Source organism: Suricata suricatta, chromosome 11 (genome assembly GCF_006229205.1).
Source record: "Suricata suricatta isolate VVHF042 chromosome 11, meerkat_22Aug2017_6uvM2_HiC, whole genome shotgun sequence".
In the NCBI taxonomy this organism is placed as follows: domain Eukaryota; kingdom Metazoa; phylum Chordata; class Mammalia; order Carnivora; family Herpestidae; genus Suricata; species Suricata suricatta.
Genome location: NC_043710.1, coordinates 73,414,525 through 73,476,590, shown reverse-complemented (window position 1 = coordinate 73,476,590; position 62,066 = coordinate 73,414,525). Strand labels below are relative to the sequence as shown.

Sequence of the window (62,066 nt, the reverse complement as noted above, 5' to 3'; positions counted from 1 at the left end):
TCCACCGCAGCAATTTCCTACTCAACACATCCCCAAAAGCAAGGGAAATGAGAGCAAAACTGAACTCTTGGGACTTCATCAAGATAAAAATCTTCTGCACTGCAAAGGAAACATTCAAGAATACTAATAGGCAACCCACGGAATGGGAAAAGACAGTTGCAAATGACATATCAGATAATGGGCTAGTATCTAAAATATACAAGGAACTCACCAAACTTCACACCCGAAAAACAACCCAGTGAAGACATGGGCAGAAGACATGAACAGACGCTTCTCCAAAGAGGACATCCAGATGGTCTACCTACACATGAAACGATGCTCAACATCACTCATTATCAAGGAAATACAAATCAAAACCACACTGAGATACTACCTCATGCCAGTCCGAGTGGCTAAAATGAACAAATCAAGAGACTATAGATGCTGGTAAGGGTGTGGAGAGATGGGCACCCTCCTACACTGTTGGTGAGAATGTAAACTGGTACAGCCACTCTGGAAAACAGTGTAGAAGTTCCTCAAAAAACTATCCATAGAACTCCCCTATGACCCAGCAATAGCACTGCTAGGGATTTACCCAAGGGATACAGAAGTGCTGATGCATAGGGGCACATGTACCTCAATTTCATAGCAGCACTGTCAACAATAGCCAAATTATGGAAAGAGCCTAAATGTTCATCACCTGATGAATGGAGATGTGGTGTATATATATTTACAATGGAGTATTACATGGCAGTGAGAAAGAATGACATATGGCCATTTGTAGCAAGGTGGATGGACCTCGAGGGTGTCATGCTAAGTGAAATAAGTCAGGCGGAGAAGGACAGATACCATATGTTTGCACTCATAGGTCTAACAGGAAAATAGGAGAAACCTAATGGAGGACCATGAGGAGGAGAAGGGGGAAAGAGAGTTGGGAAGGGAGAGGGACGCAAAACCTGAGAGACTATTGAATACTGAAAATGATCCGAGGGTTGAAGTGGGGAGGGAGGGGGAAAAGAGGCAGTGGAAATGGAGGAGGGCACTTGTAGGGAAGAGCACTGGGTATTATATGGAAACCAATTTAACAATAAACTAAAAATAAATAAATAAATAAAAATAAATAGAACTTTACGATTTGAATGTCTCCTTGGTTCACCTCACCATTCTATTCCCTTCCTTCATCGGAGATAACCAATTTCATAAATTTGGTGTATGCCCTTTATGTATGTGTTCTGTTTATTTTACTTCTATTACTTATATAAAAATAAACACTGGATAGCATTATTTTGGCATCTTAAAATTTGTATAAATATGTTCATGCTATACATATAATTAGCTTTTTTAAAATGTGTATTTAGTTTTGAGAAAGTGATCATGAGTGGGGTAGGGGCAGAGAGAGAAGGAGACAGAGGATTCTGAAGCAGGCTCCACGGTGACAGCAGAGAGCCTGATGCTGGGCTTGAACCCAGGAACCATGAGATCATGACCTGAGCCAGACTCAGACACTTAAACAACTGAACCACCCAGGGGGGCCCATATAGTTCACTTTTTTCATTCAATAGAGTGTTTTAAAGATATTTGCATGTTAGTACATATCAGTAGGTTTCATCCATCCTAATTGCTGAATAGTGTTCCATTCTATCTGTTCTCCTGCTGCTGAATATTTACATTGTTTTCAATATTCCCTTTTTAATCAGTGCTTTAATGAACAATTTTGTTCCCTGGCTCTTAGGGTTTAAACATTCTCAACTTCCCAAGAAATTGCCAAATTACTCTCCAGAGTGGCTGTACTAATTTATATTTTTACCAACAACACGTAAGAGTTACTGTTTCTTAGCCTCACCAATTCTGTGTTTCAGATTTTAATTTTTGCCAACAGAATGTGTGTGAAATTTTATCGTACTATTGCTTTAGTTGGCATTTTTAAATCACTAATGAAGCCAAGCACTTTTTCAAATATTTATTGGCCATTAGGTTTCCCCTTCTGTGAATTGGCTATCTGTATCCTTTGCCTACATTTCATTGAATTGTTTCTCTTTTCCTTTATGATTTGTACGTCTGCATGTTTATTCCAGATATTAGGCTTTTGCATAAAATGTGACTTGTAACCTAATTCTCACTAGCTTGGGATGAGGTTTTATAAATATCTGAATCAGCCTAATCATCCTCAAAGAAAAGGAGAAGACCAAAGGCAAAGCTGTATTTGCTCACTTAGGTATCTTCCCTCCCCCCACCCCACCCAGTACTGGAGATTAACAGAAACGTGTATAAAATTCAAAGGGGCTACATTAAGTTAAGGCTCGTCTTCTCCTCGGAGTTGCTGTCCCCTTGTCCCCTGGCTCCAGATGGATTGCATCATGAGACGGAATTGCTGTTTTCAGCGTTGACTGTTCTGACTTGACAGTGCACTGCATGATGAATTGACACTGTCAGGGAGGCGGATATGTGCAGCATTTTAAGCCACTAAACTATGTGAACTAAACCCCAGATCTCTCGGGAACTGCCTGAGGACAGGGTTCTTTCTGAAAACAGAAGCTCTGATGACAATTTTTACTTAACAGAATGCTGCACCTTGCTTTAGAAAATGCTTTTACAGGCAGCACAATGATTTGCGTGAACACTTCTGTCTGGGGAAAGGTATGGGAGACCGTACCCACCTACCATTTGTTCACCTGTGCAAATTTTCTTGTGTTTATCCTCTGTGGCCCAGTCATTCAACAAGACCATGGCTGCACAGCAGTGGATTAGACACAGGGCCTGCTCTTGAAGAATGCACAGTGTGACAGGGAGAAGTATATGTAAGCTGATGGTTAAAATACAGCACAGTAATACAGTGCTGTTCAGCGGAACATGCAAAGTGTTATCAGATCATAGAAGAAGGACCAACTAACTATCTAGCTTCTTCCAGATCAGCTCTGGAATCATCCTGATCCCAATTCCAGAAACTTCCCCTCTCTCTTCCCTTTTCTCATTACTTGGCATTGTCTGCCGGGGGTCTCTCCCCACAAGGCTTTAAGCCAGGGTTTCTCAACATCAGCACTACCCACCTTTTATGCCAGATACATTTTTGATGGGAGAGGGGCCTGTCCTGTGTGTTGCAAAACGTTTAACAACATCCCTAGGTTCTATGCACTACCTGTCAGTATCATGCACACACACACATGCAACATGAACCACTATGACAACCAGAAATATCTAGACATTGCCAGATGTCCCTTGGGCAGCAAAAGTGCCCCAGCTGAGAAGCCCTGCTTTAAGATCTTGCAAAAACAGCACCCACATTTTCTTCATCTCGAATCCCCACTGCCAATGACATGCCTGGACTATGAACCAAACAAAACTTTGCTTGGAGGGATGAGGAAAGGCCTCTAATTTGGATTTTGAAGGATAAAAAGGAATATTCTGTCAACCCTCTCCTATAGAACTTTCCATGATTGTGCAAATGTCTTATACCTATCCTTTCTAACACTACCACCTGTGACCTTTGAGCACTTGAAAATATGTGACCATGGAAATGAATTTTTACATTTCATTTAGTGTTAATCACTTTGCATTTACATTTCAGAGGCCACATGTGCCCAGAGGCTACCATATTGAATAGTGCGCTCTAACCACTGATTAGCCTTCCCCCATATAAACAGGACTCACCAAATGGGAGCTCAGTTGGGATAATTTCCCACATGTGCAGAAACATGTTTACACCTCCAGTGTCTCCGACCATTATCCAAGTCTAAAGCAATATAGAATGGAAAAGAATAAAATAAATATTACCATGCTCAACTCAGCATCCATCACAAAGCAACTAGGGATGCCAGGGCCTGCTGGTGAAGTTCTCAGACTTGCCCAATTTAAAAGCAGCCCATTCATCTATCTATCCTTGCACAGATTCATCCAACACATATCGAGAGCCTACCATAAGCTCTCGCTGAGATCAGAAAAGAGCCAGAGACACAAAGATGTAAATAACTAAGTACAGTTCATTGCAGGGAAGGCAAGGATGGACCTCTGTGTGGGGTACAGTGAGGCCCCGCAGAGGGGAGATCGTAAATGCTTCCCATGGTAGAGAAAGCTTGTCAGTGGGGCCCAGCCGAGCTAAGCTGAGTCTTACAGTTTGAGAATTAGCTGAGTCTGTTTCCTAAACTTATCTGAACAGCCACCACAAAAAAATCACCTGGAAGCTTGTTAAAAACGAAATTCTCAAGCTTCTTTCCCGGAAATTCGGAAATTCGTAGCAGAGAGCTTAGAGTTTGTACTTTTAGCCAGCACCTCAGGCAAAGCTAGGAAACAGGTGTTCAGAGGATGGGCTCGATAATTCCCAAGTGCAGACGGGAATGATGTCAGGTCCCGATGATGTCCCTGATGTCTGACATGTATCAATACATCGTGACTGCAGTGGAATAGATGGCAGGATATTTTTTGATAACAAAACTAATTAGAAAAGTGGGAAAATCAGGGAAAAAACACAACAATCATGGAGAAAGTGAAAGCCACCCAGTCTCACCATCCAGACCTAATCACTATCTGAGAGTTCCCCTAAATATTTGGCTCATCTTTCTGTTTTTACACACACACACACACACACACACACACACACACACACACAATTGGAAGGATTCTGTACCTATTCTGTTTATTAAATAAGCTTTTTCATTTTAGAGTAATTTTAGATTTAAATAGCAGTTTGCACAAAGAGTTCCCATAGAGCCTGCACCCAGCTTTCATTTGTCACAAAGTACCGGTATTGGTCCGTTATTATTAACAAAGTCCACATTTTATCCAGATTTCCTTAGTTACGTCCCAGAGTCTTTCTGCTCTAGTATCGGATCCAGGACACCACATTGCATTTACTGATCAGGTCTCCTTGGGCCCCTCTTGGCTACAACAGTTTCTCAGACTTTCCCGGATTTTTACGACCCTGACAATGTTGAAGAATACTGGCCAGACATTTCATAGAATGTCCTTTCACTGGGATTTGTTTGAGGTTATTAGACTGGAGTTTCAACATGCACATATCCTCAACTAAGGGAAATGGCATCATATACACCTTATTCATTTTTCACTCAATATCGTTTTTGAGAACAATTCATGCAAATCTTCCCAACCCCTTTCTCTTAACTTAGTTTTCTATAGTATGAATATCATATATCTTATCCACTCTCCTCCTGTACGTACACACAAGGGACTCTCTACAATACCCACCGGGAGGCAGAACTTCTAGTTTGTAGGGTATGAACCTGCCATTATGATTGAACCTGTTCACACTCCAGCATCAATGTTTATTTCCCCACATTCTCAGCCAAAGAAGACTTTAAATTTTTTTTCCAAACTTATAAAAATGAAATTAAACCACACTGATTTTTTTTTAATTTCCTCAATGTATTGGTGAATTTGAACATCATCTCAAATATTTATTAACATTTATTTCCCTTTACTGTGATTGCTTATTCACTTTTTGCCTATTTTACTTTCTGTCTCTTTTTCTTTTTTCTCTTTTTTTTAATCAACTTAATAACATTTTAAAAGACATATTTTGGGTAATAATTCTTTCCTGTTGTATATGTTACAAATGCATTGTTCTAGTCTGCTGTTTGTCTTTTAGCATTATGATGATCTTATTTGTCATTCAGAATCTGACATTTTGACATAATCAAAATTATCATTCTGCCCCTCTATAATCTATGCTTTTTGTATACTGCTTAAGAAGTTTTTTCTACCCTAATATTCTAAAAATACTCTCTATTTTCTTCTAGTTGCTATAATTTTTCTGTTTTTTTATTAATTTTTGAAAATTTACATCCAAGTTAGCTAGCATAGAGTGCAACAATGATTTCAAGAGTAGATTCCTTCATGGCCCTTACCCATTTAGCCCATCCCCCCTCCCACAACCCCTCTAGTAACCCTCTGTTTGTTCTCCACATTTAAGGGTCTCTTATGTTTTTGTCCCTCTCTCTGTTTTTAGGTTTGTTTTGCTTCCCTTCCCTTACGTTCATCTGTTTGGTAACTTAAAGTCCTCATATGAGTGAAGTCTTTCTCTGACTGACTAATTTGGTTTAGCGTGATACCCTCTAGTTCCATCCTCGTAGTTGCAAACGGTAAGATTTCTATGTTTTTAATGTGTAGGTCTTTAATCTATGTGAAATCCTTTTCTTTTTTTCTGGATACGATGGAGATCTAATTTTCTGTCTGCAGGAAGCCCTGCTGCGCAGGACCTTCTATCAAGTAGCTCGTCCTTCCCCCTCTGAACGGTAACGCCAGCTCCATTCAGTGTCGGTGTCCATATATGCAGTGACCTATGTGGAACTTCCAATCGGCACAACTGATCTCTTATCTGCGGATCGGCCAAAGCCACTGTGGTACTTATTTAGTACTTACTCATAACAAACTCCGAAGCCCGGTAAAATAAGCATTCCCTTCTTGTTATTCTTTTCCAGAATTCTTTGGATTTGTTTGCACTTTTTTCTACCACATGAATTTTAAAACAACTTCGTAAAGTCATGTAGAAAACCACGGTGGGGTTTTTATTGGAATTGCACTAGTGTTAGGTTTGCTTGGGGGAAGGTCACTGTCCTTACCAGACTGAATCTTCCGATTCAAGACAGTCTCTTTTTTAAGATACACTTTCAATACAGGTTTTGACATTTTCTCAGCAAAAGAATCTTACTTTCTTTGTTTTATTTATTCTTAGACATCAAATTACTTTTATTGCTAGATTAGATTTTTAAGATTTCTTTGTGTAAATATTAGCTTGCAAGTACTCCATTTGTTTTGGAAGGCAGCTTTATATGGTCTAGCTGTTGAATAATTTTATTAGTTCTGTAGGATTTCTTAGATTTTCTAAGTCAACAATCACGCCACAAACAAATAATGATAATTTGTCTCTTCCTTTTATTTTATTTAAAAATTTTTTTAATGTTCATTTATTATTGAGAGAGAGAGAGCATGAGTGGGGAGGATGAGCAGAGAGAAAGAGGGAGACACAGAACCCAAAGCAGGCTCCAGACTCCAAGCTGTCAGCACAGAGCCTGACACATTGCTTGAACTCACAAACCATGAGATCATGACCTGAGCCAAAGCTGGATGCTTAACTGACTGAGCCACCCAGGCGTCCCTGTCTCTTCCTTTTAGATCCATGTTTCCCCATTGCCATATTGGCTAGAAGTTCTGCCACAGTACTCAAAATAACTGCATCATCAGTGGGCAGTGGGCATCTTTGTCTTGTCCTTGACTTTCACAGAAAAGCCTCTAAACATGTATTTTAGGATCTTTGACAAAATGTATTTTGATATGATAGAGATTTTTGTTAGATGCCTTTTTTTTTTAGAGTCCAGTATGTTCAAGTTCCCTTGTATTTATACTTTCTTAAGAACTGTCTTTCTAACTGACAGATGGGTTAGAATTTTCCTGAATGCTTGGATTGCACCTGCTGCAAGGGAGCACGTGGGTTGCCTCATTTAATCCGCTACTTGGTGAATGACACTGATAGCTTGTCTAGAGTTAAAGCTCCTGTGCATTCCTGGAATAAACCAGGCTTGGTCTTATTTTGAAAACATATTCTTCTATGGTCCTAAACTGGGTTCGTTAGTCTTTACTTGGAGTTTTTACATCTATGTGTATAAGTGAGGTTGGCATGTAGTTTTCTGGTTTATGCTGTCTTTAATGTGTTTTGGAATCAAATTAGATTGTCTCGTAAAATAAATTGAATGCCCTTTTTTTCTTGTCTATTCTCTGGAACAGTGTGTATAAGATAGAAATTATCTGTTCCTTAGTGACCATAATAATACTCAGCTGTAAATCTTTCTGGCTCTGTTTTCCTTTTAGGAAGATATTTTTTTACTGTAAATGGAATCTCATTATTTTGCTATTCCCATATTAGCAGCAGGCAACACACAGTGCCAGGCCCTGTTCTCATCCCTGCCTTTCGACAACTAATTCTTATTTAATCAATAGATAGTCTTATGACCTAGGTGCAATTATTAGTCTCATTTTACTTATGAGAGTACTTTTTACTTTGTTTTTTAAAACAGCCAAAACTAAGTTAGATTTCCAACATATTTTGCTGATTTCTTTGCTCCTTTTCACTTTGTTCAATGGGTTTGTTTTCCGTCTTCCTGAGGCACATTCGTCAACAGTTCTTCCAACAAGGGGCTGTGGGCAGTAAACACTCTTACTGTATGTGAATTTTTTCATTTATCACTCATTCTCCAAAGACCATTTATTTGTGCACGGAATTCTAGCTTCGTTGTTCTTTTCTCTCACAACTTGAAAGATCTTCCATTTTTTTCTCGCCTGTTCTTACAATATGAAGCCCACAGAGTGTACTTGCTTCTTTGCAGGTTGTCTGCAAGTCTGCATTTTCTTCTTCTTTTTTTTTAATGTTTTATTTATTATTGAGACAGAAACAGAGCATGAGTGGGGAAGGGGCAGAGAGAGAGAGGGAGACACAGAATCCAAAGCAGGCTCCAGTCTCTGAGCTGTCAGCACAGAGCCCGATATGGGGCTCAAACCTATGAATCGTGAGATTATGACCTGAGCTGAAGTTGGACACTTAACTGACTGAGCCACCCAGGTGCTCCTGCATTTCCTTCTTGAGTCTTCTAGTATTTTTCCTTCATTGCTGATGTTCTATGATTTCATTATAATGTGTTAGGTATGAAATCTCTTATTTATCCTACCTGTGGTTTTTCATTCCACTATAAGAATGTATGTTTCAATTCAAAACACCCTTAGGCATTCTCTCTTTCAAAGTTTACTCCGCCTTCTACCTAATTCCCCATGTTGCCTGTGTCCAGAACTTCTACCAAATGTGTGGTGGGATGTCTGTTAACACTCCGTGTCTGTCTCTTCATATTGTATTCTAAGTGATTTCCCAAAGGCTGCTTTCCAATTTATTAATTCTGTGTTCATCTGTCTTTAGTCTTAACAAATCTATTGAAATTTTAATTTCAATATTTCAAATTTAAAAAAAATTTTTAATGTTTATTTTTTAGAAAAAGAGAGACAGAGCATGAGCGGGGAGGGACAGAGAGAGGGAGACACATAATCCACAGCAGGCTTCAAGCTCTGAGCTGTCAGCAAAGAGCCTAACATGGGGCTTGAACCCAGGAACTCTGAGATCATGATCTGAGCCTAGGTCAGAGACTTAACTGACTGAGCCACCCAGGCACCCCTATTTCAGCGACTCTATTTTTCATTATAGGACTCTTAGATCATTCTTTCTTAAATCTATCCGTATTTTCCAGAATTATTTGGAAGAAATGTTTAGTTCTTACTTTACATTAAAATAAAATCCAGATGTATTTATAGAGTTAAATGAATGGAAATTAAAGCAAAAAATATTTCTCAAATTTCTAGGTGGGGATAGATTTTCTAGGTTTAAAATCCCAGATTTCTTTGTAATCTTAAAAAAAATAGTGATAATTTGAATATATGAACTTTAAGTGTCTGTAGCTAAAGATGCAGCATAAACAAAATTTAAAATCAGATAGTAAATTGAAGACACAGAAACAAAAGTATAGCAAAGTATTACTACCTTTAACATATGAAAGACTCTTAGAAATTGATAAGAAAAACATAAAAATATAAATGACTAATATACATTCAGATTGTCTTCTTTTATTAATAATGAAATAAATAGTAATAAAACAAACTCCTTGATATCTACCATATTAAAATATTTTGCTTTTAATAAGAATATACAAAGCTTGCTAGGGTACCACTATGAGAACATAAAATACAATAGTTTTAGAAAACATTTTGCAATGCATACTGAGCAACTTACAAGTATTCTCTATCTTTGCTTAAGGATTCTAACTTTTTGACCTACTAAATTCACTTTTAGGAATCTAACCCAAGGCACCAATCCCAAATACTGGGGAGAAAAATCTTTATGCCATCTCCTAAGGGAAACAGAAATTGGAAACTACTAAAGGTACAATAAAGAGGGGAACAAGTAATTGTTACTTCTGTGCAAGAAAATACTGCTCAGTCTTTGAGATTTATGCTTACACTGTAGTAATCAAAACAGTATTGCACCTGCACAAAACACAGGCACATAGATCAATGGAACAAAATAGAAAGCCCAGAAACAAACCCACAATTATGTGATCAATTAATCTTTGATAAAAGAGGCGAGATTATGCAATGGGGTAAAAAAGCTTCTTCAACAAATGGTGTTGGCAAAACTGGACATGCAATAAACTCAAAATGAATTAAGGGCCTAAAAGTGAGACCTGAGACCATAAAAATCCTAGAAGAGAACATAGGCAGTAATTTCTCTGACATAGGCCACAGCAACATTTCTAGACATCTTTATTGAAACAAAAGCAAAAATAAACTATTGGGCCTACATTAAAACAGAAAGCTCCTGCATAGCAAAGAAAACAACAACAGATCTAAAAGGCAACCTACTAAATGGGAGGAGATATTTACAAATTCCATGCCTGATAAAGGTTTAGTATCTAAAATATATAAAGAACTTTTACAATGCAACACCAAAAAACCAAATAACCGAATTAAAAAAAGGGCAGAAGACATGGACAGACATCTCTGCAAAGAAGACATACAGATGGCCAACAGACACATGAGAAGATGTTCAGCATCACTCATCATCAGAGAAATGCAAATCAAAACCATATGAGATACTACCCACATCTGTCAAAATGGCTAAAATCAAAAACCCAAGAAACATCAAGAGTTGGCAAGGATGTGGAGAAAAGGGAACACTTGCGCAGTGTTGGTGGGAATGCAAAGTGGTGCAGCCACTGTGGAAGACAGTATGAAGGTTCCTCAAAAACTTAAATATAGAACTACCATATGGTCCAGTACTCACACTACTGGGTATTTATCCAAAGAATATGAAAACAGTAATTCAAAGGGACACATGAACCCCCATGTTCCCTGCAGCACTATTTATGACAGCCAACCTGTGGAAGCAGCCTAAGTTTCCATCAGTAGATGAATGGGTAAAGAACATGTGAAGATGTGATATATCAATATATCAATGTTACATATGAATATAATAGAATATTATTCGGCCATAAAAAAAAGAATGAACTCTTGCCATCTACAACAACATGGATGGAGATGGTATAATGCCAAGCAAAATAAGCCGGTCAGGGAAAAACAAATACCATGTGATTCCACTCACATGTGGAATTTAAGAAACAAAATAGTGAACAAAGGAAAAAAAGAGACAAACGAAAAACAGACGCTTATCTATAGAGAACAAATAAATGGTTCCCAGAGGAGAGGTTTGTGGGGGGATGGGTGAAACAGATGAAGGGAATTAAGGGTACACTTATGCCTGTATATCTGAAACTAATATAACACTGTATGGTAACTACACTGGAATTAAATTTTTAAAAAAGACTTAGCCATGCCATAAATTATGTGAAAAATGAAGCACAGAAAACTACACATATGGTATAGATAGAAGATTAAATGAAAAGTATATATAAAGCGTTGCCAGTACCTATACCTGCGCAGTAGTTGTCCTGATGGGGTGTTTTTTTTCTACCTTATTATACTTTTTTTGTACCTTCTAAATATTCCATAATGTACCTCTATTATTTTTGTAATTTTAAAATCAAAGATTAGGAAAACTTTCTCAATAAATTGGAAGGAACTTGATTCGAGTCATAAATTCTTCAGTTGTGCTTGGCTTCTGCCCCTTTGACACGAGCCCCCACCTCATCTGTCCAGTAGGCGCTGATAGATGATTGCTGTCATAATATCACTGACTGAATTACTCATTCCATAACTGGAGGCCTGAATCTCTCTCTTCCCATCACCCATTTTGGCCACATACTGCCCTCCAGAAATCATGTTTGTTCTCTGTATTTGTAGTTCTGATTCTGCTTATTGTTTACTCATTTTAAAATTACATTTATGAGTACAGTCATATAGTATTTGTCTTTCTCAATCTGACTTATTTCACTTAGTGTAATACAAATCCTTGTTGCCTCAAATGGCATGATCTCATCCTTTTTTATGACTGTATAATATTCCGTTATGTATATATACATTTTCCTTATGCATTCATCTACTGATGGACCCTTAGGTTGTTCTCATGTCATGGTTGTTGTAAATAATGCTGCAATAAACATAGGAGTGCATATATTTTGAGTTGTTTTTGTTTCCAGTAGTGGAATGACTGGATCATATGACATTTCTATGATTCTTTTCCTCTCATGAAGCATAATAATATGCCATTTTTTCATTAAAGCCAGATACTTTAGATTTGATATTTCTAATTCTTTTAACAACCCTACAATGTGGACATTGTTAGGTGTCTTTACAAATAGATACACTGAGCCTCAGAGAGGTTAAAGAACTTGATCAGGGTCATACAACTAATAAGCAGTAGTTCTGGGATCCCAACCCAATACTGCTCCAGACTGGTAACCTTCAACTCTGCTTAACCATCAGAGTCACCTCCAGAAATTTAAAATATTCAGACAGATTGGATCACTGTTTCTGGAGGTGGGCTCAGACATTTGCACTTTAAAAAAAAAACTTTTAAATGTAGAAAGTTCTGTTTCCAAGGTTGAGCACCATGGATCTATAACAACCCTTTCTCTTTTAACGGATTAGGTAACTGAGTCTCAGAAAGGGGAGATTATTGCATCCCACACTTAAAGGGCTGGAACCAGAGTGCAGATGAAGATTTGCCTAATCCCTTGCTGCCCTGTGGGAGCTTACTGGACTCTTGTTCCACCCTCTCTTGCACCCCATGGGTAAGAGTTGGCCCATATGACAGTTCTTGTGTGCCCCCTGGTGGGCTAAAGTGGTAAGGAGCCACTGCCTTAATAGGTACTTAATAGGAAAGAGTGAAGAACTCTGCAGGCCTCCAGATTGCCTGAGCCCAGTGCTGCCTGCTGATCTATACAAGCCAGCTGCCCGCTTGCTAGCACTTTACAGCATCTGCACTTGGAAGGAAGAAAACAACATCAACACAGGAACCACTCTGGATTGGGATAGTGCCTTGCCTCCAAAGACTTGCTATACAAAGCCAACTCTAAACCGTATGAGAGACTTCCTCATCTAAACACTCAAGGGAGAAATTTTTATATTTTTATTTTTTAGTTTTAGTTGTGCAGTTTTTTTTACTTTTGTCAACTATATGCTCATTTATTTCACTCTTCAATTAAGATATATAACACTTCTATCACCCCATTAAGTTCCCTGTTCACCTTTGCAATCAATCCCTTGTCTCCCAGAGGAAAAAATATATATTTTGATTTTTATCACCAATGGTTCGTTTTGCCTATTCTAGAACTCTTTTGTGTTTTGCTAAGGGAGAAATTTTTAAAATCTTATAGTAGCTGTTATTAAGGTTGTCCTGTGGTTCATCTCACAGATTTTGGAGTCTATCATTCCTGAGGACAAATTCTAGCTCTACAATTTATCAATCTTACACACTTTGGTGAACGATATGGCATTTTCCACCCATGGTTTTATCACCTGAAAAGTGGTCATTATAGTGCCCAGTTCATACAAGTGGTGTGGAGACTAAATGTGTATGGAAAGTGCACTGTGCCTGGACTGTACAGCCCTCCTCACCCTCAAGCCCCACAAATGAGGACTGTTACTATTACTGAAATGGACCCATGTTGGGTGCCTTTTTACCAGGCCTGGAAAAAACTCTCAAACCGGAAAAAATGTTTTCAGTGCCATCTTATAGGATCTCACAACTCAGACAGAACCTTCAGGTAATCTTTCACCTTAAACATAGTTTCTGCATGCAGCCCTGCTCTCCTTCCTGGGGCATTCTCACCTAAAAGGGATGAGAAGATGAGCAGTGGCCAGCAAAGGAGACAGAGAATGAGGCAGAAAAGACACCAGGAGAGCGTGTTACCATCGAGGCTGCTCTGGTGTCTCAGGAGGAGGAAATGACCAGGCGGGTCCAACGCTGTGATAGGTTAGTACCGCAGGCACCACAAACTGACCATCCAATTCAGTAAAGGAAGGTCACTGGTGACCTTGACCAAAGCAATTTTGATGTGAAATTCTGATTGGAGAAAGGAATTTGATACAAGCATGTACTATTCTTTGGTGAGGTTTTTCTACGAAGTGGAGCCAAGAGACGGGGTGGTCGCTGGACGAGGAAATCATTTTGTTTGTGAGATGGGAGAATTAACAGCATATTAGTGGGGATGCTGGGAGTGATCCGGTGGGAGGGCAGAACTGGTGCTTCAGAGGGCAGAGGGAAGAACTGGTAGAGCAGCTCCCTTCCTGGGTCAGCGGGACGGGATTTGGTGCACACGGGAGCACAGACGTGGTTCGTTTCCCGTAACAAGGGCAGGGGCAGCGTCTACGCACACAGGTGTCTACGCACAGTGCCCTCAGGCAGGCAGATGGAATGGGAGCCTGTGCAAGTTCTCTTGTGGACTCTGCTTTCTCAGTGAGGTACGAAGCAAGGTCATCAAAGTGAGAGCTGCTTTTCAGTGAAACAAAGTACCCTCAAGAGAGCAAGGGGCATGTTCAGAGTTAGAAATAATCATTCAAAGAGTGGCGGCGAGGGCGTTTAGTGGGTAAGAGTCTTTGGTGGAAACAAATCATGAGGTCTGCATGTAACTTCAACTGAAATTCAAATAACAATAAACACATATACAGTGCTCTGAATTTTCTTTATTTTCAAACAATGATTTAAACCACGCTACAAAATGTTCTATAACATAATTTAAGGAAACTTGTGCAAAACTTAAGAGTGGAAATCAGAACCTATTTCCCTATCATCAAAACATCATGCAAATACTTCTTTTCTTAGAGGATGTATGTTCAGTGTTATGGAATCACTTACAGATGATGGTATATTTTAATTCCATATACCATAATTTCCCCCAGGCATAAACTTTTTAAAACAATATAAACCCCTTTAGAACCACTTCAGATGAAGCTGTGTTGCGTGCTTTTTCAGGAAGTTAAAACTAAGCTCAATCTCCTTCCCTAGCCACAGCCTCACACTAGACAGATTTGCACAAAATACACCAACTACTCCTCAGAGAGCTCATCTAGGGGTGTCCATGGTTCACGTCGTCACAGGTAGAAGAGAGAGTGGGCTAGTTCCAAACTGGGTTCTTTATGAATGCTCTGCGCCACCAGAAAGGTCAGCTTGTGCGCATACTGACAGGGCGCCGGGACTCTGATTAAGCCCTGAGGAGAAAACATATTGACAGCAGTTAAGAGGATAACTTGTTCTCCAAACTGACAGATTTTCCTGAGTTTTGTCCCCCACTAGCTGCATTTAGTAGAATGCATGGGGGAGGACACAGTAACTAAACTCAACCAAGGGCAACCTCATCCACAGGGAACACGGGCTCACTGGGCAAGAAGTGGGGGAGGCCCAGTCTGGTTTCACGAAGTTGAGCACGGGGCGCCATCACATCTAGTCCTAATCTAACTTTCCCGCAACTTGATACTCCAAGGGGCTCAGAGCAGCTCTTGGCCTTGGCCTTGGAGAGCAGCTTCATGCACAGGAACACAGGACCCTCCATGAGACACAGCATCTGAGTTGGCTTGAACTTCCTCAACTGTAACTTGGAAAGAACAATACCCTGATTTCCTTTCAGGCTTGCATAAGATAATGCATAGAATAAAGTCATCTGGAAATTATAAATACTGTTATAAATAATGATGATGATGATGATGATATTAACAGTTATTGCTATTTGATTTCTATGACAGGCTGTGTTTCTCCCACTGTGGACTTAAGGACTCATTCATTCATTCATTCATTTATTCCTCCTTTGTGAAGTCAGGAGGTAGGGATACAAACATGAATTGGGTGACAGTTCCTGAGTGGGAACCCTGAGAGTCAGCACCCACATAAGGATACAGCTGTCACTCACCGGCCAGTTGTAGTACAGGTGACACAGTTTGAAGGTAAGTCTCTGCATGTGGTCGGGCTTCAAGCCATTGTCATCATAGATGACGTTATAGTGGGTGGGATTAACAGTTCCCTGACAGGCAGCCTGACTGACCAAGTAAAAGTCATACCTGAGGAGGAAAACGGAATTACGTGAGAAAGAGGACAAGCAGACTAAGGCCTCCCTTGAAGAACACACAGTGAATGTTCCATTAAAAACTGATATTCTAACAGGGATTAGATTCACGACAGGGATGTCCACTCTCACCACTGTTGTTCACATAGCGCTGGAAGTCCTAGCATCAGCAATCAGACAACAACAAAAATAAAAGGCATCAGAATTGGCAAAGATGAAGTTAAACATTCACTTTTCGCAGATGACATGATACTCTACATGGAAAACCTGATAGACTCCAGAAGTCTGCTAGAACTGATCCACGAATTCAGCAAAGTCACAGTACAAAATCAACATACAGAAATCGGTTGCATTTTTATATACCAATAATGAAGCAACAGAAAGAGCAATCAAGAAACTGATCCCATTCATAATTGCATCAAAAACCATAAAATACCTAGGAATAAACCTAACCAAAGATGTAAAAGATCTGTATGATCTTTCTGAACTACAGAAAACTTATGAAGGAAATTGAAGAAGACACAAATGGAAAAACACTCCATGCTCATGGATTGGAAGAATAAATATTGTGAAAATGTCATTACTACCCAAAGCAATCTACACATTCAATGTAATCCCCATCAAAATTGCACCAACATTCTTCTCAAAGCTAGAACAAGCTATCCTCAAATTTGTAGGGAACCACAAAAGACCTTGAATAGCCAAAGTAATATTGAAGAAGAAAACCAAAACGGGAGGCATCACAATCTCAGACTTTAGTTTCTACTACAAAGCTGTCATCATCAAGACAGTATGGTATTAGCACAAAAACAGACACATAGACCAATGGAATAGAACAGAGAACCCAGAATTGGACCCACAAATGTATGGCCAATTAATCTTTGATAAAGCAGGAAAGAGTATCCAGTGGAAAAAAGACAGCCTCTTCAACAGGTGGTGCTGGGAGAACTGGACAGCAACATGCAGAAAAATGAAACTAGACAACACTCTTATACCATTCACAAAAATAAACTCAAAATGGATGAAGGGCCTGAATATGAGACAGGAAACCATCAAAACCCTAGTGGAGAAAGCAGGAAACAACTTCCTTGACCTCAGCTGCAGCAATTTCCTACTCGACACATCTCCAAAGGCAAGGGAATCAAGAGCAAAAATGAACTACTGGGACCTCATCAAGATACAAGCTTCTGCACTGCAAAGGAAACAATTAAAAAAAAACTAATAGGCAACGGAAGGAATGGGAAAAGACAGTTGCAAATGACATATTGGATAAAGGGCTAGTATCCAAAATCTACAAGGAACTCACCAAACTCCACACCCAGAAAACAAATAACCCAGTGTAGAAATGGGCAGAAGACATGAACAGACACTTCTCCAAAGAGGACATCCAGATGGCCAAAAGACATATGAAACAATGCTCAATGTCACTCATCATCAGGGAAATACAAATCAAAACCACACTGAGATACCACCTCACATCAGTTGGAGTGGCTAAAATGAACAAATCAGAAGACTATATTTGCTGGCAAGGATGTGGAGAAATGGGCACCCTCCTACACTGTTGGTGGGAATGTAAACTGGTACAGCTGCTCTGGAAAACAGTGTGGAATTGCCTCAAAAAATTAACAGTAGAACTCCCCTATGACCCAATAGCCCTGCTAGGGATTTACCCAGGGGAAGTGCTGATGCATAAGGTTACATGTACCCCAATGTTCACAGCAGCACTTTCAACAATAGGCAAATCATGGAAAGAGCCTAAATGTTCATCACCTGATGAATGGATCAAGAAGATGCAGTGTATATATACACAATGGAGTATTACATGGCAATGAGAAAGAGTGAAATCTGGCCATTCGTAGCAATGTGGATGGAACTTGAAGGTGTCATGCTAAGTGAAATAAGTCAGGCAGAGAAGGACACATACCATATGTTTTCACTCATAAGTGTAACAGGAGAAACTTAGCAGAGGACCATGGGGGAGGGAAAGGGGGAAAAACTAGTTGGGGAGAGGGAGGGAGGCAAACCATGAGAGACTCCTGAATACTGAGAACAAACTGAGAGCTGATGGGGGAGGGAGAGAGGGGAAAGGGGATGATGGGCCTGGAGGAGGGCACTTCTCAGGATAAGCACTTGGTGTTACATGGAAACCAACTTGACAATAAACTATAAAAGAAAAAAAAGAAGATGTGGTTTATCTATACAATGGAATATTACATGCCACGAGAAAGAATGAAATATGGTCATTTATAACAATGTGGATGGAACTTGAGGGTACTATGCTAAGTGAAATAAGTCAGGCAGAGAAGGACAGATACCATATGTTTTCACTCATATGTGGAACAGGAGAAACTTAACAGAAGACCATGGGGGAGGGGAAGAGGAAAAAAACAGTTAAGGAGAGGGAGGGAGGCAAACCATCAGAGACTCTTAAATATTGAGAACAAACCAAGGGTTGATGGGGAATGGGCATGAAGGAGGACACTTGGGATGAGCGCTGGGTGTTGTATGGAAACCAACTGACAATAAACTATAATAATAATAATTAAAAAACGGATTTTGTAACAGCACTTGCCACTCAGGACGCGTCGCTTCTGAGTCCACCACAGTGCCAAGCGGCGGGTTCTGCACGGATCGGCTCGCTTCTGTGCAGAACCGGAGCATGCACTTCTTCCTGACCACAATCACGGACAGTTTGGAGCTTGGAACCAGAAAGGCAAAAGGTAAGACGCAGAGAACTAACCAAGCTTACAGCTTTCTACTGACTTTTTCTGGTAATTTCTAAATGGAATAAATAAATTCATTCATTAGAAGAACACTGCAAAAACGAATAAAACTTATCCACAATCTCTCCTCCCTCAGAGATGCATACAGTTTTTAATTTTTAAGAAGTGTATGTATTTACTTTGAGGGGAGGTTGGAGAAGGGGAGAGAGGGAGAGAGAGGGAACCCACAAACTGTGAGATTGTGACCTGAGCTGAAATCAAGAGTCTGACTCTTAACTGACTAAGCCGCCCAGGTGCCCCCCATATAGTTTTTAAAATTAGAGAAAGTCCTTCTTTGTTGAAAAAGTGTGGTGTGTCCAGTCACTTGGCTGGTTCACATCATTTGAAGGGGACAGGGAGGAACAGTTAATAGGGCAATGAACTTCGGCTAGCATTTCCAAAGGATGATTTTTCCATAATTTTCCATAGAGACAAGATTTCTTTTTCCATTAGCAACAGTGCCCCTATTTCACCTTCACTCTTCCTCTCAATTTCTGAATAGCAAAGAGACCCACAAGTCCGCTTATTCCTCAAATCATCACTTCTGAATCCTGCAAGACCACACCTGTGGGGATGGATGGACAGACCAAAAGTACATTTGGGCCAAATGTTGAGTGACCAAATATGAAAGTCAGGATTTAGTACAGCCAAAGCCAAATCCCTTTACTGGCCATAATTCCCAAAGGAACTTCTGGGAGGCAAAGATTGTGGTGAAATTTCACTTTCAAACATTTTAATGATCTTAAATATATATTCTGGTTTTCAATATCACCACTTTTAAAAGCTGATGTTCTACTGCAAGACAACTCCTTAGCACTGTCACTGCTGAATTCACTCCTGCTAGCCCTCAACTGCATACTTGGCATTCTGCACAGACACAGTCACCTGAGGTCAGTGAGGAGGGAAATATTTTGGCTGTGAAGGTCTGGACACAGGGGAAGGCGACACTGTCCCCCAAAGCAATGTGCTCTCCCTCCACTATTGACAGTCACCAGTGAGGTCAAGGCTCATCCCCCTGGCTCGTGGTTGCAACTTCAGATGATAGGCAGTGCCACCTATTGGACGAATGCTGTTTCCCACTTGGAATACAATGTCTTCCGAATATTTTAGGAAGTCAATTTAAGATGATCACCCGCCCCGATTGCCACTTCTAAAATTTTCTGGCACCCGCCACTGGATGTTGTCACCGAGGAAAATGTACTGCAATACTGAATCTAGAAGTGTGGCAACGGAGGTGGGGGTGGTCTGATTTCCACACGCAGCACCACCGCACTGTCTTCACATCCTTTCAGCACCTTCACTGCCCTCCCTGCACACCAGTGCCTGCACCCCAGGGCTTTAGCCCCCCGCGTGGATTTGGGCCTTGAATTTGAAACCACCGCTTGTTCAATCCCGCGGCATAACAATGTGGATGAAGCGTCTTCACCGCCTGCTGAGTCTCAGTGTCAGCTGCTCTGGGGGACACTTGCCTTTCTCCAGGGGCCCCGACCCGGGCTCACGCAGCCCTACTCACAGAGGACCATCTCAACCAGCCTCCAGTCTAGGGGAAACCTGTCCATCCCGCTGCACTCACGGGATGCAGACAAGAGCCGAGCGCGCCTGCATGAAAATCAGGTGCTGGAGTACAGTTATCTGATTAGCTAGGATCCATGTGCCCTGGTTGCAAGTGTGGGGAAAGAACCACAACTCAGTACCTGGAATTTGCACTCGCTTCTGTCACACTGCTCAGCAGCTGCGGAACCTCGTATTCAATCAGTGTTTTCAGCTGACCGTCCCCGACCCCATCCCGGTACACAATTATCCGAGCCGGCAGACCATGGTTGTGCTGGTACCACTTGTTGAGGGCTCCTGCAGAATTTGTTGGTAGGAAGAAAAGAATGACTTGTCCAACCCCAACAACGAATAAAATCCCCAGGTCGTTCAATGTTTTACATAAGTGCATTGGTTCAGACCCCTGTAACATAGGGTAATACCTAATTCGAGTTGTGGCTGCACTAATATAAAATGGATCACTTTAGGGAACATTCGGTCTCTCTGCTATTTGAGGAATCCTACTGGTCTCTCTGGAAAAACATATTCTTAAACTTAGCACATCTCTTTAGTAAAATTTTAATATGTAAGGAATAAATTAAGCCATACAATAGACTAATTCCCAAAACCAAATTAATACTAATTTAGTTTCTTCAAGTCTTTACATGCTATGAATAGATATGCACTGGATAACTTCATGCCCTTTTCGTCTTCAAGAAGCATCATGTGAAAACATAAGGAGAGTTCGTGGCTGACCCTCTGGAAGCATCTCTTGCCTCAGACTCACTCAGTTCAATTCTAAGTTGCACTGACAGTATGAACTCTGAAAACATTTCCACCCGCTCCAGCTAGAAATTGCCTAAAGAGTAGAGACCAGACAGTAACTCCAACTCAATAGAAATTTTTCACAACTACATAAAAAGAGAACCAAGTTTTGAAGTGAGAGCAAAGTAATATAATAATTATTTTCATGGAGATGCTATGCGGCTATTTTCGAAGAATTTATTGTCCAGGAAGTTCATTTGGGTTCATTAGAAGACGATCATTACATGTAAGGCCATAACCAACACATATCACCCAATTCAATTTTTTAGGAAACCATATTTACACCCCCTCCCCAAACTTACAGATGGGAAAGTGCAGGTCAGGAGAGGGAGTGAATCACACAAGACGCACTATAGGGAGTGGCAAAGCCAGATCCTGGTCAGGGCCGAGCAGGCGACGGGAGCCTCAGACACCTGCTCCCTCTGTGCCCCACTGTGAACAGGCTCCCCTCCTCGTCTGCCTTCTTCCCTATCTTCTCCCACGATGCCACCCCTTGTCTGCCAGCATTCCTACCCCCGACTCACAGGCTTCCTATTTCTAGACCTCGTAGCACTCTGTCATAATCCCTGTTTCTGCAGGTAGATTCCTCTGGCCTTCACACTGCTTGCCAGAGCCACCAGCAGCTCCAAACTCCCCTGCCTCTTGGCTTTCTGTTCACCACGCACAGATGACAAATGTAAATTCTACAGCATCTGTTAGCGTGGGTCAGGCTACAGCGTTGGGAATTTCCATGTGGGCGATGGTTGACTCAAGCAGGCTTGACGGAGTCTGCTTCCACCATCTGGTCTGCTATGGGACGCGGACTCCTGGGCCTGAAGGAACAGTGCTTGGGGCCCACCCCGCTGCTATGCCTTTAGTACCGGTCATGAAAACTTTCAAGCAATCTGCAACATCAGTCGCCGTTCTCTGAAGGATACACCGAGAGAACCATCTAAAGCAAGAAAAAAACACAAGTTCAAGTTCAGAATGTCTACCACAAACATGCATTAGAATTCCTTGAAGGAAACAGAAAACAACCTAAGTGTCCATTGGTGGAAGAATGGGTGAAGAAAATGTGATGCTCTAGATGGCTAATGGACACATGAAAAGATACTCAATGTCACTCATCAACAGGGAAATACACATCAAAACCACAGTGAGATACCACCTCCTATCTGTCAGAATGGCTAACATTAACAACACAAGAAATAACAGATGTTGGCAAGGATGCAGAGAAAGGGGAACCCTGTTGCACTTTTGCTGGGAATGTAGCTGGTGCAGACATTCTGGAAATCAGTATGGAGGTTCCACAAAAAAATTAAAAATAGAAATACCCTATGACCCAGCAATTGTACCACTAGGTATTTATCCAAAGGCTGCAGGTGTGCTGATTCGAAGGGGCACATGCACCCCAATGTTAACAGCAGCACTATCAACAATAGCCAGCGTATGGAAACAGCCCAAATGCCCATCGACTGATGAATGGATAAAGAAGATGTGGTATATATTTACACAATGGAATACTACTCAGTGATGAAAAAGAATGAAATTTTGCCATATGCAACAATGTGGATGGAACTAGAGTATATTATTCTACACAAAATAAGTCAGAAAAAGACAGATATCATATGATTTCACTCATATGTAGAATTTGAGAAACACAACAGATGAACATAGGGGAAGGGGGAAAAGGAAATCATTACATTGAACATTGACAGTATTACAATGTTGTAGGTCATTATACATCAATTAAAAAACCAAAATAAATCAAAATAAAATCAAATAAATAGAAATAGACATTATGAGGAAAACTTAATGATCATGAGCCTCTATGTGCTATACAATCACAAGTATATTTAAAACCTCTCCTCCTCCAAAGAAATTTGTTGACAAGAAAGAGACACTGAGGCATAGTGCTGGCATCAGACATGTGTGGGTTCAAAGCTCAGCTGGCATACTCACCAGCCATATGACTTTACTACGCACACCTAAGCCTCAGTTTCCTCATCTGTACCAAGGAAACGCACAAGATGGTAAGGTAGTTAACTACCTCACAAGGCTGTTATAAAAGTTAAATTAGATAATATATAAAAGTACTTAGCACAATACTTAGCACAAAATAAGCAATAATAGAAACCACTATGTTATTATTAAAAGGAATTTATTAGTTTACCAGATCTACTTTCAATATATTCAAAACTAGAGTACGTTATGCTAAGCAAAATAAGTCAGTCAAGAGAAAGACAGGTATCATATAATTTCACTCATATGTGGAATTTAAGAAACAAAATACCATAGGGGAGGGGAAGAAAAAAATAAAATAAGACAGAAACAGAGAGGGACACAAACCATAAGAGACAAATACAGAGAACAAACAGGGTTGCTGGAGGGGAGATGGGTGGGAGATGGGCTAAGTGCGGGATGGGAATTAAGGAGGGAACTAGTTGGGTTGAGCACCAGGCATTACATATAAGTCATGAATCACTGGATTCTACTCCTGAAACGAATGCTACGCTGCATTTTAACTAAAATTTAAATGAATTAATTTAAAATAAATAAATAAATGGAATCATATAGTAAAAAAAAAAAAAGCAACAACAAATAAAAAATATTCAACGATCTCTCAAGCATAAACTTCCACTTCTATAGGTGAGCTTTTTGGACTTGAAATCTGAACATGATTAACTTATTTAAATTTAGAAGAATTTCTATTGTTAAAAGCATTAAGTAAATAAAAGCACCTGCAAAATGAAGATCATGACTTTGTGATAAGTATGCATCAACACCATTATATATACCGATAGAGACACAATCAGGAATGTGGCTAACAAACTGGAAGTCCTTTATCTGCCCGATTAACACGTCAGTGTGTCACGTTAAGTGACACACATGACAGGGATCTCATACAACCTGGAATGAAGTCAGAGGCACACTGCTACTTTTCCTATTTCTCACCATCCCAAATATATAACTGACTGCAAGTTTAATGGAGTAAATCCCAGAGCTTAAGTCTAGGAATAAAAAATGTTGCAAACAGTTCCTACAACCTCAAAACACATTGCTTAGTTACAAATAATGAAAACAATTCTAAGAACTACAATTAAATAAGTACTATGAGTCACTATTTCAGCATTATATCCAAACCTGGTTATGCTTTCAGTAGCTGTGTGAACAACTACATCGCTGTCTGCATGTGTTAATAACAACAGACACGTATAGGACGTGTGCTATGGGAGGCTGTGTTTTAAGCACTTGATCTTACGTAATTTCCAGAAGTGCATCATCTTCATGCCCATTTTACAGGTGACCACAGCTGAGGCACAGCAACACGACACAGCCAGATGTCAGACACAGAATAAGTAAGTAGCAGATCAGGACACAGATCCAAACAGATTCCAAAGCTCACTGCTGGACATAAGTTCCTAGTACAGCACCCAACACAGTGCAAATGTACAGAAAATAAATACATGAGAATTTCTATCATCCATCGTTTGAGGACTCTGCCTGGCATACGAGGGCTGACTTGGCTTAATGTAGGTATAAACATAGTTTTTTCATAAGGCTACATATTAGCTTAACATTATCAATCACATTTTTATATGTAAGTATAATTTGGGGTGCCTGGGTGGCTCAGTCGGTTAAGTGTCTGACTTTGCCTCAGCTCATGATCTCACGGTTCGTGAGTTTCACCCCCACATCGGTCTCTGTGCTGACAGCTCAGAGCCTGGAGCCTGCTTCAGATTCTGTGTCTCCCCCTCTCTCTGCCCCTCCCCAACAGTCTGTGTGTGTGTGTATGTCTCTCTCAAAAATAAACATTAAAAAATTCATATGTAAGTATAATTTATGACTAAAGTGTTCATATTTTTTAAATGAGGGAAGAAAACAAACTGTTTCCTGCTGAATGATTTTTAATTAAACCACAAACAATAATTATGGAATATGTTGGGGTAATTGTAAACACACCTGGTGATTCTGGGGTTAATGTTGGCCACAAATCCAACCACTGCCATTTTCTTGTTGAATTCGTCTTTACGGACATCGATGCCAACCACCATCAGGGACTTCAACTGTAAAAGTAAATTTATCATGATTTAATGGAATGAGGCATTATTTTCCCAAACAACAATTTAATAGTTTAGTTTAATAGTTTAATAGTTTTAAAAGTTTTGAAAAAACTGTCCCTGGTTATTAAACTATTTAAGTTAAAGAGAGCAAGGTCCAGAAGAAGCAGATCATCAAAACAGAAACCAAAGAGACTTAAAGATGGAGGGGGAGGGGTGCTGGGTGGCTCAGCTGGTTGAGCATCCAACTCTTGGTTTCACTCAGCTCAGGTCATGATCTTACAGTTCGTAGGTTTGAGCCCAGGGTCGGGCCCTGTGCTGACAGCATGGAGCCTGCTTGGGATTCTCTGTCTTCCCTCTTTTTGCCCCTCTCCCACTAGCTCTCAGTCTCTCTCTCAAAATAAATAAATATACTTAAAACAAAAACATGGAGGGATGAATATGGCACATAATTTGCTTAGGAGACTCACTGTTGTGCAAAATAGTTACCATCCCTTGTGGGGGCAAACAAGGGCCATCTGTGTGGCTCAAGAGATACTGGAAAAGTGATCAGTCATTTACCCCTGGCCTCTGGGCTGGAGGGATCTGAAGAGGAAACCCATTGCCTGTTCAGATGCCTAAGGGATCCCCGTTGCCCACTGGCTACGAGCCTCCAGGGAGGCAGCTGGGGCCCAGCACACACATCCCAGTTATGGAAATGGAAGGGAACGGACAACATCCCCTCATTTCTCACCCTTCACTTCCTTCCCCAGGGGCCAACAGTTCAGGAAAGATGAGGATTTTCTTAGTTCCCACCACAATTCAAAATCATATCTCTGCCAGCTCCCCAAGCTGTGGGGAGGCCCCCTCCGGGATGCGGGGCTGCTCTGAGAGCTAGAGTGCTGCAGAGAGGGGGCAAAAGGAGAGGCCACAGGGCGCGGGAGGCTCCAGATCAAGCCCCCCCACCAAGGCTGTGCCAACCTACATTCCTTTTCATGAAACATTCTGTTATCTGCTTACCCAAAGAACAGGAGCCACACCTCACCTTCTGGACGGTGTCTTGTGTCAGGCCGCAACCCAGAGCGGACACACGACACACCCAACACACAAAACCAATACTTCTGGGATCATGTGAAAACCTCTCCTACTTTGATTTCATTTTTAAATTAATGAATGGGTTGGTTACTAGAAGACTGACAGGCTGCTCACAGGGATCTCCACGGCCCACAGCTCGCCCCCGAGTTTACAGGTCATCTGCATGGCAATCTTGGTGGCGATGTTCATCATCATGCCCTGCTTATTCAGGGTCCGAGTGAGCACACACTGGCTGGGCACTGGGCAGAAGGAGCTCAAGTAGTTTTTAATGGTATCATAGTAGCTCTTCTGATTAGAAGGTAGAATACACATCACCTAAAAGAAAAAGAAAGAAAAAGGGAGGGAAAAAAGTCAATTTACTTATGCTTAGAAGTAGCTAAAATAATAATAATAATAATAATAATCGGGCTCCATGCTCAGCATGGCACCTGCTTGGCATTCTCCCCCACCAAAAAAACCCACATACACACACACTTCCTCTCACCTCCCCTCTGCCCCACCTCCCACTCTCTCTAAAATAAATAAATAAATAAATAAATAAATAAATAAATAAATAAATTTTTTAAGGCGGGGGGAAGCACTTGGGTGGCTCAGTCGGTTGAGCGTCCAACGCTTGATTCTGGCTCAGGTCACGATCCCAGATCGTGGGATGGAGCCCCACATCAGGCTCGGGCTCCATGCTCAGCATGCAGCCTGCTTGGGATTCTCTCTCTCTCTCTCTCTCTCTCTCTCTGCTCCTGCCCCCACTCTTTCTAAAATAAATAAATACATAAACATTTTTAAAAATGAATACATGGATTTTCCAACCATCTCTTGCCTTTAAGTTCCCAAGAAACAAATATTAAAATGCCTACACAGTTGTGTTAAATGGCCTTTAATCACTGACAGTCCCATTTGAAATGCCTTTTTATTAGCCATGGCTATGCGGTCCTGCTCCAAAGCCACCCATCCCCCTCTGGCTTTCCCTTCCTCCCATCTCCAGATTTGATTATCAGGCTCCTCAAATTCCTTGCTAACCTAGCTCTTCCTCCAGCTCCCTCCCGCCCCCTGCTGGCCCTTTTCCTGTGGCTCTCCAGCCCTCATCCCTCCTGGTCCTCCCCTGGCATTGCCCATACGTCGGCCAAGTGGAGGATTAGCTTACACGGTGGTCTCCTCACCACCAGGTACTAGACAACCAAAATAAAAGAAACCAACCACAATTGTTTCGTTTACCATGACTCGAGAGTTGGGCTATGGGCAAAGGGAAAATAAAGAGACACAAGCTTCAGGTCCTCAGGCATTTTTAAATTCCACCCATCTCGGCCACTGCCTCTGTTTCCTAGCAGGTATTTCCCTCAGAAAGGCTTCTCCTGGCCTGCCTCCATCTCCTTTCCATCTTTTATTCTTTACCTTCAAACCCCACCAAATTATACTAAAGATAGGCACTGTCATGACTAGCAGACGGCAAAGTGATTTTTCACCTATAAATCTGTTCAAAACCATAATGTGAAGGGCCAAAGTTATCGACACTTAAGTATATAAAATAGTGTGTTTCCATACATCTTAGGGGGTCTTTCTGCCCTCCATCCTATGAATTTGGAGCCAAGGGAGGGAGGCGTCAGAACAAGGCAGTGGTTGAGCAGGAATGGGGGCCAAAAGAAGGGGGGTGAGGGGACAGGGATGTGGAGTGACAGGTGGAGGGGGACAGGGATGTGGAGTGACAGGTGGAGGGTGACAGGGGTCACGCTCCCCTTATCAGAGAAGAGAAGTACCAATACGGCAATGGGGAATGCTTTCCTGTGAGGTTGGATTGGACCTGGAAGTGTGAACACTTTTCAATATACACATACATACACGGTAATGACTTAGATGTACAGTGTATGCATACACAGCTGACCCTTGAATAACACAGGTTCAAACTATGAAAGTCCACTTATATGCAGAGTTTTTAGCAAATAGAGTACAGTACTGTCAATGTATTTCCTCTGCTTTATGATTTTCTTAATAACACTGTCATTGGGAAGCCTAGGTGGCTCAGTCGGTTAAGCGTCTGACTTTAGCTCAGGTGATGATCTCATGGTCAGTGAGTTTGAGCCCCGTGTCGGGTTCTGTGCTGACAGCTTAGCCCGGAGCCTGCTTCAGATTCTGGGTCTCCCTCTCTCTCTCCGCCCCTCCCCCACTCACATTCTGTCTCTCTCTGCCTCTCAAGAATGAATAAATGTTAAAAAAAACTTTTTTAAAAAGCATTGTCATTTCTCTAGCTTACTTTTTTGTGAGAATATGATATATAGTACATAAAATACAAAATATGTGTTAATCAACTATGTTATCAGGCTTCCAGTCAACAATCGGCTATTAGGAGTTCAGTGTTAGGGAGTCAAAAGTCACATAGGGATTTGGGGCTCCGCAGGGAGTCTGTACCCCTAACCCCCACAGTGTTCAAGGCTCAACAGTGTCTGAGTACATATCTATAGACACATGCATACACAACATTCCTAGCTTTGCCCTTTGAGAAAGTCTGGGGTGGTGACACTCCACTAACAAATAAGCACATCCAGCTGCCCAGATTTTGATTTTTTTAAATTAATATTTATTTTTGAGAGAGAGAGAGAGAGAGAGAGAGAGAGAGAGAGAGACAGCGAGAGGTAAACACAGAACTGGAGGCAGGCTCCAAGCTCCATGATCTTAGCACAGAGCCCAAAGCTGGGCTCAAACTCACGAACTGAGAGTTCATGACCTGAGCCAAAGTTGGACACTTAACCAACGGAGCCATCCAGGTGCCAGATTTTGATTTCTAAATACTCTCTCTATCAAAAGGAATTATGGCTCACTGGAGAAATATCTAATTCCACTGGAGAAATATTTAATTCCAGAGCTGGCAGCAAAATTTCAAGATTAACCTGGAACACCTTATTGTGACAGATAATAAGAAAATGTCCCCAAAACAATGGGGACATGTAAAAAATTCACATAAGCCTACTTGAATGAGTCTCCTATTAAAATCATGAACAATTTGGGTATCAAAATAAATAATATTGGTAATAGACTATAAGCTGGTAAATAAAATAGGAAACAATGAATCCATAACTGATAAAAATAAATGAACAAAGAAATGGGGAGAAGAGAAAGTTCTTCGTTATAATATAAGGTTATCTACTAAATGTAGAAGGCATGCAATGCTACACACTAAATGTAAGAAATCAGAAAAACACCATTTGGCAATCATCATGGTAATAATAATAATAATATAAATAAATAAAGACAAGAATTATCAATGGATTCTAAAACTAGCAGGTAAAAGTTTGATGAGAAACAGAATATTTACATAGTCTCAAAGTATCTCCCTGCAAAACACCAAAACAGAAACACCTGCTTAATTACAAAGAGAGGAGTAAATGTACAGTGGAGAAACCTGGCAGATACCACCTTAATTAACGGGGTACCTCCTGGTAGGACGCATTAAGAACACAGAATCATTGCTGTGATGCTCCTGCCAAAAGTATATAACCTGAATTTAATTACAAGGGAACAGCAGACAAACCCAAATTGAGAGACACTATATAAAGTAACTGGTCTATACCCTTCAAAATCGGAAGGTCATCGAAAACCATAGAAGTGTTCCAGACTGAAGGAGAGTCTACAGAGACAGGACAACTAAATGCAATGCACTAGATCATTTTACTAGAGTGAACATGTTGGGGACAAATGGAGAAATGTGAATGGAGTCTCTGGATTAACTGGTCCTTCTGTCTCTTGATTTTGATGCTTATCCTATGGTTCTGCAGGAGAGTGTACCTTGTTTGTAGAGAATATGCACTGAAGTACTGAAGAGCAATGGGGCACCATGTCTATAACCTACTCAAATGGTTCAGGAAAAAAGATGGTAAATAGACAGACAGAGGCTGGCAGGCAGGCAGGAGGGAAGGAAGGAACAATAAAGCAAATGTAATAAAATGTCAACACCTGGGGAATCGGGCTGAAGGTACCTGGGAGTTCTTTGTATTCTTCTTGCAATCTTTCGTTAAGTTAAGTTTTATTTTAAAGAAACAAATGCTCTTTGGGTTAGAATTCCCTTTGTTTAATGTAACATCTCTATGGCCCTTCTTTTGTGTCTGACTACAACAGCAACAGAAATCGCAAAGCTGCTCTGCAGGAGATGGGGACCGGAATGCTGGGAGGTAAGGGACGCTGCCGTTGGGTGGGAGGCTGGGGGGCTGAGGCCTGGGAGAAGAGTAAATATTTCCAAGAAAGAGAAATGGTTGAGAGAGCTGTAAGAACAAGGCTGTTGATTTTAACTTGTCTGGAACACTGGGGTGTGCCGTGACCTTGCCTCGGACCCAGACCCTCTGCAGAGTCAGCTGCGCAGACACACTCACCCAAACTACTTCAGGAAATGGGGAAATGAGAGTTGTGGCAACGGATGTGGTGCAGGGGCAGACGGCACTCACGAAAGAGGGCAAGAATTCAGAAGAAGCAGCCGTAGGTGACATGGAAAAACCTAAGCCCTCCAAGAATCCACCAAAACACTGGGGAGAGCACTGGGTACCCAGCATTTATGGTGTAAGATGTGAGTCACTTTATCTTAAATAAAAGATAGCCCCCAACAAGTTAAAAATATGTAGACATCCAAGAGACTGAGATGGGGGTAGAAACAAGCATTTAAAAATTAATATTAGAAATATGAAAGGGCAATAAAATGTTGATTAAAATGCTAAGATTAATCCTTTCTTGGGTTCTCGGGGAAATGCACAGCTATTTGAAAACATACCATGAGAGAATATGCTCACCTTCCTTCTTCCAAGGAAAGAAGAAGGTTAGATATAAGGAAAAAACTAAAATTATACATCAAAACCACAATTATCCTATACTTACCAACTGAACATCAGGATCAATATGTTTCTGTACAGCGCTGAAAAATGCAGCTGAATTTTCTTCTGCTTTTATGCTAAACAAAAAGATTCATTTTGAGAATATGTAATTCCCTCTTCAGTAGCAAAAAACACGTAGAGTCAAAATAATGCAAACAGAAATTTATAATCCCACTACACGATACATCAAAAACATTTGATAATCATTTTTATTAGCCTAAAAATAGTTTGGTGGAAAATGCAATTTTCTCAATTATATGTAATCCCTACAATTAATAATTCTGTTTTTCCAAAATAATTCTGTTTTTCCAAAAGCTCCAAAAAGTGAGCCTTTGAAATCGCAAGTCTCAATACCAAGCATCTGAAACTGGCTCGAGTTAAATTGGGATTAAGATTTCTCTGACATCGGGGCATCTGGGTAGCTTGGTCAGTTAAGTGTCTGACTCTTGGTTTCAGCTCAGGTCACAATCTCACAGTTCATGGGTTCAAGCCCCAAGCTGGGCTATGCACTGACCGTGCAGAACCTGCTTGGGATTCGCTCTCCCTCTCTCTGCGCACCACTCTCCGCCCCACCTAAATAAATAAATAAACTTAAAAAAAAGATTTCTCTAATACCAAATCTCCATGAGAAATTTAAAATAAAAGTCTCAAAAAACCATCAGATTAATGAGACTAAGATACTCAGCTAATCAGACTGATTCAGACTGAAAGATTTTTCTTCCAGTGACAGCTTGCTTGGAGCCTGGAATATTTAGCCTGCATGAACCAATTAGTCAGCAAGCACTTACCTGTTCTGTGCTTACATTACTTTAGGGGCCAGACGCTACAGAAATAATTCCCCCACAGAGGACTTCATAGATTTGGTTTCTTTATGTGGAATCCACTTCTGGTATGCATAAACAATTGGAGTGTCCTAACACCCAGTGGCCTTTCCGGACTTGCCCAGCAGGTGGCAGGACTGCCGTTTCCTGATCTCTGGTCCGAACAGCTACAGGAATGGCCTGCAGCTCTGTTAAAACTACATGTTTCTGGCTTTTCCAATTAGATCTCTTGTATGCAGACTCAGAGGCTAGCCTAATGTCCATTCTTTTTAAACTCATCAGGCAAATGTTTTAGATGGGAGAAACCATGCATATAAATCTAACAGGTAAATGAATACTTCAGGGGAAAGAAAAAGAATGGAATAAAATACAGGCTTTCAGATAAAACAGGCTAAGAACAGAACCTGGCAAGGGCTTGATCGCAGAATTCCTGTAAGAAAGAGACTGCGATGTCATCCTGGGGTCTGTGACTGTGGCTTTCATTAATCTTTTCCTGCTTCATTAGTTCATGGGTTAAGAGAAATTAGAGCAGGTGAAACTTAAACCAGGCCATTTGTTAACAGACGTGATAAGATGAGAAGTCTGAACCACAGTGTAAAATGAGACTCGGTTGTAAAATGAGCATGGTTTTCAACAATGCTTGTACTGTTGATGTAATTAATTAGTAACCATGTGTTTAATGAATAACTTCCATCCTTGCCAATTAGGACATTGCACCTCCACTATAACAATAAAACAAAGTATGCATTCCTCCTTAGTAAGCATATGAAGCTCAGTGAAATGAGGCATGAGCAATTTGCTTTTCTAAAGCAAAGAGTACCGATTTTGAGTGTGACTGTGTATATGAAGATCCCTCACTAACCTGAAAGCAATGTATTTATCTTTGTCATCCCCAGCAACTGGCCTAGTATCTAGTAGACAGTAGATACTCAATAAATGTTCAAAGACTAACTGCCCTTGGTTTTATCAGAAAACTACCTAAATAATCTTATACTACTGTAACAGAATCAGAAAAGGTTATTTGAGATGTTTTCACATTAAATTTTAAAGCATAAAGTGTATCACATAAATCAGGAAATTCAACTTTCATTTTTCAATACTTTGTTTGCTGTTAAGTTTTACAAATAACTGATATGAAAGAATTGGGGGGGGAAGTTAACAGATTTATTAAGGATTTATGCCCCCCAAACAGCACTGAAAAGATTTGGGGATAACGAGACTATTGCCTAATGAACTAAAACAGTTTTACAAAGACCAATATAAAATATATGTTAACTATAAAAATTTAATCACTGCAAAATCTATCTACTTATAACTATTTTCTTGGTAGTTTGCATTAGGAAACTATACTGAGATAAAGCTTTTGTAGCTACATCAGCCATTATTTCTGTTCTTCTAACTAAACCCAATTAATATATGAAAAAAGTAGGGATGATTTTCTGTATATACTCACATTTTGGGGTAGTCCACGTTAAATCCCATGGAACTTCCAACTCTTCTCAAGCAGTACAGAAAGTTCTCGATCACATTTTCAGCTCTGTTGCTACATATAATCAACCATTTATTCAAAGACCGTGCACTTAAAACCTTGCAATTTCGCATATCCTTGGACCAATCAGCGGCAGACATAGGTTGACACTAAGAAAAACAATGATCATGAAAGGGTTAAGCATTTATTCAGAGAGCAATTAACTAAAGACAGTGTGAAGATTCTGTGTCCATCTGGTCTGCACTTGCCCTAAGAGAACTATTTAGTACTGCTTGCTATTCACAGACTGCACCTCTGGACAGATTACGTGGGATCCCTGGAAGTGAAGGCATCTGAGCATCCCCCCAGGTCGGCCACTCCCGGGCTGCAGATTGGTAGGCAAGGCCCTCTACCTCATGGGCCTCCGCTATGTGCAAAGAAAGGTGTGTGGTTCAAAAAGCTCTAGGTTTCCTTCCAGCTCTGAGACGGACAACCTTTAATGTGAATGTCCTAGGAAGCGAGCTGTCCAATTCAGGCTCATTAGGCATAATGCGACCTCAAACAGAAATGCTGACTAATGCTACTGCCTCACACTACAACTAACAAATGCTGCGGGGTAGCTAAGAACATATATTATGCTAGAAGTAGCTATGTCTAGGAGCAAAGATGAGACCAGGGCATAGGCTCCTTTCTCACTCTTGAATGGACCCCCAGGTGACTGGAAAACTAAGCTCCCGGCACTGACAAGGGGAGACTTTAGACTGCTCACTAACCTCCTGCTTATATCCATAGACCGGAAACGAATGGAAATGTCTTTGGTACAGCGAACCAGGAAGAGCCGGTTAGAATTTAAAAGGACCACACTGAATCCAATCCCTTGCTACTCAGTATTGCCTTGTAGCAACATGGCTATTTCCTGAGAGCTTGTTAGAAATGCAGAGTTCTTGGGGGCACCTGGGTGGCATAGTAAGTTGGCATCCAACTTAGACTCAGGTCATGATCTCATGGTTCATGGGTTCAAGCTCCATGTTGGGCTCTATGCTGACAGCTTAGAGCCTAGAACCTGCGTCAGATTCTGTGTCTTCCTCTGTCTCTGCCCCTCCCTTGCTCTCTCAAAAATAAACAAACATTAAAAAAAAAAAAAAAGAAATGCAGGATCTTGAATGGGACCCACTGAATCAGAATCCGCAGTTATTAATCAGCACACGAATGGGGTTTTTTTAGTTTTTTAATGTTTTATGTATTTTTGATACAGATAGAGACAGATCATGAGAGGGGGAGGGGCAGAGAGAGAAGGAGACACAGAACTGGAAGCAGGCTCCAGGCTCTGAGATAGCTGTCAGCACAGAGCCCGACGTGGGGCTTGAACCCACGAACTGTGAGATCTGACCTGAGCCGAAGTCGGAGGCTTAACTGACTGAGCCACCCAGGCGCCCCAGCACACGAATATTTAAGAAGCATTATAATCCTGTATTTTACAGATTTCCAAGCTATGGCTACGAGAGATTATGGAGCCAGCCGGTGCCAGGCTCTGACTTAGATCTGTCTTCTTGATGTTGCGATTAGGGTCCCTTCCACCAAGCACTCTAAAATCCAACCACAGGCACCCTCATAAAGCCTTGCCATTAGGTGGCATTAGGTGGCCAGGCAGGGACTCGCCTCCAGGAGGCAACCTTAAAGAATGGAGGAGAGAGGTCAGTGGTTCCATCTGGAGTCATGGTTCATTGCCACCTGTGTGAGGAGAGCCACAGCTCTCTCACCTACACCCCCTGCCTGCTATGGGCTGGCAGAGACCAGGGCAAATGTCCAAGGCTCACTCTGAGCTCTGAGAGCCGTTATTCTACTCAGTTCCTAGAACCCAATTTCAGAAGAGCAGAATTGGTCCAGAAGGCCATGACACAGTCAACCCTAGGCCAGTCACCACTACCACTGGGGCAGGTTCTTCTATTTTAATGCCTCCTCTATGGAGACCTGTTTCCATGCTAAACAGTACAACAAAAACGCTCCAAGAAATATGATTTTACTTACATAGATGATGGGATGGATCATTAAATATTTAAATCCTGCTTCAGGTATGGAACTGAAACTGAGTGTCTCTTGACTTCTAACCAACATTTCTTTTTATGAAGTCTTTTTTATGTTTTTTAATTTTTTTTATTTTTGAGAGACAGAGAGAGACAGCATGATCAGGGAAGCATCAGAAAGAGAGGGAGATACAGAATCCGAAGCAGGCTCCAGGCTCTGAGCTACCTGTCAGCACAGAACCCGATGTGGGGCTCGAACCCACGAACTGTGAGATCATGACCTGAGTTGAAGCCAGATGCTTAACCTATTAAGCCACCCAGGCACCCCTGAAGTCTTTTTTAAGTTTTCTTAATGTTTATTTATTTTTGAGTGAGAGAGGCACAGAATCTGAGTGGGGAGAGGCAAAGAGAGAGCGAGGTAGACACAGAATCCGAAGCAGGCTCCAGGCTCCCAGCTCCCAGCAAAGAGCACGATATGGGGCTCGAACTCACACATGTTGAGATCATGATCTGAGCCGAAGTTAGATGCTTAGCGACGGAGCCACCCAGGCACCCCCTGTAACTGGCTTTTAAAATGGGCAAACCACAGGGGAAAGTGGAAAGATAATGTACCATTTTTGTATAAAACAGGTTCATTTTTTCAACTGAAGCCCAAAAGAGAGGTGTCTCCCCAGGTTTCAGAATTTCTCTCTCCCTAAATGCTATGGACTCCCTGCATTTCTTCATGTTGATACCAACTGAGCAGCATTTTACTTTGGGGGAAGAAAGAAACCTGGCATCAGAAAATATAGTCTATTGGAATTAACCTTCACCAGCTAAAAAAAGTTTTCAGATACTATAGATTTTTTTTCTTTCTCTTTTATTAGTGACACAAAAGTGCTACAATTAATAATAGGTGGGCATGTTCGAATTGCCATAGCTTGAAATAGCATTTTCTAATGCATCTTTAAACGTGAAGCCATACCACGCTGACCTAAATCAGGTCCAGTGGGTGCTAAGCCCTCACAAGTACACTCAGATTGCAAAGGAAAACAGAGGGCACATCAGGATTTAGAACAAAGGAAGGGCATGGACATGGCCTTGGAGAAATTAAACGAATATTACAAGCCCACTAGTCACTCTGGCATATGATCAAACTTACACATACTCAAGCAAAAACGTTTAATGAAAATAAAATCATAGCACTTACTATATGGTCTTGCATTAATATTTTTTCTGAAGGCAAAACCCGCCCCGTCAGAGACATCTGGCATCCAAACTGTAGCCCCCAGGTCTCCAGCTCAAAACGAGCATCCTTGTTTCTGTTGATAGAGTTGAGTTTTAAATCATTAAAGTGCTTCCTTCCTAAAGAATATTAATCATTAGAAATAGAATTATAACTTACTGAATTTTCAAAGACCAATTTATTATTTTTTTAATGATGCCTGACTTTTATTTCTACTCACGATTTTCCCCCCTGCTCAGAAGAATTACGGGACAACTGAACCCATTTGGGACACGCAGGGACGGAGAAGGCTTCCAGTGCAGCACGTGGTTAGCAAAATGGGCCTCTGAGCCAGACAGACCGGGGTTTAACTCTGAGGGCTGACGGTTCATAATATGTGACCTTGAGTAAGACTCAAATCTTCTAAAGCCATGGTTTCCTTATAGGCAAAATGTAGTGATAATAAAGTCAGCTCCTTCAAACGGGTGATAAATGATTAAACTGACATTGCGTGGAAACTGCTACCACAGGGCCAGGCACATGCTAATGTGCTCAATAAATGTGAGCTATTTTTCCCAAGGATAAACTTGCTAACAAAGAGATACTGTGGAGCTTCCGCCTGTGGAGATGTCTTCTGGGAATATCTGAATTGGCGGGCTTAGGAGTGCATGAAAGATGACAAAGGAAGGGAGCGTATGAACTTAGGCCTCGGAAGACTCACTGGGTAGACATGGCAGCAGGAAGATCATGGGGAGAATATTAGTATTAGCGATAATAACTGCTTTGTACTTGTATAGTATTTTCAGTTTGTAACTTAGCAAACCTTAACCACAGCTGAAGTATAACCTCATCACTTATGATATGTGGTCCAGTAAGCTGTAAATTCCTTCAGGAGAGGAACCATACCAACTTCGCCTCCTGGCCTCCATTATGGTGGCCGGCACATGATATACCAGGAGCTCACTAAAGACCCGGATGAGACTCACGCATTACCTAGTAAAGCTTCCCCTCTCTCTTTAGGGGGGCTCAAACCCCTTTACAGTGACTCTGCACAATAGATCATTATTTCCATCTGTTAATGCTACATCTGGTCTGGTCACACTGAGTACATGGAATTAATTATTTTGCCACAGATGCTATCTGCCCAAGATGAGACAGATGAGGTGATCGCCAGTCAGGAAACTGGGGTGAAGTAAATGGGACTCCTGAAAGGTGGCAAGGAGAGGCAGTGGGAAGAGTAATCCAGAGCCGGGGATGAGGGGAGGCGACCGGGAAAGTTCTCCAGTAGGCATAAGCCTGGGGGGGAGGGCCAGGCTAAACCACATAAAGTGTAGCCACAGAACAGAAAACTATGAAATCACAAGCATGGTATTAGAGATTCACATTTGTCCTATGGAAATGTTCAAGGAAAAGCAAGTTACAAAACACAAGGTACAGTACTATGCCATTTTCCTAAAATGAACATTGTTACATGCATTTAAAAATCTTTGAAACAACATACACCAATCAGGATTCATTTGTGTATTAAACAACATTCACTGAGGATACATACACACACATTCCTATTTACATAAATTTCCAATTTTTTATCTTTAACGAAGAAAAAAGGCCATTCTACAATGTTGTCCAGTAGAAATATAAAGCAACCCACATATGTAATTTTAAATTTTCTAAATAGCTGCATTACAAATGTAAAAACTGTCTAGTAAAATTATTTTTAAAATGTATGCCATTAACTCCATAAATTCAAAATGTGATCATGTCAAGACGTGGCACTAGCCACGTATGTCCTACAGTTACATAAGGCTACAGAACGGGGCGGTGACGTTTTACTAGGTCAGAAGGGAAAACCAGGAGGAGCTGGGATCCCAGGAGAGAGCCAACCGTTAGAATGAGGACAGGAGTCCAGAGGGCCAGATGGGCTGAACCAAAGGGCACACCGTATTCCTAAGTTTAAGGACTACACAGTAGAAATCTTCTAATGGTCAGTGTGCTGAGGCCACCATATTAAGATTGAACATTCTTGACCCTGAATATTGGGGGCCTGATGTGGCTGTGGGTTTTTTGTTTTTTACATTATAACCCTTTTCTTCATTCAAATTTTTACCCCAAACCTCCATGTATTAAAATGATGAAAGCAAGAGTCGTCTAGTTGAAGCTGGTGGTACTTCTGCTGGACCCCCAAGCATGGACCCCCCCCCCAACCACCTCCCCTTCCCCAGGCTGTAGTCCTGAGGCAGCGGATGAACCCCTCATTCTGGCCAACACAATTCAAAAGTGCCTTGCTCTGAATCTGTAGGAAAGACACATGTTCATCAAGGAATGACACGTTTTGTAGACCATCCAATTCCATAAACTAAGCCTTAGGAAGGACACCCTCTGGCCCCACAAAGCAGCCCAGTACCTCTGGATGTCATCAGCAAGCCTGGCCAGGCGCTGCTGCCTTCCCACAGGACTGAGCCGGGTTTCCTCAGCCACAGCCTTCATCAGCCGGAAGTCAGAGGTTGCCTGGCAGGTCAGCCCTATAATGGTGAATGAAAACAAAGTGGAAAAATGAACAGCATGCAACATAACTCAGCCCAGCTTAGGCAGTTTGTAAGCTTTTCACTTAAATGAACTCAGATCTAGCATCTGGATACAAAAGAAATGCAAGCTACACGTGTCATTTAAAATTTTCTGGCAGCCATACTGAAAAAAGAAACAGATGAAGTTACCTGAATAGTATATATTCCTCAACTCAATATGTCCAAAATGTTATCCTTTCAACATGCAATCGTTACAGAAAAATGAATAAGCTCTTTTCCCTTTTTCATACTAAGTCTTAGAAACCCAGTCTCTCTTCTACATTTACAGTATGTCTCCAGCTGGCCCCTCAGTCACATTTCCAGGGCTCAATAAACGCATGTGGCCAGTGGCCACCATATGTGACTGTGCAGATCTACAACACCACTCAGAAGGAGCATCCCTTCTTTGAGAATTATATCCTTATTAATGTTTCTAAGTGTGAAATAAATACATACATATTGTAACTGATCCCAAAATGCAAAAGGTAGAATCCTTCTTGCTTAGTCCTACCCTATTAATCTAATGAACACGATCAAAAGTACTCGAGACAGTTACTCAGATTCTACTGTAGAGTGAGGATTACTTTCTAGAACTCATGCAAAAGGAAAACAAGGATCACTTTAGCACCACACAAAAAATGTACCTGAAGAAAATCAAAGTCCTATTGCTTCCTATGCTAGGAAAGCTCAAAATGCTAAAGACAAGCTTGGATTTATGTGATCCAGCAATTCCACTACTACGCAAAGAAAATGAAAATGCTAATTTGAAAAGATATATACATCCTATATTTACTGAAGCATTCTTTGTAATAACCAAGATATGGAAGCAACCCATTGTCCATCAATGGAAGAATGGACAAAGAAGATGTGGTATATGTGTGTGTGTATGTGTATGTGTGTATATGTCTGTATATACACATACGCACACAACAGAATATCATTCAGCCATAAAAAAGAATGAAATATTGCCATTTGTAACAACCTGGATGGATCTAGGGGATCTAATGCTAAGTCAAATAAGTCAGACTGAGAAAGACAAATACCATATGATTTCACTCGTGTAGAATTTAAGAAACAAACAAACAAAAAACAAACTAAGAAAATAAAAGAGACAAACAAAAGGAAAGACACCTAAATATAAAGAATAAACTGGTGGTTGTAAGATGGGAGACGGGTGGGGACAAGTGAAAGAGATGAAGGGGAGTAAGTACACTTATCCAAATGAGCGCGGGGTGATGTACAGGATTGTTGAGTCACTATATTGTACTCCTGAAACTGATGTAATGCTCTATGTTAATTATACTAGAATTAAAAAGATAAATAAAAAACTTTTTTTAATATTCAGGCACAGGAAACAGTTAATGCAAAGGCCCTGAGGTAATAGTATGCATCATGTTACCATTTGTAAACTATTCTTGGATTAGAAGAGTTTAACCTTGAGAGCTTATTTCTTATTAAATTACTAGCATCTTTAGAGTCTCTCTCAGATAAAGTAACCCACACTGGCTTTTTTGCTACTCCCTTTTAGCTCACTCTCTAATTGGATAGCAACATAGTAAAGGTTTGTACTTCGAAGCTTAACTGACTCCCTAGAATCCCTTCTCTCATTCTGGGATGAGACGTACCACAGGAAAGAAATTAAGATCTGAAATCAGACAGGTAAAAGTTTAAATCCTAACTCTGCCTATGAAAAGGCATGGGACTTAGAGCAATCTGCAAGCTTTGGTTCCCTCAACTATAAAATGGAGACAATTATAACTATATTTAAATCACATAGAAGTTAAATAGAATAGTGTATGTCAAAATAATAATAATAACAATAATAATATTATAATAATTATAATAATAAGAAGAAGAAACTTTGGGAGGTGAAAGATAGGTCTATGACCTTTAGGGTGAGGATGGTTTTCTAAGTGTACACTTACCCCAAACTCATTCAGTTGTATTCGTTAAATATGTACAGCTTTTGACATGTTGATCATTACCTCAATTAAGTGGTTTAAAATACATAAATAAAAGACTGAATAGTGCATTAAAAAAAAAGAGAGAAGCTTGGTCTTCAGCCTCTCTTATGTCAAAGTGACAAACAGAACGCATGAGATTAAAAAAACATATAACCATTATTGTGCCAAGCAATTTCCAAAGGGCACCCTCCCACTTGCCTCTATCAAATATATCACTCAGCGGGGCCACACTCCATGAGCTGAACGAATGCTCTGGCACTCCGCTAGCTGCCCACTGCCACGTGTCAGGAGCCTGGGATCGAGAGCCTGACTGACAGAGTACAAAGCATGAACATTACCTGTTAGAAAGCAGAGTTCAGGTATCAGGTGGGCCAGCCGAGGCTCAGTGTCGCCATTTTTCTTGGTTTTCAGCAGACTAACCAGCACTGGCTGGTTTAGGTCAGATAAAGTGATATCATATTGCTATAGAATGCAAGGTTAATGAAGGAAAAGTTAATATGGCAACACTGTAAAATGAGCATCTCTGCTTATAAGCCACAAGCTAATCCTAAAATGAACAGATAAATCTTTTCAATACAGAAAAAAAAAATCCCTACTAACCTACAGTTACCCTCTCATTTCCACTTCCTTCTTAGGACTCATCTTTTACTTCTCAGGGTCAGTTTTATGATTTTAATGATTATCTTTTATAATGCAATGCTGTTTTTAAAAAAGAAAAAAAGTTCTTTCCTTGCCCCATCCGGAGTCAGAACAGCCTCCAGTTGGCTGTCTGTGCACAGTGCAATGGCCCCGTGGAGGGGACTCAATGCCAGCATTTCCACTATTGATGCCGGACGCCACTGCTTCATGTGTAACTAACTGGCTCGGAGCGTCTGTAGTCATTCTGAAAATATCTATACACAAATTGGGGGCGTGGGTTATATAGAATCAACCGCAGATTTTCCAAAAAAGCAAGACTGTCCTTAATTCCAGAATAGCCCAATGTTATAGGGAAGTCTGGCATATGTGAACCTGGTCCTTGGCTCTTCTGTTTAACTGGACTGTGACGCTGGGGAAGTGACTTACCTTTCCTCATCTATGAAATGAGGTGAACAGTAGCTCAGAGGCACCCCACATAAACCACTAGCATGGCATCTGGTTTATAATGAGTCCTTGGCCACTGTTCACTCCTATCCCACCCCCTGTCCCTTCCTGACCTTGAATTTCAACATTCTCACCTTGCCCAAAGTTCATTTACCTTCCAACAGCAGAGGTTCCAATTAACACTCATTTGCGATTTAATTCACTCAACACGAATGACAGAACAACTGGAATTATAATCTGCAAAACGCCTGGGCACTATGTGATGTTGACATCAGTAATTATAATTAAGGAAGCAAGAAGCAAGAGTTCCTCTGTTCAGGAAGGACTTTTAGTCATTAAAATAAAAAGCAATTCAGGAAATTGCAGCTTGAAGTGCTGATTGCAATGACTGCTATCGCTAAAAAGCTTGGGGCCGTCTCCATAGGAGAGTTTTGACACATGACTTCCATAATACAGTCAACAGCTCGTGCTTACTATGTTCCAGGGACCGCAGGGGACACACTACCTACAAACAAGGTATGAAAAGCACAAAGATGACATGCTAAGCACATGTGTTTTTCCTCATTTAATCTTAACATCAAACCTATGAGACAGATACCATCTCATCCCCTCCACAGATGAGGAAACATTATAAGAAGTGAAATAACTTTCCCAAGGTCCCAGAACTGGAAATTAGCACAGCCAGGATTTAATCCATAAGACCTGGGAACTTCTGCTTGTTATACCATTCAGTATTGGGTCGCTGGGGAGGAAGGTGATGTTAGGCAAACAATACACGAATGGTAAACCAGGGAAGGCTTCATGAAGGAAGCAGAGTCCAAAAGAACACCTTGAAGAAAATATGGGATTCACCTGGGTGTGTTCAGGGAAGAGGGTATTGTATTTACCTGGAACATGGCCAAGAATTCTCCCCCCTAAACTGTATCACAAAGTAGTCTTTACTCTCTTCCTTGCCCCAGTTTTCTTAGCATTTGAAAATATTTTTTCATGATAAAATAAAATAGAGAAATATAAAGGTCAATATCAAAATATCCACTTTGAGAGTTGACTCCATAGTAATTCTGTGTTCCTTTCCCTGAGACAGAGAGGAAAACATTCTAGAATTGGCACAATTTCTTTCTTTTTCTCCCTAATTACAACATATATGCAATGAGCCACAACTCAATACAAAGAAAGTACATGGGATTTTACCATGATTCTCTTGTCAGAATGTCACAGGTCCTAAAAATATCTCTGTTCAAGGAAGAACAAATGTAATCATGCAGGAAAGAGACCCAAATGTCCAACAAACTTGGTGTTTACACTTGATCTTAGCCAAAAGACTGAGAAGTGATAACAAACTTGGTATTTAATGAACAAACACTTATGGAGCACATTATGCACAAGATGCTTTGCGAGGCGCTATTCATCATGGGTTAGCTGAACGCCACCCCTGTTCTGCAAGGAAGACATTCTAGAAGCACCATGATGCATGATACAAGTGCTCAGGGAAGAGAATCATTAGCTCTTCTGTGAATGTGACAGGAAGCAAGGCCAGAGAGGACTTTACAAACATGGCAACACGTGACCTGGAAGCTAGGGGTTTAGCTGGTGGTGAAGGGGAAAGGTGCGGTGTGCACTTGTGTCAATATCTCGTGAACATGAGCAAAGGCAGAGAAACATTTAGTGACAGCGAGCAGATGGGGTGATAGCAACATGGGGGTGCCTGGTGGCAATGCAGTGAGAGATGAAATTGAAAGGTGAGAGGGGACCAAAGTGTGTGGTGCCAGAGATGAAGAAGGGGAGGCTGGGAAAAGAGGGGCCGGGTCTCCATCATTTATCCAGTGCGCACCATGTGCAGGCACCGGGCTAAAAGCTCTGAAGGCATGGTTACCTCGTTCTATGCTTGCGCTGCAGGCCCCCATGAAGGCCGACCAATGACTCCTCTCACAGATGACCCTCCAGGTTTAGTGATTTGCTCAAGGTCACACAGCCAGTGCCAGGACTACCTTACTCTATAGCCTATGCTCTAAACCACCTTTCTGGGCAGCATTTCAGGAAGATCTCTCTGGTGGCAATGAGGATAATGGGTCACAGCGGAGACAGAGCTGGGGTAAGGACACCATAAGGGGGTGACCCAGATCTTTCAGGTGGGAATCCATGAGTTGTCCTGCATTCATGCAGCAGGAATAGGGCAGAGGAAGGGAGACGGTTTCCTGGGAGAATCCACAGATAAATGAGGCAGGACTGATGTTGGTGACAACTGAATGAGCAGGTGAGGATGAAGAAGAGGAAGGAAGCCCAAGGTTGAATTTCCAAGGAGAAACGGGAGTGGGAAATACAATGAATTCAGTTGAATGGTGTTAGTCTGAAATGCCTGCAGGACATTCATGCAAATATGGTCTGAAAATAGAGATGAGTATGTAATTCAGGAAGGAGGGCAAGGCAAAAATACTGTATTTGAGAGGTCTGGAGATAGGAAGAAGAGATCCTATATGAGGGAACCATGGTGAAAAATTGCATTTAACATCTGGGGCAAAAGGAAGGGGAAAGCATCAAAGGAGGCTGAGACAACGTCACAGCCTGGGGTCCAGGAGGAGAGCCACTCAGTCGGGTAGGAGTGGTCGCTGGTGTCTCTACAAAAAACCCCTTACAATGAGAATGGCAGCTGAATTTGACTTTAAAGGGAGCTATTTCCATAGCAGCAGACAGGATGCCAGACTATGGAGGTTTCGAGGAGGAAGAACAGAAGGGGGGCTTGGAGCTAGTGAAGACGACCTTCCAGGGAAATCAGTTAAGGGGAAAAAAAAAAACCTTTTCTTGAAGGCACAGAAAGGAAGTTTTTGCTATTGTTTGTTTTTTGAAGTATCTGTGAGATTCTGGAAACTGAAATATGATTGTACATTAACAAGAAGAAGCCTCTGTGAGGAACTCAAGAGGGAAGGTAGGGCAGAGGTAACCGTGATTAACTGTGAATCAGGCTCCGGGAGGCAGGAGGAGATTCTATCAACAAAAGTTTGAGTATCTGCAAGGCACTGGGCTAGTCCCTGGGCATCTAGAGATAAAGAGCTCAGAGTTCAGGAGAGAAGTCTGACCATTCACATCCTGCCCATGATAATACGATGGTGCTGAGTACAGGCTGAGCTGAGTACTGAAGGGCGGTAAGTGATTGACGGGCTGTGAAGGAGTGACCAGGAAGAGGAAGTACAGGCGTGAGAATGTAAGGGCGTGGGATGGGAGGGAGGAGTAACTGACTAAAGGAACTACAAACATAAGCACAGCAGAAAAAAGGGAAACGAAAGTGGTAACAGATGAGGCTCAAGAGGAAGTGGCCAGGTCACAAAGGGGCCCTGCTCAGGAGCTCAGGGCTGGCTTCAAGGTACTACAAAGTCACGGAAATATTTTAAGCAAGGAAATGACATTATCAGATATGCTTTTAAGGGAAATTACTCCGACTACAGGAAGAAGGACAACAGGAGACAGGACGAGGGTCTGAGCCAGGGAAGGTAGGCTTGGACGGGAAGGGACAAGTCTTAGAATTATGTAAGAAGCAGTCTCAGCCTGACAATTTGGGGGACCTATTAGCCTTGGAAAGGAACAGAGAGACCTCTCAAAGCTAAGAGGAAGAGAGATGAGCATAAAGCACAGAAGTCCAACCTGCTTATAGTAATCCACATAGGTGATCTCAGTGCCATCCTGCCTCAGAAAGGTGTGCGTGGGCTTCACCGACCAGTCAATGTCATCGATGCGGTAGGTTTTGTTATTGTATCTGGGAAATGCAAGAAATCTTCAGGAATATTTCCAAATCATACAAGCGGCTATTTCACTACAGTTTTAGTTCAAAGTATTAGACTCCAGAATTTCAGAAATTACAATAGTAGTACAAGAACTGACATTTTTGTAAATGATTTTGTAAATGTAAAATGATTATCTCTTCTCAGATAAGAGCACTCATTAACTCTTCAGGATACAGCAAGACCTCCATTTCCCAACAGAACTGGTGAGGAAGTCATTAGACCACAATCTTTGTCACTGAGAGACACTCTAACTTCATATAAATGATTCTTAGATGTTCAAAAGGCTGAGGCATTGCTCAAAGCTTTCCCATCAGCTTCTGGTTCTCCCAGAAAGTTTCTGAGCTCCCAGATAGCTCTTCTGCTAAAAAACACTTAATTCCGACCAACCACACCAGCAGGGTTTGCATGTAATCTCCCATCGAGGGCTGGCCCTGAGCCAAACTGCAAAGCAGGCTGGCTAAGATGATTCTAAAGTCGATTTCCCCTGCAGCACTGTGTGACCTGGAATATTCTTTCAGGCTGCCCCCACCTCAAGACAGAAACCTCCCAGGTTTCTCCCAGGCTCTTGGTACTTTGTAAGGTCACTGTGGAATAGTGTGATAAGCTAGTTCGTGGTAGTCATGACAGGACGATCAAGGGGTGGCCTTCCCATCTCAGGTGGTATAGAAGTCAACCAGGCCTGCTGCCCTGCTATGAAACCCAGAAAAAAACAACTTGAAGTGTAAATTCCAAACCAGATTAGAAGAGGACTACCATGTCCTCTAGAAGAACTGTCTATGGACTGAAGTTTTGTGGTTGGTATTCAGGAAACAACCTAATCTGTCTGTGTTTAAGTCAGTTCAATGTGCATTCAGGGCAAATTATATACAGATAACCCTCAGGACTCGAAAGGTCTCAGTCTTAAAGCCCCTTTAAACTTACAGAGAAGAGGAGATGTGGGCCTGATGTTCTCTCCTGAGATGTAAGAGAATGAAATAAAATGGCTACGAGCAACGTGCTATGGGAACAGCACAGGGGTGGTAACTGAGGAATTCCAGCTGAGTGGACAGGTGGAGGCTTCAGAAAAGCAATGAGGTATGAGCTGGATTTCGTAGAAAGAGACCTTTAAAAAGGGCAGAATTAGGGGTGGAAAATCCAGGCAAAGGCACTGAAGCAGCAAAGTGCAGACTGTTGGGTGTGGGGAGAGGAGTGCAGTAAGATATGGTGTAGGACCATGTGAGGGGTGGACGGTCCCTAAAGGCCACTCCAGGAAGTCTGAACTCCCAAGAATGGCCAGGTCTAAACAGGTGAGTAAACTGATCAGGTCTGTGCTCAGGACAACGCCCTGTGGCTATTCCTGTTCCCAAAGAGCATGAAGAATTCATTTCCTCGAGACTCTTGGGTGGTTCAGTCAGTTAAGTATCCAACGTCAGCTGAGGTCATGATCTCACAGTTCAGTTCAGTGTTTGGTTAACTGTCCATGGTTCCTGGGGTTCAAGTCTGACATCGGGCTCTGTGCTAACAGCTCAGAGCCTGGAGCCTGCTTTGGATTCTGTGTCTCCCTCTCTAACTGCCCCTCCCCCACCCCACAACACACACACTCTGTCTCCCTCTCTCACAAAAAATAAACATTAAAAAAACAAAACAAACAAATAAAAAAAAAAGAATTCATTCCCTCAGGAAGTTTTCTTAAATGCAGGCTTTTACCTTGTAAGGACAATGAGCCCAAGCAGCCGTTTCTCACAGGTCTGGGTAAAGCCGGACACACCAGTTTCCTGGCAGAGATCAGTCATGAATTCCAGAACAGTCTCATTCCGGAGTACTTTATAACTCACATCCGCAGAAAATAGGAGCCTGCTCTCAAACTGTGACACAGAAACAGCAAACCCAGGCCAAAGGGATAACCTTCAAATAAATACATACACACATGCATAAATAAACACATAAAAGTAATAAATTTGAAATGTCATATCATAAAACAATGAACATTTTTAGTGGTGATTTTACACTCCAATTTTCTTGATTTTATGGAACAATCTTTCTTTAGTCTGATTTTTTTCCAGCTGACTAAAGGCTTTAGTTATTTCTAGCTGGGGCGGGTCTTTAAGCATATATTTATGATAAAATGCATTCCCAGAGAGCGGCATCTCCCCTTTTTGGCTCTACTGACACTTGGCATTGGATCGTTCTGTGTTAGGAGCTGTCCTGTGCCCGGCAGGATGTTTGGAGGTACCCCCCGACCTCTACCCACCAGATGCCAGCTGTGACAACCCAAATACTTCCGGACATTGCCAAATGTCCTCTGGGGGGGCAATGAGACCCACAGCTGTCGGATGACTACATTTATGGAGTGATGTGTCCCAGCATGAAAACCTCGAGGTTCAGAAAAGCACACAGACTCCACGGTGAAGACAGTGTACAGACGTCACAAGAGTAAGAAATAATCTAAATGGTATCACGTGCAAACACACAAGGGACACCAGAGCAGAGGCTACAGCTCCCTTCTACTTCCTGAACATCATGGACTGAAATCTTGAATTAGGAATATTTATGGGAAGGGCATGAAAGAACAGGCACATATTTTTTATTTTTAATTGTTTCACTTACTTTGTGGACTTCATTCACGGCCAGCCTTTAGGACCTATGTGCTAGCAGCCAGCTCAGCATAGCCCTGGACCTACAAGAATTTCTAATCCATGTTAGGAGGTAAGTGACGGTACCAACAGGATGCTTCCTGTGGACCACTCTGACCCCCTGAATTAACCTATGGAAACCCCACCACTTCCCCTCTACCTGGCGGCAGGCTAAACACTGTGCCCCTCATTTCCTATCTTCTATGCACTCCTTCCTTTGTTTACAGACCTGTCTTTGGGTTACTAATTGCTTCTCTGTCTTTAGCTTGACCACATATTTTGGAGGGCCAGCAACCCACTGTAGGCATAGCTGACCTCTCTCCCAGAAGCATGCACTTCCCAGTTTAGAGTGAAAATTCTTCCCATTTAATTGACTTGTTTGGTCTCTGCTTATCCAATATCAACTATCTTGGTTGTGCTAACTTCCTGTCAGCAAGAAAGCAGGGTATCAAATATGTGGTATAATGTAATATAGCTTATTCTGCTTTCATTACTACTTGTCATACACAAAAAACTGTTTCTGAATTCCATCTAGGACTTATGATAATGATCTAGCACACTAATATAAGGAAATAGGCTGCTAGCTTCACATTGACATTCACCATTCTATAAAAAAACCTGAAAATTTAAAAAATCCATTACTTTTCATAATACTGAGTCTCTCAGAGGAGGCATAATGCCATAATATTGCATCATAAATTCTGTTCTTCACATTATAACAATTTCAGAGTAACAGAAAGTATAAATAAACCTACTTGTGCTGGGGAATTTCCACTGGCTCAGAAGGCTTATAGAAGTTCCGTCCTATTTGGTACATGGATAACTTTTTTAAGATCCTGCAAGTATATATACTTTTTTAAATCTTTGGTAAACATCAGTTAATAGCAGTATAATTCTAAGTTTGCACCCATGCTGAACACCCTGATAAAAATATGTGGAAAGTATAGAACTCTCATTCTTCTAGCGCTGGAAGGTTTAGATGCTAAATATATATATGGGTGTATATACGGGAACTATCACTTCTCCATAACTGAGAATGGTATCATTGAAATTGTTTTGTCTGTCCACACCTAACTGCAATGATAAACATGCGGTCACCAGTATGCCTGTGGTTGTAACACTCTGGTTAGCATGGATGGGGTGAGGCAAGCCATATTAGAAGGCTCTTCTGGTATCTCCTCTAATTTGACACGGGGAAGTGGTTTCTAATGAGGCTACTCAGCCACATGGCACGGCTACCTCTTCAGCAACGAATATCCTGGTCACCTTTGGAAAGGACAACTCACTGATCTGAGGCTGCCCACCGCATGACAGAAGTATAAGCATTTCAGGTGAGAAAACACAGGTTGCAACTCCATGATTTGGGCTACCATACGTCATTGAGCCTATCTGACCATACGGAACATATGATCTAAAGCTGCTTAGCAAGACGTCTGACTAGAATTAGGAAATAACACATCTGGGGGTGGGGGTGGATTCCTTTACGTGCCCAACCTAGCAGCAACCCAACTCCTCCAGCCTCCTCCGGTCCAGAGACCACTATTGAGCAAAAGGCTGGCGTCAAGGGTTTCTGGACATATTATCTTGCTGGTCCACACTAGTAGCATAGAAAATTGCAGTTCACAAGCATTTGTGTTCCTGTGTGTCTTCTAAGAAGTGTGCTCAAAATATGGATTTTTCAGGCCCCATTCTTGATATTCTGTTTAGTAGGTCCAGGGAGGAGCTACAAAATCTGCATCCCCCACCCCTACCCCGCCCCAGATAACACTGAAGCAAGTGATCCTCCCATCAATTTCAAGGACAACTGAAAAGTATAATCACAACCTTCCTTCTGCCCCAGGGGTTCATGTGGGGAAGGGCAGGGGGCTGAGGGTGGGGCAAGAGCAGAAAGCAGCTGGTGATGCTAGAAAAATAACAAAAAAATATTTAAGTCTGGGGTGAAGGGGGGTAGAGGGCAAGGAAAAGGCAACCCTTACCCCCCCACCCCTGCCCACAGCTGCTACCTCTGAGACATCACAACCATTGAGTTCTTTGTCCCAACTCGAGGAGCACTGGATGGTGAGACAGGAGCCAGTGAGAGGCTATGAGGGACTGCAGGTATAGTACCACCAGGTTCATGGAAGTAGTGGGAAAAGTGCCCTGCAGACGACACGGCGGCTCACAGGTGTCCCACGAGATGGCTGACAGTCCTCACAACCAGGCTCCATGCTGAAATATGTTTCTAGCCTCAATTAAATTGACACATGAGGTGCCTCACTTTTTGAAGATGATATTGAAGACCTGGATGCACACGGGGGAACTTGCTGGCAGCTCCCTAGTCAGAGTGATGGTCATCTTTACGGGCCCGCCTCTATGAGTTTCACTCGACAATTCCGTGACCTGGGAAAAGACGTACTTAATAGGCACTCTAGATTGTCCCCCTGTGAAGAATTAGATATGATACAGCCGTCGCAATTTAACATGCATTAACAAAACAAAACTGCAGGTGTTAGTAATGTAATAATCTGATCATATTATACTTGGGAGGATTTTTCTATCTTGCTAATCCCAGAAAAGCAACACATCTCTTTCCTCTTAATGGAAGATCTTAATGGAGAATGGAAATCGGAGACTTGATCCAAAGAGAAATCCAGAACAAGGTTTCTTCATCTTATTTAGTGGGGAGGAAGGGAGACGACTTGGGGAGCAGGTCACAATTCACTTTGAGAGTCTGATAAAAGTTTCAGAAATTGTCCCAAGAAAACGTTACATACGTCTATACCACAGTGATACACCTATCTTCACAGACACCCAGAAGCCTAGTAGTGGACTGTCCTGCCTATTCTGGGTTTGTGGATTCCAGAGGACAGCCTCTTAACATTATTCATAAAACAGAAGACCAGAGAAGAGAAGCAGAAACATAAGGAGAGGGGATTTGCAAGAGTGAAACTAAATGTGGGGAAAGAGAGGAGAATTCAGTAGACATGAAAACAGATAGGGAATCTGATTTTATTAATTTTTGAAATGGCTAGAGAAATTCGTATGTTTCTCATAATTTGGAACAATCTTCTAACAAAAGAATGAATGCATGAAAATTTCTATATGAGCTACCCAAGAAATTTCAAGCTTCTTGGACCAGACAGGACTTGGAACAGGGTTGTGGAATTTAAAAAATGATCAAATCAGTCAATAAAAATCAATGACCAAGTATTTTTCAGAAGGGTAAGGAATCCAAAGAGGTCAGTTCATTAGCAAGTATTTATGTATTTTATCCCTACTTTCTATAGCTAAAGTGTCATTTCACTTTCAGGCTGAACCAGAAATACAGGACAGGAATGGTTTACTGCATGGAAACAAAGAGAAGTAGGCCTTTTCACAGGGGATGAAATGATTTCTTCCTCAAATAAAATGGAGAGAAATCAGAAGTGGGTAGCTGCAGGACAGCTCATCAACATCTGAGAGAAGTCTAGCAGGCAAGATGTTCTCAAACTGGTGTAGGGACTTCAGGACAAAGGCTTCAGACAACAAAGGATGCTGGCTGAGGGGCTGATGTGGGGGTGACAGCAAGGGTCCCCGCTCAGACTTCCCTCCAGGATCTGCGTTTCTAACAGCCATCTAAGCAAACTCATCAATGCTCCCTACACCCTCCCTACCAAACGCCAACTCCTCCTTGGCTCCTGTGTCCGTTAATGTCCATGCCCCAACACCTCCAGGGCCTTGCTGCTGGCACAAGAATGGGCTTTTATTGCTCAATCCGCCAGCTAATCGGCTGGCAAGTCTTAGCACTTCTGCACCAGCGATACCTTTAATCTGGTTCAGCTGTTCCAGTTATACCACAGGGCTCATGAGCACACGACTGGGAATTGGACTAACCTTGGTCCTCAGCCTCTTGCAGCCTATGTGCTATAGAGCAAGCTACCATAGTTCCTTAAGACATTTTCCCATCTCTAAAATGGGAGGAGGTCTCACATAAGTCATTTGTGAAAATCACATGAGATAATTCACTGATCTTACCCTTAACCTTATCCAGGCACCTGAACTCAGGAAGGTTATATAAATGGCAGCGCTTTGGGCCTTTGTTCAAGCCCTTCTGACAACCTCCCCAGAGTTTTCCAGGGGCACTTTATCAATCGTCCCACTTTCTCCTGCCGACCATTCAACAGGATGCGATGAGAATAACTGTAATGTAACACAGCTCTCATGGAAGCCCTTCTCCAAGTCTTCAGTGGTCCATGGAGGCAGTCCCTATCCCTCACCAGGACATTTAAGGTTCTCCCTACACTGGAGCCACGACTTCATTCCTGCCCGGCTAAACCTGAACGATCAGAAGTTTCTAAAATATGCCCCTCACCTTCTACCATTGTGCCTTTGCTCCTTCTTGTCCTTTTTATCTCACAATTCCCCCCACCCTCCTCATCCTCTTCACTGACTCAAATCCTACCCAACCAAGGAGCCAGTTCGGTTCCCTTCAAGTATCCTGCTGGGAACGGCTTTTCAATGAGCTCCATACGAAGACCTTGGACGAGATACTTAACCTCTCGGAGGCTCCAAGGGTGATGAGAGCATCAAGAGATCACACATACATGGAGCCTGGCAGAATAGGTGCACAATAAATGTTGCCTTGTACCGTATTCATTTATAAGTAACCTTGCACTGTATTTAGTTGGAAATAAAACTTGTACTAAGTTGAAGTTTTTTGACAAGAACCCTGTTTTATCTGTCCTGGTTTCCTCTATAATGGCAGCACCCAGGAGTCACATGGCAGGCCCTTTAGAAGTCAGAATGAATGCATAAGAGTGGCATATAGATGTCCCTAGTGACAGCCATCCAGAGTGTGGCCACAGACACACAGATGGGGTCTGCAAGACAACAGAAGGCCGGGAGGCAGCAGAACAGGACTTCTAGGACTGCGCTATGTGGGAGCGTAGTGAATGAGAGTGGAGGGGCTCTTCCAACAAAAATGAGCACCCTACAGAGTGTGTGAGGATGGATGGGAGTGCCGGAGAAGCCCGAGTCAGATTAAGACCAGAATAAAAAGGTAACACATTTGTAGGGACACTATTTCGTATTACTATTTCTATTTCACTGTCATTGAGTGGTGGGTCATGTGCTGATACGGCACCAGACAACACTCTTTTGTCTAAACCCATATCACCTGTGTCTGGGAAATAAAATCAGTAGGCCCGACTAGGTTTTTCCTCCACTGCCTCTTCATGAGATTCCATCCCCAACAATAAGGTTCATTCCACGTGCTCATTTCAAACGAGAGATAAGTAATAGTAACTTATTCCAAGCATCTATAGAGTAAAATTTTTCCATTTTGGTTAGGTACAATCAAAGTAAACTGGACTACTAACAGATCTAATTTACTGTTACTACAGATATATGTACAAGAACAAGATGTTTTTTAATTATAACAATACACCTGAAATATATATCATTCAAGCATGAGAGGCACGGTGTATTAGCATGCTGTCAATATCTGGTCACAGGACAAAATACTGTATCAGTAAGGACTTAGGGTGAATTCAAGTGTTTCTAAATTTACACATCTAGATTTTCCAAGCCCCTAAATTTAAGCCTGTGGTATAACTTTTAAATTCCATATCCAAAGAAGATAATCACTCAAGTAGCTCCTATAAATCTCAGGCTCTGGTAAAAAGATAAAGGCCCTACGAGTGCTCAGAAATGCATTTCTTCAGGTACCTGGGTGTCTCCATTAGTTAAGTGACCAACTCTCAATTTTGGCACAAGTCATGATCCCAGAATTGTGGGATCAAGCCCTGTGTCAGATCCACACTGAGCGTGGAGTCTGCTTATGATTCTCTCTTTCCCTCTCTCTCTCCCTCCACCACTCATGTGTGCATACACTCTCACTCTCTTAAAAAAAAAGAAATAAAAAGAATACATTTCTTGAGGAAATTCACAGAGATTTATGTGGAGTCAAAACATACAAATTTATGCCTCATACTATCCTGTCCGAAATGTTGAACTAAAAGATTAAGCTTCTCAGGAAGAGCAGCTTAACGTCCAATGCTTCATTTTAATTTTTTATAAAGAAACTGGTTCTTTTTTCCTTATGGTAATTTTAATACTGCCTTGGGAGAAAGCATATGATAAAAATGTCAATAACAATATATTTCAGGACTGAAAATGTTGAAGGTATTAAAACATGGATAAAGGAGTATGAATCATGCAATTGCCATATTCAACTATCACACTATTAAAACATATCCTTAAAACTGATATCAATAACTCATATTTCATATGATAAAAGAAATGACAGTTTTTGAATCAGAAACTGATATAAAGCTATTTGAACACACAGATAACAAGTGTGCAGGAGCAAAAAAAGTAGAGTAAATTTAAAGGAGTGAAGCCATAGGCTAAATGGTGTTTCTTAAAGTCTTGTCTATTTGGGGAAAAGTTTAAAAAGGATGCCTGTTTCAAGAACACTTTGCCTTTAAAAAAAAAAGTTGTAGTTAAAAGATCAGTGTTTGTATTACAGCTCTTGTTTTTTCTAATGCCAGATCATCAGCTTCTTAATTAAGAAATCAATTACTGATGAGGCCTTAATTAGGAAGTCTTTTTGCTCTCAGGCATGGGAAAAGGAAGGAGGAAAGGAGCAAGTGAAATACTCATTCCAACTGTCACGACGATCGGCTAACCTCTCAAATATACCCGGACGAGTGTAAGTATATGCATGTGCGTGCAGGTATAAAACTGAATCATACTGTACCTTTTCTTCCAGTTTTTGTGCGAGAAAAAGGATGACACCATCAAATGCTTTCGCTTTGTTAGAAAGTTCCCTATGGCTATAAAGCAAAGCGATTCTCAGCCTTCTCGACTCTAACTCTGGGACATATGTCACGTGGTATTGGTAGAGCTGCCAGTCCGGGGGCAAATCTAAACTAAAGAGGTTTGTGACTAGCTTCACAGGCACTCCACTGGAACCTGAAGAAGACAAATAAGGAAAATCATTGTATAAACCAAAATAAAATCACACCATGCCAATATTAATCGCATCATTTAACAATTTTCTTTGCTCACGCATACTTGTTGCTTGTGTCAGTAACACAAGATAAGAAAACAACCTACACCCTGGTAACCTGATGGAGTCCTACAAACACAGATTTGTGGATTAAAAAGGGATCATGTGTAAAACAGATCTCATAAGAACGTAAAAGAAGACTCCGACATTCTTCTCTCTGGGAAAAGAGAAGCAGAATTCAACTACCCCAGGACTCCTTCCAAAGCTTGCCTTCCAGCTCTGAGTCTGAAATTCAAATCGGCTCAAGTAATATTTTCAGATGCTGCTCTGAAATTATGTTGCTCTTAGAGTATAAAGAAACTGTCGGGTTCTTCCGTGAACACAACCGCAGCCCCTTGGAAATCCAGATCATCAAAAGTTAACAACCATACTTCTGAAAATGTTGAAACAGTTCAATCCATGGTTAGACCACTCTATAAGCCCCAGGGAAGAGACTGAGGGGCAGGACAGGGGAGAGAGGAAGAAATGACACATCTTTATATGTAAAAACAGACAAGACCTCTGGGCTTCTGTTTTCTGCAGACACAGGGAGGCCATGTGGGCTTCCAGAAATTCCATCTGCTATAGAATTTTTTATTCACCTCTTCAACATCTACAGGACAAATTCAGAGCTGGCCTCAATAGAGCTTTTCTGTGCTCAAGGTGGTGTAAGATCCCTCTCGGACAGAATCTAGGAGGGCACAGAGGAGGAGTTACTTTTGACTCCTCCTTGTAGGGAATCATTCAGTGTTTGTCTCACAAAAAAGAATTATATCACTGTTTTGTTTTCTTTTGTGGAGGAAGTAGAAACATGAGCCTCCAAGGCGGTAAGAAAGAAAAAACATCATGTGTGCATATTTCCTTAGCTTCTAAGCACAGGAGATGAACTGTTAGGAGCAAGGAATTAACTAATTGTGCTCTTTTAATTAAATAAAAGCTTCTTTTTAGTGTCCTCTATCCTGGGAAATGGCAACATATTTTAGCTGCTCACATTTGTGGACAAAGCGGAGTCATCCTAGATTCATGACCCATTAGTGCTAAAGTTACGGAAATATATGAGATGACCCACCATGTTTTGTGAAATGACTGGAATGCAACAGAGTGGACCTGAATAAGGGCAAGCATTATTTCATGAAACTTAGTTTCAATTTTTTTGTGTTAGTGTGTGTATGTTAGATATACAATATAGATTTCCTGGTTTGTTTTGCGCTGGTTGTAAAGAGTTTGAAGAAAACTGATCTGCCTCAGGGAGTGTCTCTTAACTTTTGGGAGGGTGTTGCAAAGTCTTTCAAGAATCTAATGAAGGCAGCAGACCTACTTTCCTCAAAATGCATGTGCGCACAATTTTGGGTACAATTTCAAGGGTGAGCCTGGAAACTGGGTTAAGAATTCCAAAAATAGGCTCTATGTTTCTTTTTACAGCTGTAGTCCAGGGAGGTTATTATTTCCCATATAGGGAACGTGTTGGAAAAGAGAGCATCTCTTTTAACCCCTATCCCAGGTGTAAGGAGAAAATCTGTTCAACAAGTGAAATGTTTTGGGGAAATGCTATTATTTCTAATAATAAAGGAGAGCATTGAGGCTAAAACAATTAGTGTCTAGATAATGCCTTGAACATAACAGATGTTCAATAAGTATCTTTTAAGTCAATATATAAACTTATTTACTTTAGATCTAGAAATTAAAATTCCTCAAGCTGGAAGACAAACGTCTTTGATTCCTCAATCAGAAAGTAAGTAATGTGAAGACTGGGTACCTGTTTTGCAATCTTTCACATGGGCCAATTTCTCCCTGGTACAGACACCCAGATCCATGAAGTCCCGTCTGATTTTCCCACTTCTTTGGATGACAGGACATTGTGCATCACCAAGAGATACACCGTCTTCATCTAAAATATGAAGAGAATGCCATATCTCCTATTTCATTTTAGTGATACTGTTAACAACTACTATATCAAAAGTGCATCGATAACCGAAACTCAGATTTTTGTGGCTTTAATTAAAACTGGCCCACACTGCTGAAAACAATCGTGACTATACCCAAGTTTTCAGCCTACAAACTGAAAACTGTAAAGGAAGCATGGTACGTTTTGTTAGAAATAATGAGCAATGAGTTAATGCTGCCTCGTAACATTTTGGTCCAGTCTGCTCCTCCTCCTGGCTATGGGGGGAAAGCTCTACTCCCAATGCCCCTCTCCACACTCACTCACGGTGGGTAGCTCTCCCTCCCTCAACTCCTGTGTAACAAACACCCCGAAGAGTCACAGGCTAGTACTGTCTACACCAACTTCTTCCCAGATTGGGGCTGAATCTCTTGCTCTGAAATGCCCAGAACGCTGCTATCAGTTTTTATTCTAGATCATTCCCTTGGAAATGAAAGCCAGCATTTCACCTTGGGGCATATTATAGGTTCTGGAAAATATGAAATTCAAATCTGTTTCCAAATGAACATTTTCTGTTTAAACAAGTAAAAAAGAGATGTTGGTTTTTTAGATACAACATTGGTACTTCAAAAATAATGTGAAACCAGAAAAACATAGTATATCACTACAAAGTAAGTGTAGTATTATTACTATGAAGTAATAGTATGATTAATCTCTAAGACTCTGACTTGACTACTCTGTTTTGATATGGCCACTGCAATCGCCCCAAAATGACACCATCACTGGCTCAAAATCTCCGCTCAGTCCCTTCTCAGTGGAGTCTGAGTCTCCTAGGAAAATCACAAAATTTATTTAATTTTAAAGTGTTTGAAAATTAGTCTTGCTATATTATCCATATCATTCACTGCTCTTGGTTTCAAAAGATGTTGTGTGGCTTCTAAAAAAAAAAAATCAATCTACCATAAGTTGGTAGTTTCCAGGGGCTAGAGGGAGGGAGAAATAGGGAGTTACTGCTTAATGAGTATAGGGTTTCAGTTTATAAGGTAAATGAAAATGTCACCCAAAGGTGGTGGTGGTGATGTGATTCATAATAATGTGAATGTCCTTAATGCTGATGGGGTATACAATTAAAAGTGGTAAATTCTACATTATGTATATATACTTTATCACATTTTTTAAAATAAGTAAATAAAAATTAATCTCCATCACTTGCTAGTCACAAGAATGGCAGCAGGCATGGAAAGAAATTCCCGAGAGAAGCTGGACTAGCCCTTGAATGATGGCAGTAGTGCTGGACCTGACGCATGGCCTCGCAGAGCAGGTCTTCTGAGGGACCAGTTCACTTCTGCGAGCTCAGATCACAGACGGTCCCCGCGTAGAGCTGGGAAAATCCCGGTGGAGAACAACAGAGCCAGACATCCGATGGTGGCGGGACTGCTGGTCCACAGAGTCTGGGGACCGTCAGTGCTGAGAGCTTACATGGTTATTAGCAATCAATCACTTCATAGTCAGAACAAAGGAGATGGCTGAAAGGCTTTAGCAGTGGTTGAATGGGGTGAATTGTGTGGTCCAAAATTCGTATGTTGAAGATCTAACCCCTAATATCTCAGAATGTGACTGTGATTGGGGACAGAGTCTTTAATAAGGTAATTAAGCTAAAATGATGTCATTAGCATGAGCCCTAATCCAGGGTGACTGGTGTCTCTTATAGGAAGAGATCAGACAAATACAGAGGGAAGACCATGTGAAGACACAGGGAGAAGACAGCTATCTATGAGCCAAGGACAGAGGCCTCAGAAGAAACCAACTCTGTGGACACCTGGAGGTTGGACTTCTAGCCTTCAGAATTATGAGCCAGCACATTTCATTGTTCAAACCACCCAGTCGATGGCACTTCGTTATGGCGGCCCTCGCAAACCAGCGTATGGGGCACGTCACCCCACACCGTGACGGCGGCTCCTGGCAGTAGCATGTTGACAAGTCCCCTGAAGCCAAATCTGGATTTGCAGTGAAGACAGCTGCCATCAAATGGTGGGGAATAAAAGAAGAGAGCAATGCAGCAGGGAAGCCCAAATTCTGCCCTCCCTGCAGGGTAGTGGCACTGAGACCTACATATCATAAAGAATTTTTTAAATTTTTAATTATTCAGTGAACAGAAAACATAAGGAAACTGGATTCCTGGTGCCTGTGGATGCCCAGCTGCCAAGCAGTCTCGGGAAATTTAGCAGCAGGCTGTGTTCGGGGAGTCCCAAAGAAACATAACCCACAAACACACCAGAGCCTCCAAGAAAACGTAAATGGGATATTCAAGAAGTGACTCTGCTGCAGTAGCACTGAGTGGTCACTCCCGTTCCGTGCAGATGGAAAGGACCCAAATGGAGGAGACGGAATGGCACTTACGTGTCTGGGAAGTCCTGCTTGTTCCCGCAAAGCCACTGGTAGAGGATGCTTCACTGTCATCAATATCAACAGATGTAGGCTAAAATAGGAAACAAACAAACAAACAAACATCTTGGTTAGATCGAAGATATCAAGTCATAAACCAAAAGATTAACACAAAATAAGAATTATATCATGTCTTAAATCATCAGACTACCATGAGCTAATCTTAACAGGTAAAAAACACTTGAGAGATAAGAGAAGCCTATTCTAGGAAAGAAGGATAAAAACAAGCTATAGTTTTCCCCATTTACCAAACCTTAATTTTGACTGTGGGCCAGATGCAGTGTTATACCCTAGAGTCCATGTAGAGAGGCAGACCTGTGATTCTCATGCCGGGGGAGTTTATCACAGGGAAGGTGGTACTGCCGGACACAGACCTCCTGTCTTCACAGCCTCCGTACATGGGGCCTCCAGTGTGAACATGTTGGTAGCAAGAAAATAAATTGGGCCCAGGGGACCTGGGTCACCAGCTCTGGTGAGGACTCTCCTGAATAAATGGGTCCAAAATTAGTTCACAAAATAGGCGGAGGGAATCATTAGTATTTTCTCTTTTCACAGTAACTATTGTTGTTCAAGAAGAAAACTATCTTAGACTGCTAAAAAAAAAATGCATGAAGTCAAGAGAAGCAATGTTATAAAGTAAAGGCACAATGACCACAGATTATCCACTTTCGAGAACAGTCGGTCTAAGAGACTGCTCCAAGTAGTAGTGACATCGCTCAAAAGTTGCTGAGTTGCCAGCCAATTTACTCTAGTTGCTAAGTCTAGCCGGGGGCCCTATCCATAGTGGTTTGTCGAGAAGTAGCAATTGAATCTAAACCATATCTGGGTTTGATATTACTTCTTTTTATGCATGAATTGGTGGGACAAATCATATTAGGTTTTATGCCCTATAATTGTACTACTGAAGGTACTGGATTTTTACCTGGAACTCGAACCGAGTTAAGTAATTAAACAACACTCAGAAATGAGGAAAGCCTGACACGCTGGCCTCCAGTTCCCAGTACTTCTCGCTAACCAAAGTCTCTCCATTAATATCTTACTCGGATGAAACCCCCAGAAGGGAAAAATGTGAGAAATCCCGAAAAGACTCAAAGCAGAAAGAGAAGATACGCAGCTCCTTCCCAGCAGAGAAGGAGAGGTAAATGTAAAGGAAGGTGATGTCCATCAGGAAGCCAGGAGAGAGTAGAGAGAGCGAGACCCTGTTGGCCACGGTTCTACACACCGATGGTGGGGCTGGTGCGCCCCCCACTCCCGTGGGGCTGCGGCTGCAGGCCCTGCCTCGGGCCCTCACGCGAGCGCGACCACTCATGTTCCCAAGAGCAGAGCGAACTTCAAATGCAGCTAGGTCTCAATTAGGAATCGTCCCAGGGCGGCCAGAGGGCGAGGCTGTGATGCCAGGTGGCAGTCGCGGTGGGTCTCCGGCTCCGGCTCTCCGGGTGAGACACAGGGGCGGCTCCCGCGTGGGTGGAGATGCGCGCAGGCATCTCCGCGCAGGCGCACAGCCCACCGGATCTTGTAGGTGGGAGTTCGGGGTGGGGGTGGGGCCCGGACTTCCCTTTGCTCTCCATCCCCTCGTCCTAAATTTGGCATCATCCAGCTATCCGGGTTTTGCCCATCTTGCTGTGTGTGAGGTTGCCTCTAACTTTTTCCGTTTGTCTTCTCTCCTCCCTAGTGTGGGTTAGCACCTCTTCCTGTGTGTGATAGCTACAGCTCTGTTTACATCTGCTGCCACTGTTTTTCATCTGTTGCCATTTTGAAAATTGGGTTTCTCATGTTTTTCTTTGCGATTTGGAAGAAATTTTCTTTTTCTGTTTAAACACTGGAAATATCTACTCCCAATCTATTACTTGTTAATTTTAACGAGGAACTCCTTCATTGAATCCAAATCCTTGATTTTGACGTAGTCAAATCTACATGGTTTGTGCTTTTGGGGTCTTTTCTAAAGGAAGTTTTCCCTGCCCTATGTTTATAAGAATATTAGATGATATTTTCTTTCATTAACTTTATAAAGTTTACTCTTCACATTACATATCTTGTATCCTTCAGGAGTTCATATATGAACTAGAGTTTAGAATACCTTCTCAGACAGGAAAGGATAGTTAGGAATTCTGGTACCTGTGTCAACACATGACACAGGGATGCTATAAGCTTCCTAC

General features: G+C 41.6%; 1 protein-coding gene across 1 annotated transcript; it reads right to left on the bottom strand.

Moving 5' to 3' along the window:
- Positions 1–14,587: 14,587 nt before the first annotated feature.
- On the bottom strand, positions 14,588–61,219 carry PIWIL4 (piwi like RNA-mediated gene silencing 4). Its single transcript, XM_029957662.1, has 20 exons — positions 61,133–61,219; positions 59,860–59,944; positions 57,340–57,465; positions 55,293–55,507; positions 50,832–50,953; positions 49,330–49,410; positions 47,649–47,846; positions 45,823–45,934; positions 41,442–41,565; positions 38,980–39,097; positions 36,561–36,672; positions 33,333–33,517; positions 31,063–31,135; positions 26,326–26,526; positions 25,040–25,143; positions 21,958–22,028; positions 20,437–20,590; positions 18,553–18,678; positions 15,828–15,975; positions 14,588–15,132 (listed from the first exon to the last, which is right to left on the bottom strand). Exons 1-20 carry the CDS (start codon positions 61,217–61,219, stop codon positions 15,016–15,018), a joined length of 2,559 nt encoding a protein of 852 aa, XP_029813522.1. The 3' UTR covers positions 14,588–15,015.
- Between the last annotated feature and the right edge of the window lie 847 nt (positions 61,220–62,066).

Coding starts and splice junctions, on each gene's coding strand:
- PIWIL4 (XM_029957662.1), bottom strand. CDS start 61,219: ATGAGTGGTCGCGCTCGCGTGAGGGCCCGAGGCAGGGCCTGCAGCCGC. Junction 55,508..57,339: donor TGTGAAAGATTGCAAAACAG/GTACCCAGTCTT, acceptor TGTCTTCTTCAG/GTTCCAGTGGAGTGCCTGTG. Junction 18,679..20,436: donor GAAGCGAGTGCAAATTCCAG/GTACTGAGTTGT, acceptor TCTGGTTCCAAG/CTCCAAACTGTCCGTGATTG.